Genomic DNA, 72,089 nt, shown 5'->3' with positions numbered 1-72,089 from the left:
TCTATTGTATTAGATAGGGATCCTAAATTTGTTTCTAGATTTTGGCATAGTCTATAGAGTATAATGGGAACAGAGTTAAGGTTCAACACAGCTTTTCATCCGCAAACTGACAGACAAATAGAGAGAACTATTCAGACTTTAGAGGACATGCTTCATATATGTGTGTTGGAATTTCAAGGCAGCTAGAAAATGTATTTGACATTAGCCGAATTTACTTATAATAATAGTTTCCACATTAGCATTGGTAATGGTGCCATATGAGGCACTATATGGTAGAAAATGTAGATCTCTAGTTTGTTGGACTGAGGATGGTGATAGGGCTATATATGGGACAAAACTTGTGCAGCAAACAACTGAAAAGATAAAGACCGTTCAACAACGGCTCAAAACTGCACAAAGCCGACAGAAGAGTTGCGCGGATCAGCGAAGAAGAGATTTAGAGTATGAAATGGGGGATCATGTATTTATCAAAGTAACACCGATGAAAGGGCAAACAAGATTCGATAAAAAAGGAAAACCAACTCCTCGTTACATTGGACAGTTCCAAATCGTTGAAAGATTGGGTCCTGTTGCTTACCAAATTGCCTTACCACTGGGAATGAAACAAATAGACAACGTATTTGATGTGTCTATGCTTCGAGGCTACCTTAGAGATCCATTTCTTGTAATTAATTATCACCTAATTGCTTTAGATGGAGATATGACCTATGAAGAATGGTCGGTGCAGATTATTAACCGACAGGTGAAACAGTTGAGAAATAGATCGATTCTAATGGTCACGGTAGAATGGAGGGAACATTATAGGAAGGAAGCCACTTGGAAAAAAGAAGATGAGATGCAACAACGATACCTGCATTTGTTTCCATACAAAGGTAACTTAAGTTTAGAAAACCAAACTTTCTAAGGGGGAGAGACTGTGACGACCCCAATGCGTACATTATTTTTTTTATATTATTTGTGTGAGTTTAATTTCTTAATTATATGTTTAAATGTGAATATATGTTTGTTTATGGAATACCTGTTAGAATGGTCGACATAAAGACAGAAATTGACTAGCCCAATAGGCTAATTAGAATATTTAGAATTTTATGGCAACTTGATATTTGATTAGAATTAATTAGAGTTAAGTGGGATTAATTAGTCCTAAGCAAGCTTAATTAACTTAAGCAAATTAAACCTATATATATATATATATATATTGCTTTAGCTTATGAGTTCATCATTTATATACACATATGAGCTGAAAATAGAGAGAGACTTGAGAATTCAACAAGTTTAGAGAGAGAAATGTGAGAATTGTGGAGATTTGTAGAAGGCTTGAAGAATTGAGTTAGGATTGCACTTGAATTCAACTCTAAGCATGAAATTCATCCTTAAACTTTGAAAATGAAACATATAGAAGTTGAATTCATCAAGTTCCGAAGTTCATTTGCATGTAATTGTGTAGAGGAAGCTAGAATTACCATGAATTTGGAATAATTGAGCATGATTCTATGCATGCATGCATGAATCACCAATTTGAGTTTGAATCCCATGAAATTTTCCACATGCATGAATTGACATTTTTGAAAATCTTTCATAGTTTTAACACTTCTCATCTCATACATTGAAGTTATGAAAAGAAAATAGTGCAATTAATGTCATGCATGGTTTTAACTTTATAGTTTAAGCTTAAATTTTGAATTTGGAGCATGACTTTGTGCAATTGGTTTCAAATTGACTATGATTTCATGTTCTAAAATTATTTGCCATGTTTTTGTACCAACCATGCAAAGTTCGAACTATTAAATTGCAAGTTTGAACTCCAAACATAATTCTGGAGATTCCAGAATTCGAGAAGTTTACTCGAGCAATGGAGGTGTCGCTCGAACGTACATTTCAAGCTCCTAATAGTTTTACAGACAATTGTACAATGGCTCGAGTGACCAAGTGTGCACTCGAGCAAACCCACTTTTACTTAGTACTTGGCTCAAGTGACCGTCGAGCTTGAAAATTGAGCATCCAGTACTTTTGCAGTCTTTACAAATGGCACAAGTGACAAAGTGTGCACTCTGGTGAACCCTTTAAATATTGATGGACCGCTTGAACGACAAAGTGTGCGCTCGAGCAAACACCCTGTTTTCAGCAACTTTCAAAAAGCGTTCATAAGTGCACCATTACATCCTCATACTTATTAGAGCATTCTTAGACATTGATTAAGACATCAATAATAAGGAATTGATGTAGAAACATACAAGATATGAATTGAATTGAGATTAAACGTTACATTGAAACGAAACCTCAACGTGTTTTTACTATGTATTTTGTATAAGTGGACGTTCGAGGCATAGCGTCAATTTAACCCATTGTGAGTAGTAACTTTATAAAGATATGTTCAAAATATATTTACTTTCGAAATTATTATATGATTTGGTTTATTGGAATGTTGATTTCCTTTAATGAAAGAAGTTCTTTTTTGAAATATGTCTGTGGTATCCAATAGTGAGGCCCTTGCCTAGGGGAAATAATATCATGGCCCATTGGCCCTCGCCTAGGGGAAACAATACTGTGGCCCATTGGATAATTGAAATATAGAGATCTCTGATGTTAGACCTTTGTGGTCACATTGACTATGGAACATTGATTGACCCTGGTGGTCCCATTGATCGACCCTGGTGGTCTCATAGATCGACCCTGGTGGTCTCATTGATATTGAAATATTGTTACTTTATTGGATGTATCATTTGAAAAGACGATTGTTATTGTGTTATTATTGGATCATTGTGAATTAAATTGAAATGGAAATTATATTGAAATATTATCGAACTTCATTCATTTACCTCATTTATTTTGTATTACTCACTGAGCCCTAACTCACTATTTATATGTATATGTAGTTGAACAAACTGAGCATTAAGGATAGAGAAGCCTCTGAGTCTACCCTTGTGTCAGTCGTTTTGAAAGCTCCCTAGTTAGAGCAAGCTTAGGCTTGAGTGGAGTCACAAGTCAAAACCCCTATTGTGAAACACTTTTTATTTTGTATTTTTGTTTTGTTATTTGGGGGATATTTTTGAACTTAAAACTATGGACGTTTAACTTATGTACTACGTGCTAAAGATTTACTGTGTTGTATGAATGTACATATGTTAGAGTGGCTGATGTATAAGGTTTTTCATGTTTGCACAGCTCCATGGTTCATCTTTATGTTTTATATTATTTCCATTAAGCCCCGTAAATTATATTGACATTGATTTTGTCTATTAAGGCCGTAGGTAATCTCAGGATTGCTGGCCGGTCATGATGCTAAACCTATAGGAGCAGGTTTAGGTTGTGACATGGTTAAAGAGAAAGCCCTTAAGGGAAAGGCGGTGGGGAGAGGCATGCCAAAAAAGCTTTGAGTATAGATTTGGAAAGAGAGCGATGTAAGAATGATCAGAGAGAAAAAAAGACAAAAGCCTTCTTGAAGCCATGGTTTTTTAGTTAGATAGATATAGAGAGAGAGAGAGAGAGAGAGAGAGAGAGAGAAAAAAAAAAAACTAGGGTTTGTCTGTATGACTCTCTCAGTTTGTTTAATTTGGACAGATAAGAAAAAAATAGTAAGACAGATAGCCAAAAATACTAGAACATATAGATTCAATATGTACAAATAAGCAAAAATATTAGGACCAACAAGTAAAAAAAAATAGGACTAATAGATTCAATTTGAACAGATAAAAAAAAACTAGCACAAATAGGTAAAATAATTTGGATAGATAGGTTCAAAAAATTGAAAATAAAAATTTGTACAAATAAATTTCTTAAACCCTTAATATATGGACTTTTCACCAATAAATGTCCTTATGTCGCCAACAAAACCACCCTTCTCAATGAGTTATACGGATGGGCATGTGGATTTATCAAGGATTATCTCTATAATATATCATCTATTTTTTTCAATATGATAAAATTAAAACCCAAAATATTATACATAGCATTCATTTTCATTAATTGATTTGTCATATTACATCATTTAACTTTTATTAATTATAAATTCCTATTAATAACAAACTATATTATTTATAATTTTTATTAATATTTTTATTTTTTAAGTTATAAAATTAATTCGCCTCCGCTCCAATCGTAACCCACCCTCGCCACCAACCCAATTTAGCCCACTCCCTACGTTTAAGTGTAATAAATGAAAAAATAAAATCAATATTGTAACCAATATGTATGCCCTCTCGACATTAAATTTCTGACTCCGTTACTTAATAATGATCTATAAAAAAAAATACGATTGATAAGTAAGATTACACTCAATTATAATAAAATTCACATTTAAAATAAATCTCAACTATTCAATATATTTTTTTTGCCATTTATTCTATATTTCTATTATGTGTTCTTAGTGATAAGTTTTGGACCATGCTTTGGGAGGTCCCAAAACACAAACTATATGATTACTATAAGTAACCGACCATGGACCCATCACACAAATCCTTATTGGGAATAAAAAGGACATGACCTAATCACCCCCAATAGATAATTTAACCTCAACCACCTTTAATTTATACATGTCATCCAAAGTTTTGTTCTATGTTGGTGTGTCATCTCTCTCATTGCATAAGCATCTCAAAAATGTTAGAATATATAACTAATCTTTGTTCTTTTTCTTTCTCCTAAGGGGACAACCATAATTTTTAAATACCATTAATTATATGTTTAGTATCAAAGTGACTTTTGTGTGATAACTTTCCTAAACCATTTGTAAACATTTTATGCACCATAGACATAAAAAGCTGACTATAAGGCAGAGAATAATTATTATTAAATATTAAATAATTTTTTATTAATATAATTATACTGTCTTTAATACTAGGAGCCTTTGGATCATCAACATTTTTATTTTGTTGAACAATTAAATAAATATTTTTTTGTTATATCTTTGAATGATATGTTTTTATTCAGTCTTTGTTATACCTACAAATTAATATTATTTTTTATTTAGCAAGATCTCTGATTTTAATTTTGGTGGGTGTTTGGTTGAATTTTTTTTTAATTTCTTATTAGACATTTGGATGATGAATTGGTTATTTGAGATATTTTAAATAAGTGTACTTTTTGACTTTTTATAAAGCCTCCGTTTGGAAAGTGTGTTGGCTTTTTGGCTTTTTGACTTTTTTGGCTATTTTAGCCTAGGCTAAAAAGTTTGGTTTGGGAAGGATTTTTTGGCTTTTTGACTTTTTTTGTGAGAGAAGAATGTAATGATTATGGGTTGGATGTGATATTTTATTTTTTGTGGCTAAAATAACCTATTTTGTCTTTTGTGGCTAAAATAGCCAAAAAAAGTCTCGTTTAGCTCTTGCCAAACAGAGCTAAAAAGATGTATAGAAAAGTAGAGAGGAAATGTTGATTGATGTGACCCAAACAAAATAAAAAGATAAAAAGTGTGAACTTATTTAGGCCTCGTTTGGCAAGAGGCTATTTTAGCCAATTAGCCAAAAAGTTACTAAATTAGCCAAAAAGCCAACAACCCATACCAAAAAGTCAAAGATTCTCTTTTCTCTCTACTTTTTGCACATCTTTTCGTAATTAGCCAAAAAGTCATCTCAAACATACAAGTTTTTTTTACCTACCTTTTTAGCCAAATAGCCAAAAAGTTACTAAATTAGCTTGTTCCCAAACGAGGCCTTAATCTTTCCAAACTAAGCCTATTAGACCTATGAAAAAGAAGTCTTTATTTTGCAAGGAATTTAAATTTATTTTTTTCTATAACCTTTTGGATAGAGAGAATATTTTGTTATTAATGTTTTGACTAGGAAATTTTAATTTTATTTTACTTGGCCTTTAATCAAGGATTTTTTTATTTATTTATTTATTTTTTGTTGAAACTTTCAACAATCAAAAAAAAAATTAAGAAGATTTTCTTAGGTAAGAAAAAAATACAGTCGGGTTGCCCTTTTCAACAATATGATATGGTTCAATGATTATGATTTGATATACGGAAGGAAGCATTGTCAAACTGGCATTATATGATGATGTATGGATGATGTGAAAGGCACATGGATAATAGTACCAGATTAATAGTGGAGACTGACATTTTTATCATGCCATTATTTATCAGTTTTTCCAAAATTTAAATCCGTTTGGTGGAATTTTTAAAATATATTTTTATATTTATTTTGTAGTGTGATGTTTATTTAAAATTAATTTTTAAAAACTCTTTTCAAGGTGATAAAATTTGGACTAATCAATCGTCCTACCGGACGTCCAGTCGATTGATAGAAACAATATTCTTCTTTTTTTCACATGTTATTTTTATATTATAAAAAATATATATTTGTGAAATTTTTTTAAAATTTTTTATGAGTTTTGAATATAATTTTGGGTTGTGTGTTTAGTTATGAGTTATAAGTTTTTGTATCAAATATCATATATCACATCACTCAATTTAAAACTCTTTTCAAAACTCATAACCAAACAAATTTTTCACACTCAAATCATAATTCCAAAACTCACAAACTCAAAATAAAACTCTAGTCACAAATCATAATTCTAAAACTCTACCAAACACTATGATTATTTCTCAAATATAAAGGGAGTTGCTATTCTCAATTTATTTTTGCTCTAAATATATATATATATATATATATATATATATTATTTTATTTTTGTCTTTATTATACATAGGGGGTGTTTGGCAAAAAAAATTTAACCTCTTTTAGGTTAAAATTTATAAAAAGATAAAATATGCTAAAATAACTAATAAAACAAAATGTCACATCAAATCCATAATAATTTTATTTTTTTCTCACAAATATCACATCTAATTATAAAAAATTCAATCATCTTTCTAAACATAAAAAATTTAACCTACTAAAATAGCAACTTCCCAAACATCTACATAGTTATTATTCACATTTTACTTTGCTCAAAATACAATTTTTTCTATGTATAATAAGGATAAAAAATAAAATAAAATAAAAATAAAAAGTATATGTAGGCTTCATTTGATAATAGATTATTTTAGTAACTTTTTAACTTTTTATGAAAAGATGTGCAGAAAAATAGAAAGAATAATATAACAACTTATAATGACTTTTTAATTTTTTAACGAAAATAAAAAATTACTAAACGAGGCCTTAGAGTAAAGTAAAGAATAGCTTTAAATTACTTTATGAACTTGTATTTTTAAAACATAATTTGAATAAATTTTTATTAGCGTCATATCTAAACCAACCAATTACAGACTGACACATGAAAAAAAAAGGGCAATGCATAAATACAATAAATCATTGAAGAGTGTCTACCATCAGAACTGTTCATGTGAGCCGCAAGGGCAAGATTTCAACCGTTACTCTTAAACCACACGTGTAAGGCACACAAAGGAAATGTTATTTAAGGAACAATTACAAGCGGTTATGCACACTTAAATGGAGAGACCCTAAGAAGTAGCTAAAGAAAATGAGATCATGGTGAAAAGAATCAGTCCAACTGCTTTGAAGGTATTGAAGGGAAACTATAAACAGATGGAAGACTAAAGCTCCCATCAAATCCAGACTCTACATTTTTATCAATCTCATTTATCTTTAAATTTTAATATTTTATTTTTCAATACTTTACTTTCATGTACTGCACTTACATTTCATAACACTTTGTAAAATAGTTAATAAAATATGTAATTACAGGCCGTTTTAAAGTTTCAAAATTGCGTTTACTAACACTTTGTAATTGTTTATTTAATTAATCAATTGCAATTTTTTCCCAGTCTCTCTCTCTCATTCTGCTACGAATTTAAATCAAAATATTGGTTCGTCTTTTTAACACAACACAGTAAAGTTCTCTTCATTGAGGCTAAGAAAACTTAATACAATCGTCTGATAAATTTGATATTTATTATCTGTAAGGACCTTTTAAATTCTTACTGGCATACTTTAATTACATTTATAACCTTTGAAGTGTCAAAAATAGCTAAGAATTTTATAACAGATTAATCAAAGTCATATTTTTAAATATAAGTTCACAAATATATATATATACTAGCGTATGTCTGTGCCTTCAATTAATGATAAGATTAAAATATAAATCAAAATTAGAGAGGAATGTTTTCAAATTTATTATTTTTTGTTTTTTTTCTTTTCTTTTCAAAGAGTAGGTAATGAATTCACAGGAAGGAGAAAAATTCCTAAATGAAGACATGAAACTCAAATGAAACACCAATTTATTAGTAACCCAAATAAATTTCAGGAACCCCCAAAATTAGGAACCTCCATGACTCCCAAAATGATGTAAATCAATCATATAGACCAATCACAGGTGAGTGAGAGTTATAAAGTTTTATTTTTTTAAGAATATGTAGTATTTTTTATATTTTTAATAAAAAAAAATCTTCCCAAAATAAATTGCACTTCTCCCAAATTGCAATCTCTCAATTTTCTCACCCACTCTCTCTCCTCTTCTCTATTACCTCAATCTCTCTCCCCCAAAGACTGTAAAACATTAATCTTCTCAACTGTCTCTCTCTCTCTCTCACCGACTGATATCCCCCCGTTCCTCTCTCTTCTCAAACGAAGACTCTCTGTTTCCTTAAGTTATAGATGATAATATTAAAAAAAATTTAAAAATAACTGTAAACTAAAAATAGATTGAACAATTTAATTCTCAATAGAACCCAAGCATCATATTAAAGAATATTAATGAGTTAACGTTGTGCACTAAAATGCTATGAACAACTGATAAAAAATTAAAAAAAAATCAAATAAAACTATCCATTTGGTCTGCTCAGATGAACACACCATGAAATTGGATCAAGGGACTGGAACAATAAAGCAAGGACCACAACAACATCCATCCAGCAATGTAGCTGAAGAGAGTGAATATCCTCTGTCCAAAAAAAAAAAAAATACGGCTATGTGAAAATAAAAAATAAAATAAAATAATTTAAAAAATTAAGAGTACATTCGCAGAATCCACCCCTCCTTTAGTCTCACTGGTCTGTGAGCTTTGGATCTGATGAATAAATGGAGAAGATGACCATGGAACTTTTAGGGTATTCTCTACACTGTTTCCACCATTGTTGTAGGTCAAGAAATTTATCAAAAAAGGGAAAAATAGAACTTGAAAGATAAAATACATATTCTCACACACATAAATAAACACAAACCTAGAGATTACAAACTTTCTGCCAAGTTTTTGAATTAATTTTTATGAACAAAAACACAAATGCAACAGAAATGACAAAATTGGAGCTGATATGCACAAACAAAACCCAGTAATTTTATCACACTTCAAACAACTCAAACCCAGATTAACAAAGCTTAACACAAATTGCAAGATCAATTCCACCAACAGAAATGATGATCAACACCTCAATTCCACCAACAAACTTGAAGATATATCACTCTTGGGTAAGAGAGAGTAGTAGAATCTCAAATAAGCTCATCATTTAATTTTTTATTTTTTAGAGAAACAAAAAAAGAGATTAGTTTTTGGATATAGAAATGGTAGAGGCTAAGAAATTGACTACATAAAATATAACACACATCTATTCTGGAGAGGTTGATAATGTGGGTGGTGGTTGTTGTTGCGGTGGCCGCAACAGTGGTGGAGGTGTGTTGGTGTTGGGGAGAGGAAGCGAGGTAGAGGAACACTGCAGAGACCATGATATTGACAGAAGATGGTGAGGAGGATAAGGCCGATTGACAAATTATGAGTTTGGCTATCGTTAACATTCTGCTTTTGTCATCCATGGACATGCTGCACCACAATTCATGAAAGAATGGATGGATATCTTATGCGGCAGAATGGTAATGTCATAGCGATCTGATATGACCAGAGATGAAAGATTAGGAGAGGCTACTTCCATGAAAAGTAAAGCATGAATAGGGATTTTCATTACAACGAATACTAAGTCATGATTATAAAATCGATCTAAATATTCAAATTATAAAACCAGACTCATAATAGACCGGCCATACAAAAGTCTTAATATTTTCTTAAATTCATATTTGAATAAGACTGAAACAACTGTATTTCCTCGTGTATGAGTATGACTACTACCTCTCTTCTAGTTCAAAAGGGAAATAAATGAAAATAATGCTTCCAACAATGATTAAGCAGTTAAAAAGGAGATATCAACTTCCCGGGAACAGCTATTATATGACTACTACATTTTTTTAGTCACGAAAAGCTCATATTTGGCAACGAAATTCTTTGGCCGGCAAAGAGTAACCCAAAAAATATGCATGGTCTTTGACAACTAAACTAAATTTTGTTAACGATGAATAAACTAAATTAAATTAAATTTTGTCGACTAAACTAAACTAAAATATAGACTAAATTAAACTAAATTATAAACTAAATTTTGTCGGCAAATAATTATATACGACGATCAAATTAAATTTTTTGTAGCCTAAAATATAGACTATCACCGACTAACAGGTTTTTAGTCTCCTATTACTTAATATTTAGCAACTAAATTTTTTTAGTCGCCAATAAATAGCATATCTCGACTAAATTAATATAGTAGTTAAACTTTGAACCAACGCTGACTAATATATTTTTTAGTCGCCAAAAATGACACTTTTGGCGACTACATTTATTTTGGTCGCCAAATTTAGTCGCCAAATGTATAATTTCTTGTAGTGAAGGAAACACAAACCCATATCGATTGTTGAACATATAGAAAAACACAAATGATACAAATGACAGAGAATCAAAATGATTGAAAATCACCTAAAATACCTACAAAACTCCATAGCAAATATTACCACCAAATGATACAAATGCAGACATTAGATGAATAAATGAAAGAGAGAACCAGAGTGTTAACCATAGTCCACAGAACAGCAGCTACTACTTATTCCATAGTAGACTTGTGGGTGCTTCCAAGTCAGCCATTTTCAAACATTTGGCTCAATTCAACCAAATTCTAACTCAAATTGGGCCAATAGATATTGACTAAACCAAATGGGTTACGTATAAACTGTACAACAACATGATTCCAATATATTCTAGGTGTTTTGATTTAAGGTTTAGAAAAACAATTTTCAAAATGAGCGCCAAACTGCAGGTGACTTTTGCAACTTGGCAACCTAAAAAGAGTCCCAAAAGAACAACCACTTAAAAAATGCCCCAGTAAAAACATCACACCCAGATCCTCTCCCTAAAATCACACCAAACCCAGATCATAAAACTAAAATTCTTGGGTTCAAATGGATCTAGTGTATATGCTCACAAATTCACATGTTTATATATTCATATCTCTATAAACATTTGTAGGAGAGATAGAGACAGTAAACTCACGGGGATGTGCCAGAAAGCGCCGAAGCCGAAAAACTTGTTCCCAGGGGTGATGTCTCAAGCGAAACGACTTCGAATTTTTGCGGATTTCTATGAATAAAACCCATCAAATCCATTTCAAATTTCAGAAATCAAAACCCATCAAACCCCAACAAATTAAAATAGTTTACACCAAAATCATTAACTTTAAAGCAAAACCTAGAGAGTATCTGTGTATTTTTTTCCTAATGTAAGAGTTTAGCTTATTCCTACACTCTTTTAACTCGTTGAGGGTATTGTTCAATGGAAACCCAAAAAAAGGAATGTGAGACATGTATTTCATAGAAAAGAAAAGTTACATTATTAATTGGAACATGATTAAACAGCATTATAATGGATAAGAATTTTTTAAGATTGTAAACCGACACATAATTAAATTCAAAAAGCAATTAAAGTTTACCTTGTGTTTAATATTCATTTTTGAATGAATATGTTGTTTTGAGTTCCCATCAAGAAAACAAACCAGTTGGAAACATTGTTAATTATAAAGGTTAAAAAATACAAAATAAATATAAATGATAGACAAAAAAAAAACAATATAATATTTTGATTCAAATCCAAAAATATACATGATCCCCTAGCCAGAAAATTCAAATCATATTAAATAAAATCTCCAACGAAGCTCAATAATTAAATCATGAATTTACCTTTATAACTATAACTCATGCCTTAATCTGGAAGAGTTCACACTGGTAAATAAAAAAATTACAAACTTCAATCAATGTGAATTTTTCGAAAGAAAATAAGCATCAAAACTAACATCCTAAAAAGCAATATATAAAGGACACGGAAAGAATTTCAAAACAACAAATATGAAGGTCGAAAGAGCTTAATAATTCAATAAATCCTAGTTCTGCTACATCAATGGAAAAAGTGTCTCGACTCCATATGATATAATATTAACACCTAAGCTCAATCTTGTTGAGTCAGTCAATTTTATTTATTTTATTTACTTTTAACAAAAAAATAAAAATAAATAAAACAAAGAAGACCATGAATTACTCTACTCAAGAAAATAACATAACATCCACACAAAGATAAAGAATTACATGCCTAGAATCAAACCATGACAAAATTGGACCTTCAGCATGTTTAACTAATAAAGATAAAAACACATTAGCATGTTTTGTAAACCAAAAGAGAAATAGTTGTATAACCTAATTAGCATAATATTTGAAATCCAATACACAAACTGAAGGAAAAAAGAAAGAGAAGAAAAAGAAATCTCCCTCAAATTAACAAAAACTTTAGTCTTCCCTGGGGATCGATTAGTGCCCTGTTGATTTCTTATAATTTATTTTTTCAAACTCTTGCCAAACCTTTTAATTCCACAACACTATTCAGATTCCATAAAATAAAAATAAGAGTATGATGCTTTATCGATCATGACTCACATCAGCTTATAACTTCTGCGTATATCACTTGCATAAGATAATGAAATTTTACAATGTTTTGTTGCCTACATAATACTGCTATAGAGGGGAATTATCTCTAGCAATCTCAATTTGGAGTTCAGCCTCCATGTCATGTACTTCTCAAAGCAGTTTTTAGTTTTTCTACATAGAAACAATTTACAAAGTATATGGAGCTCAACTGTTCATAAACTTCAGGGGTGTGAAAAATTAGGTCTTTCTACTATATGAGAACAATAGTTAGATTAAGTAAAATCATGTGAATGCAGTTAAAAATCTTGATCAAATTGAAGCATGTATATAAATAAATGTATTTACCATTCGCAATGTTGCATGAGGCTAAGATGGTAGCTGTGTGATGGTTGAGATGGGGAGTGGGGTTGCTACAATTGTTGCGATCAAGATGTCAACAAAGGGTCGCTAAGGAGGGAGGAGCAGAGATGGTTGTGAGAAGTGTGGGTGTTTGCGAAAAGGAAGAGGCAAATCTGCTACTGTGGTCATGGTGGAGAAATCTGTGTATGTCAGCATGTTTTGTTGATCAAAAGAGAAATAGTTGTATAACTTAATCAGCATAATCCACAAATCTAAAAGTAAATATTTGTAATCCACTACACAAATTGAAGGAAAAAAGAAAAAGAAGAAAAGAAATCTCTCATAGAAAAAGAAAGCCCTAATTTAAGTGTAGAAGATAAGAAGAAAATGGCCAAATAATGTTTCATAGTAGCGGAAGCAAAACAATTCCAAACAAAAAATTAGTATGTGAACACATTTTACAAACCAAACCAATATGAAGGACTCATCTATGCCAAAAAAATAATGTTCACACCACAAAATCTACACATGAAGAATCAAGATTTAAATTAGACATGCTCAACCCCAAAGTCAGAACCAATGCAATTCAAAATCTGTCACATTAGCTAAAAAAATACGCAGCATCAAAGAAATAGCAAAAAAAAATTATGAGTTCACCACATAAGAAAGTATTGTCTCCTCTCTTCTGCATTAACATGACGAGAAAAAAATTCTTTTTTGCAATGCATGAATTTATTCCTTCAAATGATTAGGCCGCTAAAATTCATCCTCTCCAGCTAGCACAGAGGAATCAAGAATCTTTACTCTGCTGCAACACTGAAACAAAATCCATGAACCCACATCTGAGATTTAAAGCCACAACATGCAGCCACCATCAACCCTTGAGCTTTATACTAGTTTACAATTGACAATTTGACTAAATTACAATTACCCACAAGGGACCAACCCTCCAAACCACCACACATTCTAACTTAAACAAACCCTAACCAAAAACACATATAAACCAGCCCACGCACATCATCACAGTACAACTGAACCTTTCTAAAATTACATTATGTGCACAATTACACAATATCTGAACCAACAATCTTTGACATTTGAACCATCTACAATATTAGTGTACTTACAATGGGGTCATTCTAGAATACAGAGCCTTACCATATGTACATTTTTTATATTAATTACATAAATGTCATAACTAAATCATTTTCAATCATAACTTCAAAAAAAGTGTCACAACCAAACACCATGAATATATATCCAAAGTCATTTTCGATTATAACCAAGAGTACCATAGGTCATAACCAACAAAATAATAATCTTGATAGTAGTGTCTAATCATCACCAGTCATCTCTTCCACACATCATTGCATCTAAAAAGTAAGTCTAAAAAATAAGCTTCTATATCATTTTCCTAATCACAATAGGTCATAAACACCAGTCATGACCAAGTCATAACACAGGAAGTAACCAAATGACCACAAAATCATAATTTGGCATATGATGTACTATAAAATTTTCTTCTCAACTAATCAACAATTTTGAGAGTATGTTAGATGTTACTTGGATTTTATAATTGAAAAATGTAAACCATCAAGAATTTTGTAACCAGAAATTTACTTATTGATTAAATTTTGAGAATAAAGATTAGCTTTCCAAGACACATTGACTGCTGCTTTTGAAATGAGGCTAATGAGAATAAAATGAGAAAGGAGTTAATGCCTGTGAATCCAAACTATGTTGTATAATACCAAACTATGAAAATATAAAATGTAAAATGCAAAATTGAATCCAAACTATGAAAATATAAAATGTAAAATTCAAATATAAAATGACTTAAACAGGAAAATTCAAATAATGCTTATAAAAATGGAAAATTGACTGTAAAATAATGGAAAATTGTCAAATAATGCTTATACAAAATAATTTATTAAATAATGCAAAATTGACTGCAGCATCAAATCTAAGGAACAAATAATTTATGAAGTAGTTATTATGGCAATGACGCTACTGATATCAAATAGAAGACTAATTTAATCAAAGGTTCATTTGCAATTTTCCTAGCTAAGAATGCTAATGACATCTTCATCCAGTGCACTGAAAAGCCCAAATTTTCCTCTTTCAGGAAAACAGGATCAGATCTAAAAAAGCTCACATTCTGGCTAAACCAAGGGAGGACAAAGAATTTATCACCCCAACTATGCTTTTGAAATTGTGGAGGATGATTGATACAAAAATCGAAGCCTCAAAGAACTGAATAAATGTAAAATACCTCTAATGTTGGGAGGGTGGGAGCCGAGAGAGAGTGGGCGTCGATCAATGGCGACGGTGATGATGAGCAGCGGGCGGCGATGGTGAGCCCTGTTGACACCACCGTTGTAGCTTTTGAAATGAGTCTAATGAGAATAAAATGAGAAAGGAGTTAATGCCTGTGAATCCAAACTATGTTGTATAATACCAAACTATGAAAATATAAAATGTAAAATGCAAAATTGAATCAAAACTATGAAAATATAAAATGACTTAAACAGGAAAATTCAAATATAAAATGACTTGAACAGGAAAATTCAAATAATGCTTATAAAAATGGAAAATTGACTGCAAAATAATGGAAAATGGAAAATTGTCAAATAATGCTTATACAAAATAATTTATTAAATAATGCAAAATTGACTGCAGCATCAAATTTAAGTAACAAATAATTTATGAAGTAGTTATTATGGCAATGAGGCTACTGATATCAAATAGAAGACTAATTTAATCAAAGGTTCATTTGCAATTTTCCTAGCTAAGAATGTTAATGACGTCTTCATCAAGTGCACTAAAAAGCCCAAATTCCCCTCTGTCAGGAAAACAGGATCAGATCTAAAAAAGCTCACATTCTGGCTAAACCAAAAGGGGTCAAAGAATTTATCACCCCCTGTAACTATCATTGTGCATGGTATACAAATCATTGACCCACTGATAGTACATTTTAAATTATGAAACTATGAAATTGAAAATATTAGCCCTAAATTGAAAATGTCATTAACATTCTTAGCCCTAACTTGAAAATTGAAAATATGAAATTATGAAAACATTAGCCCTAAATTATGAAAATATGAAATTGAAAATATATGCAAATCATTGACCCACTGATAGTACATTTTACATTTTACATTTTAAATTGAAAATATTTTCCTGTTAATGCCTGTGAATCCAAACTATTTGAATCCAAACTATGCTTTTGAAATTGTGGAGGATGATTGATACAAAAATTAGCCCTAAACCGAAGCCTCAAAGAACTGAATAAACGTAAAATACCTCTAATGTTGGGAGGGTGGGAGCGGAGAAAGAGTGGGTGTCGATCAATGGCAACGGTGATGATGAGCAGCGGCGGCAGTGGTGAGCCCTGTTGAGACCACCGTCTCTGTTCGAATCAAATTGTTGGAAGATGTTTCTCTGATCTGCTACCTTTGTTAGCCAGTTTCAGAAAAGAAAGAATTTCGAACGTGAGAGAGAGAGATCATAGAGGGAGTTGAAGAGAGAATGTGAGAGATAACGTGTAGAGAGGAAGTTGAAAAGAATGTGTTTGGGCAGACATGGGGGAGAGAGAGAGAGAGAGAGAGAGAGAGCGGAGAGTGTTTGGGCGGGAATAAAAATGATCTCAACCGTTAGATAGTATATAGGAATCATCTCAGCCATTGAATCAAAATGTATCTCACATACATTTTATACATTTTCAAAAACCTTCTTCCCTTATTATATAGATATATATAATTTTTAAAAATATGTTTTGTTTTTTATTTTTATTTTTCTAGAATCGAGCAAATTACAATGTTATTCCTTGATATTTGTTTTCTCTTATGTTATTTTGGTTCTTACAACTCTAATTGACTTAATTTTGACTTTTAATTTCACATTATGTGTTATTTTAGTTCAATTAATAACTGGTGTTTACATTTTTTTATTTATGAAAACTTAGAATGTGAGCCAAAAATAGTAGACACGTGAAAGAGAGAAAGAATATATATATATATATATATGTCTAAAATTTCACCAATTTCCCATCCACGCAAAAGATTGGATGTGGCTAATTGTAAATTTAGGTTATTGAATTGTCAAATGCTTTTGTTATGTACTTTCACTTCGATTTTGAAAATGTATTCTTTTATACAGACCGATATTTGAGTTTTTATATAATTTATTCTTTTACCAATCCATCAACACTTAAAGAGTGAGTTGAACAATATTTAGGACAACAGGGGCAACTTGCGGAACATGAGACGGGGTTGCTTTCCTTAATCGGAGGGCATGGGACTGTGCTCAACTAAGCAGGAGACATATAGAGAAGGCTAGTAAGTGTGACAATCCTAACAAGTTTGACTAGCTTTGATTTTGTTAAAGGAAAATGTTTGGAACCCCCACAAAGAAGGATTTCCATGATCCCCATTAACATATTGATCATTGATGTGTTTGAATTTTTTTGGGGAGTTGTGTCTGACAGTGATATGAATGATTCAGATCATGAGGATCCCCACGATCCCCACTGATGTATTAACATTGATGTGTTTGAATTTTTTTTGAAGAGTTGTATCTGACAGTGACATGAATGGTTCAGATCATTTTGAGAGTTGTAAGGTTGTATTTTGTGAGGGTCTCTATCATTACTGTTTGTTCAAACAACTTCCATATGTAAACATAGAATCCACTTTCCTTGTCTAATGTGAGCATTGGTTTTTAGGAATAAAACAAACATTTCCCTAACTTCCCTTTAAACTTCTTTACTCTATTCAGCAACAAACAAAACCAGCCATTACTATCATTCTACCACTTTTCGCCACCTTGTATCATTCTCACCACTACAAAACAACACCTTAACATCGACCATATAAATTTGTTGATAATCGCAACAAAAATCCTTGGATCAAAGAGGGAAGAGAAATAAAGAGAACATGAGAAAGGGAGAGAATAGATTTTCTCCAACCTTCTTTTCTCTTTCTCTAGCCGTAGCAACCTCTAGCCTCATTTTCCACCCCCATCAACTCCTTACATCCACTATCCCACACTCCAGCTATCCCACATTCATCACCACTCTTACGTACGTTTAGTTAGGGGATTTGAATAGGGATTTAGAAAAAGAAATAGAAAAGTGAGGTGAAATGTGAATAAAATATACTTACATTTCATCTAGTTTCACACACATTTTCTCTTTCTCTTTCTCTTTTCAAATCTCTCTCTAAATCTCCCAACCAAACACAGCATTAGTCTTCCCCCCTATTTCTATATATTTATTTGATAGTTTTGCAAATTGAGTGAGTTAACTCACTACGAGTTAAGCAAATTAACTCATTGTATGAATATGGACAAACCACCACTTTGCCTCGAAAAACAATTTGTGTGCAACTCACATTCAAAATTTTCATCCAATTACTAATGACTATTATCAATTGTACCAACAAAATCCAAGGGGTTGTTTGAAGTGTCCTAAATAAGTGTACTTTTTGACTTTTTTTAACTAAAAGGTTGAGGAAAAAAATATGATTGTTTGAGATAACTTTTTGACTTTTTACGATATGTGTACTAAAAAATTATATAAATTAGTGTATAGGAAAAGATTGAGATAAAATAGGTTGTACGGTAGGATGAATTAAGGGACAACGTGTGCAGAGTATAGGCTAAGAGATGGTTTCCTTCTTTTCAGGCATTGAATTGGATGGTGCTGTTCGGCTCGTGGGGGCCTACCACGGGTCCCGTTTTGCTAATCGGAACTGTACAATGTGTAGAACTCGTCGAGTACTATATGCTTGTAAACAATTACGTTGATCGGATATTGATAGCTATCTGATTGAATTAGTTTTTTTTTCAACCGTTAACTATAACACCATCCATTTTTTATACAAAACTATTTTGATCATGTAGTTAGCGATATCCGATCAACGTGATTTTTTACAAGCATATAGTACTTGACGAGTTCTACACATTGAACAGTTTAGATTATTAAAACGGGACCCGTGTTAGAGCCCCACGGACCGAATAGCACCGTGTTGTTTGTGTACCCCCTATGCAATTTTTCCAAAAAAGTCAGCTCTGTGTCTGTGGGGACGTCAGAGTTGTTTGTAATAATTTTGCGTAAAATAAATTTCTTTATATATTTTTTTTTTATGAATAGTGATAATTTTTTAACTTTTTTAATAATTTTTTAGCTTTTTGGATTTTTTGGGTATCCCAAACCAAGCCTAAATAGTATATCAAAATCGAATCAATTAGAATTACATGCATCAAAATGACTCAAATTGTGAAGTGCAAGAATTATGAGCATAATTTGCCCTACCTTCACTAACATGAGTTTAAGAAAATAAGTTTAAAAATATTAAATTTGAAAAATACATTTAAAAAGGCACGAGTTTAATAAGTAAATAAATAAAAACTTGTTTATCATGTGAGAGTAGTCACTTGAGATTAGAGGATATGTATTAGAGAATTATTATGTGGAAGGCAATTAATTACCTTTTCATAATCAACAAGAGTCATACAGAGTTTCCTCACAGTAATAGGCATTTTATAATCTAATCACATACCTTTTGAAGAACAATGAAAGCTTCTAAAAGAAACTTTTTCTTTTTTTATTTAGGATAGATCTAGGGTTACATCAATGGGCTATTGATATGAATGGTGACAAGCCACGCACTCAACAAAAACTTGATACATTTTCAATTTTTTACGTCAAAATATAAGATTCGCAAAGGCCCCATGGAACAAAAATTATGACATTATACAGTATTTGTTATTAAAAAATAAATACAATTTTAATACTCCGTTTAGATCGTGAGGTGAAGTGAAAAAAGAAATAGTTGTAATTTTTCACTAAGATGAGAAAGAAAAAAATAATTATAATTTCTTACCATTATGTTTAGATGAATAAAAGAAAAGATAATGTAATTTTTCACCTATTTTGTTTAGATAGAGTAAATAAGATAAAAGAAAAGAAAGTATTATATTTCATTTTCCCAAAATAACATTTTATATTAATAAGTTATGTTTTTTCATAAATATAATTTTAGTATTTTAAAAAATTTCATCAAATCCAATTCCTTTCTCATCAAATCTCACCAATTTTAGTGAGAAACAAAATATAAGTTTGGTGAGAATCTTTTTCTCAGTATCTCTCGTCATTTCTTACAATTTTTTACCTAATTAACCATCTAAACAAGTAAAAAAATTTCTTACTTTTACCATTTTTTTCTCACCAAACCCCATCGTCCAAACGGAATGTAAAGAAACCCGATCAACAAAATTACATAAGCTTATTCACACATCTTTTATTTTCTCACACATTTCTTATAAGAAGCAAATATGATCCCAAAAAGCTTGTGAAATTTAGAAGAGGGGTGTGAATATATTTCCCTTTTTCTAACTTTAAAGAGTCAGACTTCTTATCCCGTCAATGTTTCATTCATTAATACGATAAAAAAAAATCTATTTAAATAAATTAAAATATATATATATATTATTGCTTTTGTCTTATAATAATATATGCAGTAAATTAACCATGGCCGTTTATTCAATCATGAATTGATGGCAAGAATTTCACCAGGGTTAAGGCAGCCTAGCATTTACCAACACAATAGACAATGCTATCTTTATAATAAATGGGATACAAATATTACATTTTGTAGGAAGATTGTCAAATTTTAATATTTTAAATACTATAATACGTTAAAATTTGATATTTGATGTGTTATTTTGATAATTTAACATTAAAGATGTTAAAATTATAAGAGTAAATTACACCTATATCGCTCAAAATTTGGATTTAATATAGATTTCTCTTTGATAATTTAAAATTTACAACAATCCCCTTGTCATAATTTATCCATTAATCCTGTTAATAGAAAAAATTGAAATAATTTTGATGCCATTGAAGTGGACTAGGCATAGAACTTCTTTTCCTCTCCACCATCCCTTCACAACCCATCTATTCTTATTCATCACCGATAACTTTGATCCATAACTTTGGTCGACACTCTTTAAAACATTCAATCAAGCATGAAAGGGACAAAAAATCCCAACTCCACCACTACTTTCTACTAAACAATTAAGTAAAATAAAGTAAACAAAGCAAGCGGTCAATAACAAATAAATTAGAAAGAAAAATAGATGTAGTGTAAAGATTGTTGATCTTAAAAAAAAGGGCCCAGGTTGTCAATGCCGTCATTGCAAACCATCAAACAAAGTAATCGCCCGCTGCCACATTATTAGTGGTGCTATTAGAGCACCACTTTTAGTGCTCTCATCTATTTTTCTTGATGATATCAACAAATGGTATTCTAGTGTAATGCTATAGTACACATTCCTTAAAAGGTCTGTACTATATACACTCTTATTACGTATTTTTGTGATATATATTATGTATTTTTTATTTTTTATTCTTTTAGATTTATGATGATTTGTGGTACAAAAATAAAATTACGTATTTTGTGATAATGTTACATTTTTTTTGTTAGAAAATATTTAAATAAAAAACTATGTATAACATTATTATAAAATGTGTTATTTTTAAATTATAAATTGTCATAATTTTACTAAAAAAAATATGTAATATTTATTATAAAAATATATAAAAAGGTAGATATAAAAGGTGTCTGTATTAAAATCAAATATCATGAGTATGGGGTAATTCACACAGTAAACATTGTTGTCATGTTTTCTTGCCAAACACCTTTTTTTCCTAGCAATTACAAAAGGCAAGGTGTGGAAAAGATGTAGGCCTAGAAAATTAAAGGGAAAAGAAAAGAAAGTCATATATGTGTAATGTAATGTGACACACATATATATCATAATATATGTGTTAAGGGTCCCACAATAGTTGTGCCAACTTCTACACGCAATTAATGATTTGGAATTTTGAAAGGTCAACATTTGAGGGTTGAATTTGGAATATAAAGAAACCCATTTGACTATTTAGAAATATTTCAAACTTCATTCTTATCTGTTGAATCCATGAAAAGAAAAATATGATTTGAAGGTGGAAATTTGAGATTGTAACAAACAAGACTAAGACATTTATTTAAGATTTATATTAAGATTTTGTGGTGTAGTGTCATCTCTATGTATATGTACAACTAGCATACAATTATAATGCTCCTAAATATGAATTTCTTTGTATAATAATAATTATATTTTTATATCACAGTTTTGATAAATCATGTGAATTTAAATATTACATTTGTTTAATTGGTTCTATCAATAGTGTCTTATGTTATGTTATGCTTACCATCTTATTTGTCTTTGTCTACGTAATGAGTCTCATCACTAATTAATATATATTTTCAAAGTGATATTGACAATTTAAGTTGACATATCAAATGGTATGATATGAGATACAAGGTAAGATAAGATGATAGAATTGATGATTATTATATCATTACTCAAATTCTACTAATTATATCTGAGAAGGAGATTTATGATCTGAGATTAGGCCGTGACGTTAGCCGAACAGATTTGGGCCGAGGTATTGGGCTCCAAGATCAGGCCGTGATATTGCTCGGTAACGGCAAAGCCCACGTGGAACCAAGTTATCTGATCTCGGTTCCGCGAAGGCCGGGCAGGTGGAGGAATAGCCTAGATGAGGCTCCCCGACTCACGCGTTGCAAGATTGTAATGCACGCACCTTAACCCGATAGGAAGGCTTGTGCTTGGAGCTTGGCCGAGAAGGTCTTTGGCTGACCGGCGTTACCAATCTCCAGCTCAGCTTCGCCGGAATACAGTTGAGCACGGCTAGAATTAAGCCCGGTAGTAGGAAATTACGACATCAACTGCACTTGGGCATGTTCAGTATGGCCGTTGATAGCCGAGATAATGTTGCCCGGCTGCCGTGCTCCCAGCAGAGTGGGCTGGCAGTTGGGTTAGGTGATGTATAGCAAGATTTGTGCTAACAGATGGGATAATAGAGCCACGTGTCGAGAGACCAATGGGAGTAGATTTGGGGCGCAGAAGGGTATATAAGCATGTCTGCGCCCCCCATACGCAAGACAGGAACACTTTGTAAGGAAATTCTTACACTCAAACACTCCTCTCTCTCTCTCTATCTTGAGGTGTGCGCTAACTTGATCGTCGGAGGGTTTTTTCGACCACACACCGCCGGGTAGCTCATCGTTATTTCCTCGCAGGTGACCGGATGGAAGTGGAGCTTGGAAGAAAGGAGTGCGGACTTGCCTGAATATTTGCTCCCCGCACAATATCTATTTTCAAAATACAATGGTTACACCTCGCATGATAAATTAAAATGTGATATGATAAATTAACATTGCTTGGTTAGAGTTTTCCAAAATATTTTTCAAAAATTTTTACTTTCTTGTTTTTCGTGTTTTTTTGTTTTTACTAAATTTTTTTAATATTTTAAGTAATTTTTTAAGATTTTTAGACATACCTAACATAAACATACCTAAAAAGTTAAAAAAAAAATTGTGAAAAAAACCTTTTAAAAATTCACATAATACCAAAAATATAAAAAAAAAAATACGAGAATTCAGTACATTTTTTATATTTTTATGTATTCATTAATTTTTTTAACAACTCCGGTTGGTAGCTTGAAATTGGCATGGCTTGAATGGCCCGACACCAAAACGACGTCGTTTTGGTATTTTTTTTTCTTTTTCTTTTTTTTTTGCGTTTTTCTGAAACTGAAGAAGAAGAAGGAGCTCCACAGGAGCTGGCTGGGTTTCATCAACATCATCACCATTATCATCATCATCAACAATTTTTTTATTATTTTATTTTTCAGATCCAGAACAACTAAAAAAAAAATTATAGAGAAAACAGATCAGCATCATCATTATCTTCTTCAACCCTTGGCCCTCGGCGCCAACGATGGCGATCATCGACCTCTTCTCTGTGCTCTCTCTGTTCGGCGATCGTTGACCCTCTTCTCTCATATCGTCGACCCTCGGCTCCAACGACGGTGATCGTCGACCCTCTTCCTCTTCTCGCATCTCTCTTCTCTCTTTGCTCTACTTCAGAAATAAAAGGATAGAGAAAAAAAAAAAAAAAAAAAAAAGACCCCAAAACGACTTATTTTTCTTTTTTTACAAATTTTTTACTTTTTAGATATATTTAAGTAAGGTGCATCTAAAAAAGTAAAAAAAAATGTTTAAAACTTTAAAAATATTCACTAAAAATAAAAAAATACGAAAATCAAAAAACTCAATTTTCAAAAAAATTAATCCAAGAAATTCAAACAAAACACGCAGATTATTATTAGGGAGATTTACCAATAAATCCCAAAATTTGAACTTATGAACCAATTGGTCCCATTTTTATTCTATTGAACCGTTTAGTCCCATCTTTCTCCTATCACACACAGATACACACATACATTGTGAGGGGCAGACAGACACACACACACAGATACACACAGACAGACACACACACAAACAGATACACACACACAGATACACACACACAGACACACACACACAGACACACACACACACACAGATACACACACACAGAGACACACACACAGACACACACACACACAGATACACACACACACAGATACACACAGACAGACACACACATACAGATACACACACACAGATACACACATACATTGCGAGGGGCAGACACACACACACACACAATAGCTAATCGATGCGACGCCGTTGCTGACCGATCAGATCTTCCTGAGCCGCCGGTTCGTGCGCCGCCCGCCGAGCCTCCGCGGCAGTCGGAGAATGATGCGCGAGCCAGAGTTGAGGGTAAGAGAGGCGGCGGCGGAGCAGATCGAAGAGAGGCAGAGCAATTGGGCGTACTTGAAGCCGATCGTGATTCTGGATCTGTTGTGGAACTTCGCGTTCGTGTTCGTTGCTTTGTCGGTGTTGGTGGTGAGTCGGAAGGAGTCTCCGACGAAGCCTTTGAGGCTTTGGATTGTTGGATATGCGTTGCAGTGTGTGCTTCACATGGTGTGTGTTTCAATTGGAGTATAAGCGGATAGCACAGAGCCTTGATCGGGGAGACACACACAGGGCACTCTCGTCCACGCAGTAAAACAAAAAAAAAAAATCAAAAAGGACCAAATCAACCCAACTATTTGGTATAATAGAATAAAAGTGAGACTATTTGGTATAACAGTTTGTGAAGTAGGATTTATTGGTAAATAATCCTTATTATTATCATTATTATTATTATTTGTAATCTTATATTTCTATCTAGATGGCTCGTGACATCATTACATTTTTACCAACTTCCTATTGGGATATCTCTCCCTCTCTCTCTGTCTGGTATTGGTGCTGGCTTGGCATGGTGAGTCCAAAATGTCAAAAATTGACTACGTTGGCATGTGAATTTGGACTGAGTTGTTAATGAATTTAGTGTCATAACTCGTGATCCAAATGTATCTATTTTGTATGATTTTTGTTTTTGGTGTTTTTAAAAATAAAAATAATAAAATGTCAAAAAATATGCACACCTTTTTTTTTTTTTGAAATATATATAAAAACAAAAACAGTTTACCGAACAATTTTTTTGTTTTTGAAAAACAAAAAACAAAAAGACTAATGATAAAAGAATTATATCGATTTTCCAAGACTTTGAATGGCGTTTTCTATCCTTGGTGACTGATATAATTATTAGAAGAAAAAGGAAACGAGAGATGCGTGTGAAGGCTTGTGGGTCAATGAGAAAACGTACCTATGAAGGAAATTAGATTCTCAAATCCAAGGAAAACCAAGTCAGAACGAAAATCAATATACATAGGTTGTGTTTGGTTCATGAAATTGTAGAGAGATTTAGAAAATAAAAAAATAAATAAAATATAAGTAAAATATATTTATATTTTATTTAATTTACATACTTTTTTTTTTTTTTTTTTTCAAATTTCTTCTTAAATTTATGAATCAATACAATCATAAAAATATAGATGTAGATTGGGCCTTGGCGTGGAGTGGGAATTTCTATCATGGCAACTAATAATTATGAGAAGAAAATCAAATAATAGCATCAGACCACAAGTTGTGGTGCATAGAAATCATAAAATGGTATGCTAACCAAACCACCTCTCTCTCTCTCTCTCTCTCTCTCTCTCTCTCTCTCTCTCTCTCTCTCTCTCTCTCTATGGACTAGTGAGTTCAACCACAAACTAGTCAAGTCTTCAAAATGTAATTTGGTTTCTCCATGCTAACCAAACCACCTCTCTCTCTCTCTCTCTCTCTCTCTCTCTCTATGGACTAGTGAGTTCAACCACAAACTAAGGCTCCGTTTGAAAAGTGGGTTGACTTTTTAACTTTTTTGGCTATTTTAGCATGGGGCTAAAAAGCCTGGTTTGAGAAGGACTTTTGACTTTTTATGACAGAAAGGATGTAATAATTATGAGTTGGATGTGATGTTTTATCTTATTAGACTAAAAAGTTTATTTTATTTTTTGTGACTATTTTAGCCAAAAAAACCCACACACCAACTTTCCAAACGGAGCTTAAGTCAAGTCTTCAATATGTAATTTGGTTTCTCCACTGGCCTTTCAAGGAAGAAAAATGAGAAAAGAGAGAGAAACATTACAATAAAATTTTATAAAGAAAAATTATGAAAACAATAAGCTTGTTTGATATAGTTTTTTACAAGTTAAAATATGATAAATTGTAAGTAAAAAGACTTTACAAAATACTTGGACATAAATTTTTTAAATTAAAAAAAAAAATTGTAAGTAATCTCATAAACAATACCAAAGTGGTAGAAGCATAAATCTTAGTTGTGAAGTTGGTGGTGTTTGGATGGTGGTTTTAGCTATGAAACAATGGTATTGGTTAGGGATGAATTAGAGTAACTATGGTCTTTACCTAGGAATTTTTTAATTAAAATACTAAAATTCTAGTACATATGGTAAGCAGCCTAACAATTGTACAATAAAAATATGAGAATGCACATGTTAACCCGAAAGACAATGCAGAGAAATGATTGTCCTTTTACATGTAATTAATTACCCATTCCAAACACACCCCGGAAACAAGGCGGACAATAAGGGGGAATTAAAGACTGGTTAAAAATCACTTCATTGGTTTTAACCACCTAAATCCTATATTTAACTAGGCTTAATCATAGTGAGCACCGTGTGCAATGTGCACTACCTAGTTGACACCATATGCTTTAAATTACAACGCAATATGTTTAAAATTATAATTCATTCACACTTCGTTATAGCCGCAATGGCACAACCAATCATAACTTTAAAGTCATGATCCACGAGTCGAGATCCTCTTTTTAAATTTTTTTTTTTTTACATTTCGGTAAAAATACACTTTAAGTTAATCCAACGGTTCAAATTTAGCTATTTAAAAATAAAAAAATAATAAAGAAAATTCAAATTTACTTTTTTTGCCCAAATCTAAACCGTTAGATCAACTTAAAGTATATCTCTACTGCTGCAAGAAGGAAGGCAATGAAAGAGCCCGAGGATCTCAACTCACAAAACACATCCCATATAACAAATATATCGCGTGAGCATTTATACATTTTTAAGCAGGATGGACACTGCCCATCTATATAACAAGCTGATTTAGTATAATTTATTATAAATTAAAAACTAATAATAAAAAAAAAAAAAAAAAAAGGAACAAACAGGCAAAAGTACCAATCCCTCAACTTTCTAGATAATCAATTTTTATTAATAAACTATAAATAGAAACGACACTAACATATACTTCCAAAATAATTATTAAAAAAAAAAATTATAAGTAACTTATATAAATTGTACCAAATAATCCCATCGAAACATTGGATGTGACATTCGATGTAAAACAAGCCATGGCAATCTGCCATGCATAGCAATCCAAATGGAGCATATCAACTTCCTGTCATTAAAATTCAGGTCAAATTTCAGACGAGCCAAAAAAACCGATTTCTTCACAAAGTTTCTTTATCAAAATAGAATTTCAAAACATATTCCATTCCATCTTGAGGCCCGTCTTAAGGACAAAGCCAACTAAACAATCTACAGCTACATTGTTCAAGAACAAAGCCAAATGAATTGATACAGCATTTGTTTCACTCACTCGAATCCACCAGCTTTTCAATAACATTACGCCACCAAAATTGACTCCTACTATTTCTCGCTCCAGCATTGAAAGAACAACAATCATGAATCTATTAATTTCAGCACAATGTTCGACGAGGGAGCCCAATATCAGCAACAATGTCACAGATCATACAAGTTTTAGGTCAGTTCCCAGCAGCTGCGTCATTTCTGAATGGTTGTTGCTCTACAAGTGGGGGTAAGAGCAGAGCAAGCCTAGTTTTGTACCTTGCAATTCGTTGTAGCCGTTCTTCCCTTAATCTACACACAAAACATAAGAGGCGGCTATTAATGCTTACAATAAGCTTTTTCCTCGAAAAAATTAGTAGAATTTCTTCACTATTTTTTTCCTGTGATAGACAATTGACACATAATTCGTCTAACAAATTGGATTCAACGTTAAAAGAGAATTGAATGATTGTCCACAGGGAGTAAATAAAAAAATTATTCAGATACTATGCAAAAGTACAATACTCTTGCACATTCAACATGAAGAAAATGGATATAATTCAACAAGTTTCTCCCATACCCAAAAAATGGATAAAAATCCCTTGGTGTTGTCCACACTACGAAAAATAGAGTCAAATCAACATGAGCATTGAGTAATCGAAAAAAGGAGGCACGACAACGTGCATAAAAAATAAATCCACTAAAACTTTTATATCAATGTTTAACATTTACATGACCTCTCAATAACCGAATAACGTTTATTCTCCTTCTCTTATTCTTCTCTTTTGCTGTATTAATTTTAATTGTTATATACATCATCTATGTGTGTCTCAAAGAGAAACAGTACGCACAATAAGAGATTTACATAACTCACTACTCAAGCTATAACCATGAATATGTTGCATCCCATAAAGCCCAACTTAGCCAAATTAGGACTGAACCTCCAATATGCATTCATTTACAATATCTAAACAAATTATGATTTCTGACAAGTAATAGACTATGTTAAAATTTATCACCTACTTCACCCACTTGAACCTACTCCACTAAACCTAACCCACTACACCCACTTAAACCTACTCCACTAAACCTAACCCACTACACCACTACCACCTCACCTACTCCACTAAACCTAACCCACTACACCACTACCACCTCCTCTCCACCTACTACTTCTTACCTACTACATACCTACCTCCTTTAAATCTTCTATATATAGGACTCATTGTAAACACAAAATACAACAATCAATAATACAATCAATATCTATACAATTCTCTATTTCTCTTTATACATTAAATTTTTCTACATGGTATCAGAGCAGGTTTAGAACCTAATATTTTCGCTTCCCCGGCGGGCGGCAACCTCACCTTAGCCGCCCGCCGGACCTCAACCTATTCCGCTGTCATCTCTATCAATACATATAGCTTCCAGTTCGCCGCCACCAGAGGCGACTTCTCTACATACAAAGATCAACCACCTTCTCAACCTTTTAGTTCTACTACTGTGACCCTCTCTATGATGGTTTTGGTGTCTCTGCAATGTGGGCTGTTCTTACTATTGTTGTTGTCTTTGACTTCTCTGTGGGTGCAACACTTGGAAGGGGTGTAAATAGGGGTTTTGCAACACTGCTTGCTAGTACTCTTGGCGTTGGAGCTCATCGAATTGCTAGTTTTTCTGGAGAAATATGTGAGCCCATACTACTTGGGCTTTTTCGTCTTCATACTAGCTGCAGTAGTGACATTCATAAGATTTTTTCCAAGAATGAAAGCAAGATACGATTATGGGCTGCTGATATTTATATTAACATTCTGTTTAATATCAGTATCTGGTTATAGAGATGATGAGGTGTTAGAGATGGCCCACAGGAGGCTATCCACCATACTCATCGGTGGTGCCAGCGCTGTGATTGTATGTGTATGCATTTGTCCATATGTGGTGCTGGTGTTGTCAAGGGCTTCCAGCCATCTATCTATCAGGCAAATAATGGTGGGGCCAATTTTGTGGCACATGGTTAGAACCTTTTCAGAGGACTACAATGATTTGAATGTTGAGCCTTCGTTTGGAGAGACCAATCTCGACTTTGAAGGCAGAGAGAGGAGCACTAAGGAAAGCACACCCATTCTTCTTTTATTTATTTAATCACACTCACCAAGTTTGTTTCACTCTCATTATCACATCCATACACACCGGTATCATGTTGTCTTCAACTTTCTTTTATTTATCATTTTAAAATACACCCTTATCATGTTGTTCCCCACCTTCTTTACTTTATATATATATATATATATATATATATCTTTTTATTATATTCTATTACTCAAACTCTCCTCCATTTGATTTTAAAATCACTTATTTTTTATTTATTTTTTCCAAATCACTTTTCCTCCTTTTTACATACCCCCACTTTATTTTTGAAACAATCACCCTGATATTTTTCATATAATCCATCTATACATATTTTTTTTATCTATTTTCTTTCTCCCTTGTTTTCTTTCATTTTATTTTTATTTTTTCAACACAACACTCCCAAAAAAAAAAAAAAAACATTTTACAAACTTGTCATTTCTTCATGCCGGGGATCAACCCCGATCAGCATTTTACACCAAAAAAAAAACAAAACAAAACAAAAAAAAACAAAACAAAAAAAAAACAAAACAAAAAAAAAAAAAACACACACACACACAAAACAACCACATCCACAGGCGGGATTTTGCTTCTCTACTCTGCTGCGGGTCGCTTTTTCTTGCCTCCGTCCTGGGCGGCCCTTGCCGGTGCTGCCTCTGTGTTTCCCGCACCCACTCCACTGGGCACGATCACTACTCCCTGCTCCTCCACTGCAGCATATGGCGGACCTCCAAATCGGAACATAACGGTGGCCTTCCGCTTCAGTTCCTTATTTTCCGCCTTTAGCACACTTATCTCTGCTCGCGCATCCTTATACATGCGTTGGAGCAGAGCCAGTTGGGCGTTTAACTGCTGCACCTCATTTGTCCTACTCTGCAGCCGGTGCGACAAGTTTGTGACCGCAGTCATGGTTTCCACACATGACTTCAAAGTATACTGATTCGCCTCAATATCTGATTGCGCTGCCATTCTTTGCTCCACAGACCGCATAGGAAAGGTCAACGGAGCAAACTCAGGGGCGTTTGGTTGAGGTTCAAGGGCAACCGCACCGGTTATCTCTCTTGTGGACTCGTTGAGGTCGGGAAAGAGAGTAAGCAGACCACGGGAAGAAGAGGCCATGTTCTGGGTAGCTGGACGGGAAGAAGAGGCCATGTTTTTGGGTTGCTAAGTGTTTCAGAGAAGCAGCGATTACCGATTGGTACAGTCAGACAAGGTTAGTTACAGAGTGTTTCAAGATTTGCAGCTCTTCGAGACAAGCTCTCTGAGAATGCAGAGGTTTCAACTGGTTTGTTATGCTTCCAAGCCTCAGCCTCCGCTTCGGTTTATAAAGACCCTGACGAAGAGGCCGACACGCGTTCTGTCGGTCACGTGCATCGCCGCGTGTCTGGCGCGCCTTTTGATGGCTCGCCGCTCGATGATTTCTGTCGGGCACATCTTTTGATAAAGTGGGCGCGCCTTTTGAGGGCGCGACTTTTGCGGGCTCGTTATATATATCTACATGTATATCTTTTGGGCAGCCTATATACACACTCATACAGTGTCTTCTACATCGGTCCGACATGACCCTATAAACTGTCCCGACATTAATTCCGGTTAGCTCATTTATGGGTCCGACAAGACTCTGTAAACTGTCCCGACATAGATTCCGGTTAGTTTCTACAAGGGTCCGACAAGACTCTGTAAACTGTCCCGACATTGATTCCGGTTAGTTTCTACAAGGGTCCGACAAGACTCTGTAAACTGTCCCGACATTGATTCCGGTTAGTTTCTACAAGGGTCCAGCAAGACTCCGTAAACTGTCACAACAACTGTCACCACATTGTCTGCTACAACGGTCCGACATGACCCCATAAACTGTCTTCTACAACGGTCCGACATGACCCCATAAACTGTCTTCTACAGCGGTCTGACACCGCCATCCAGTGTCCTCTACACCATTATGACACCACCATACAGTGTCCTCTACAACGTTATGACACCACCATCCAGTGTCTTCACCAATGGTCTGACACGACCATACAGTGTCACATATCCTCTTTTATTTTTATGTATTTTCTTGTTTTGTAACTCTCTCCAAACTCAAGTTGGCTAGTTCATATCCCCCTTGAGTTTGCGGGAGGCTGTTAAAATTTATCACCTACTTCACCCACTTGAACCTACTCCACTAAACCTAACCCACTACACCGACTTAAACCTACTCCACTAAACCTAACCCACTACACCACTACCACCTCCTCTCCACCTACTACTCCACCTACTACATACCTACCTCCTTTAAATCTTCTATATATAGGACTCATTGTAAACACAAAATACAACAATCAATAATACAATCAATATCTATACAATTCTCTATTTCTCTTTATACATTAAATTTTTCTACAGACTACAAGCATGAGAAATGGTACACATGGTAAAAATGGTACTTACCGGCCTCGAACCTTTTTAGCACGCTTGACATGTCTGTGTAACAGGTCGGTTGGAGATAAATGCTCAACACATTCCTCCTGAAAGCACATACCAGCATATTGCTTCTTAAACTGAATGACACAAACAAATTTTCGCACACAACACACATAAATAGACACTGATAGTAAAGTGCATGAGTGAACACAGAGATGGGCAGATCCAAAATAAAATCAACAGACAGAAATAAGACATCCACTTTATTGATAGTAATCAATATATTAAAAACAGAAATTCACAAAACAGAATTTTCATTTGGTAATGAGAAGAAGAAATTCACAAAAGTAACAAGTTACTCAATAACAACAACTAAATAACCTCAATTTCAAGTGGAAAGTTTTTTCATGCTGATTCCAGTCATATCATAAATATAATTGGGTATTATCTTGCAATCAGGGCAGAAAAAGGGAAAAAAGAATTCTCCATTACAAATAAGAGAATGCAACTGATGAGCACGTTTAGATCTAACCATTTAGAACTGTAGTAACTATCTTTAAAACACATGAAGAATCATGATTAATTTACAGGAACACAATGCATTCAGCCTTTAACTTCAACAGTGTTGTTATTTCAGTATAATGTGGGGTTATAACTCTAGTCTTAATTAGAGATACAATGCAATTTTAACAAATTATATTACATCATTCTGAACCCCAGCCCCAGAGTCGGGGTTGAGACAGAAAAACAAATTTAAAAAAAGGGGAAAACAATGAGAGAAAAGAGGGGCCAGACATCATTCACCAAGCACCCTAATGTGCATAAACAGATAATGTGGCTACCACTATTTCCCCTCCGTTACTTTTCTACAGGCACATTTAATTAATACAGCTGACCAAAATATTGTATTGTATTCAATGATAATTAGCAAAACAAATTACGAGTTAAATAGACAAAAAATAATAACCCTAAAAGCCTAATTACCCGTATTAAGAAAAACTATCCTCCTACACTAAATAACAGAAGATATCAAACCTCACAACGTTATCCTTTTAAAAGTTAAAGGAAAATTATTTATAAACAGAATTTGACACACAAAAAAAAAAAACATCCAAAATGATGTGGCAATGGCAATCTTGTAAATATGAACCACAATAATGGGTGTTTTGAGTTTGATTCTATTTGCACACCAGACATTGTCTCAATAAACACCATTTATATCATTCTAATATCAACTTTCGAACAACATAAAAATGTTCAAATATCAACTATCGAACGAGACTTTTGTTCAAACATTGATTTTTGTTTAGAGGTAGATATTCGAATATTTTATTTGTTGTTTGAAAGTTGATATCCAAAAGGCACAAATGGTGTGTACTGAGATAAACGATGGTATGAGAACAGAGTTACCTGTGTTTTGACTCAAAATGAAAGGACCATAAAAGGCCATGTCATTCTATAAGAAATTTTTGTATGAAAATTATGTTTGTATATCATTATCCAAAGTTACATAGTGACTAGCTGGAAGCCCAAAGTCTTTACTAGAAATTGCATTCAAGCATTGGCTAAAACTGAGCGTGTTGTCACGGATTGGGTGCTTGTCATCCTCCCGAGAAGTCAATTCTACGAGTGGTACTGCGTACCCGTTCATTACCCAAGGACCAACCCAGGTGATACAATAAGGATCTACCCTGCCTCCCTTGCCGCTTACAAACTAATGCGCTTGCAAGGTGCTTGGTGTAGAACTTGCATCCCCAATGAGTCAGTACGTGCCATGCTACCACCGTTAATCCCTGACGTCCTTGTCAGGGGGACATTACCCTGCCTACCTCCATGCTTGTCCGTTCTCCTACCCAAGGGAAACCCTTGGCGTGGACCCCACAATGAAGATGCTTGATGTAAGTCCCACGTACCGTCCCCATCACAGTTCCCCTAGACTGGCTCTGATACCACTTGTCACAGACTAGGCGCTTGTCATCCTGCCGAAAAGCCGACTTCATGAGTGCTACTCCGTAACCCCATGCATTATACCTAAGAACCAACCCAGGTGATGCGATAGAAATCTGCCTTGCCGCTCACAAACCAATGCACTTGCAAGGTGCTTGGTGTAAAACTCACATCTCCAATGAGTTGATACATGGCATGCTACCGCTGTCAATCCCTAACGCCCTTGTCAGGGGGACATTATCCTGCCTGCCTCCATGCTTGTCCGTTCCCCAACCCATGGAAAACCCGCCCCGCGCAGACACCACCCTTGGTGTGAACCCCACAATGAAGGTGCTTAGTATAAATCCCACATATCATCCCCATCACAGTGCCCCTAGGCTAACTCTGATACCACTTGTAAGAGACTGGGCACTTGTTATCCTCCTGAGAAGCCGGCTCCACGAGTGGTACTGCGTACCCCGTGCATTATGCCCAAGGACCAACCCAGGTGATGCAATAGGGATCTACCCTACCTACCTTGCCACTCCCAAACTAATGCGCTTGCAAAGTGCTTAGTGTAGAACTCGCATCCCCAATGAGTTGGTACGTGACTATGCACCTAGTTTTGAAAAAACAAAGGTAATCACCAAGTTATATTATGAAATTGCTAGTCTAGAAAAAGACACCACAGAAACACAGAGACTCAGGACAAATATACTAATTTAACCAACAAGAATCTTATCTTTCTTTGATAATTATTTCCCTCGTTTCTTTGGACAATGTCTAGATACAAAGTAATAAAATGAAATATCAATAAAACATAGAAGACACAGTAGTACAGGAAAATATGCAGCTACCACCATTATTAAACACTAGATAAATATTTGTAACATCATCAAAAGTTGATGACTAATGATGATTGCAAAGGATGATTTATAATATCCCTAACATCATCAAAAGGTTGTTAAAAGCAACTACAAACCCAACCCATCTGAAAAGTTCACAAAATTTGACACTATGAACCATTGGGTCACCAACATTGATTCGATTAATGATGAAGAAAGAGAATTCTTGGTCCAATTCTCCATCTCAACAACATCCAAAAAGGAACGATCAAATTCAATATTTGTGTTTATATGTAGCAGTAGAATCATGCATGGAACCTCAATATTAATTTTGTTGTTATAAGGGTAAATTGAACCTACCCAAGTTGTTTTAAAGAAATTATAAAACCAAATTAAACAAACACTTGAAGCTCAGGTAACAAGAGATTTTAAAACAGACACGCAACTAAATATTTTCCATGCATTCTGTATTGTGCCAACCCATCTCCATACTTAAACTCCAATTTCCCTGATACATTGTTTTCCTAATTTCTTATTACAACTACATTCATTACTTACCATCATTAAAATAATAATTTTCCTAACATAACAATATTAACAACAATAATAATCTGTGTACCAACCTCCTCATCTTGTTTATCACCTTCCTTTTTCACTGGCGAATGACAGTCAGCCACAAGTGCAGGTGAAGGTTTTGGAAGCGATTTCACACCATCCACATATTGTGGCTGCCAATACAAGAAAAGGAAGGATCAAAAGGACTCAATACAAGTATATGAAGTAATATACAAAAGGAAAAGGCTTTCTGAAATGTAACTCCCAGAACAAAATCTAAAGCCGTTAAAAATAAATAATAAAAAAAAGTTAAGACAGTTTAGCAACACAGCTGTATTTATTACAGAAATCACAGTGTCGGCCTAAACAAGCAGCAGAACACTTCATAGTTCATTCTTTTCATTATTATGAAGATAACATCACAAAAATAGTAAGCATCAACCTTCTGCAGATATTATTTTGGAATTTTACAGCATGAATTTACATTCTTGCATGACAATAAAGCTTCGGATGCATTGACCCCAAATCCTGTCATTCAGCTGAATATCCAAATACCTTCCTTGACTCTCAACCACAATCTAGAAGAACGAAAAATTTAGAACTCAACTTGAACTATTTTTCTTAGTAATATTTGTTACAAGTTAAAAAAGTTTCTTGGTGTTTTTTTAAGTTAGAGGTCATGACCTGGTGCAATGGCAAGTGTTATCCACACCCCAAGGAGCACGGACACTTCTAAGAAGGTAACGTGTCATGTCCGACACCAACACAATACACATCAGACACTTTCAACACTTAAAACATATTACAAGTTTGAATAAAAAAACTTGGAATCCAAGTTATTTTATCATTTTTACTTGAATAGTCATATATATGACATATAATAATTATTTATCCTTATATATAAAATATAATAAATATATGAAATTGTATATTTTTTATGTATTCCCCACGTGTCGTATCCCATATTTTTTTAAAAATTCTGTGCCGGTGTGTCCGTGTCATGCCACGTATTCGTGCTTCTTGGTCCACACCCATCCTTCTGGCGTGAATTCAATCAACCTCTCCACAAAAACCCTGCTATAAGTGTGAGCCTTGTTTACTGGGTGCAATCATTTTTTAGTAATGTTTTTAAAATTTTCTACAAAACTCTGCTCCTGTCTTGCTTAGGCCTCGTTTGGAAACAGGCTAATTTAGTAACTTTTTGGCTATTTGGCTAAAATATGAGTTAAAAAAAACTAGTATGTTTGGAATGACTTTTTGGCTTTTTACGAAAAGATGTGCAAAAAGTAGAGAGAAAAGAGAATCTTTGACTTTTTTGTATGAATTGTTGGCTTTTTGGCTAATTTAGTACTTTTTGGCTTTTTGACTAAAATGGAGGGTTCCCAAACGAGGCCTTAGTGTCTATTTTTTCACATGGCCAGTCTACAGTACAAGAGAAAGAGAAAGGCAATGATAGTTCGTTCATTTTTTAGTAATGTTTTTAAAATTGTCTACAAAACTCTGCTCCTATCTTGCTTAGTGTCTACTTTTTCACATGGCCAGTCTACAGTACAAGAGAAAGAGAAAGGCTATGATAATTTGATGACCAACACAAAAACTTAAAACCACACCTGATAGGAGGCTGAGCCAAGTTCTATAATGTATTTGACCTTCTAGTCTTTTACAAGTAATAGAAGGCATATATGGTATAAATTTTGAATTAAGCATAAAAAAATATAAAAATAAAAATAAAAAGGCATATTTTTAGAGAGTTAATTCCCGGATGTAGATAAAGTAATTCCCACCATTAAATTCATTTCTACTTTCTTTTTGTCGCATCCAAATGGAAGTAAAAGCTTTCTGGAGCCATTTCACAAATCTGCCTTTCTAAACAATCTAACACTTCATTTTCTCGTGGGTTGTAGGGAGAGTTGGATGGGGAACATAATTTTTTCACCTTTGAAAAAACTCTAGGATAATGAAAAATATTTAATGCTTCCTTAACCCTGGTACATTTAAATGATCAAATTGAATTGAGCATAGGATTAAACAATTTTTTTAATTAAAATATGAGAAGCTTCTAAAATAGTTATTCTTGCCATGACATCTGAGAAGTAATATGCATTCTTGACTACAATAGCAATAAAAGAAAATAGCACACATGAAATGCAAACAATTGTAGGTTTTCCATGATACAAACCTGATTTTCTTCAGGAAAACCATTCCTCAACCACGACCGGCAGAGGGCATAAAGAGAAGAACTGTCACAGATCCTAACCTACAAACAGAAAACAAAGTAACTAATAGCAAAAAGAAATTATAAATAAAACCAAGCATCAACTCATACTCACTATGCACTGAAAATATACACAATACTAAACAGGTAGGTTTGAAAGATTAATATACTGAAGTAAGCTTTATCTTGAAGTGTTACATGGGTAATCCTTATCAATCCAGTGTTTGAAGAACAAGAGGAATCATGAGGCAGAATCATTGTTTCTTCTACCAAACCTTCAGTAGGGAAACAGTAAATAGATTCAAAATTGGTGTTTCCACATACTGAAAGGAAGCAAATCAAGAAATACAGAATTTTTTGATAAGAAGAATTAATCACAAATATTAATATTATGTTAAAATCCACCTACTCTCCACCTACTTCACCCACTTAAACCTACTCCACTAAACCTAACCCACTACACCACTACCACCTCACCTACTCCACTAAACCTACTCTCCACCTACTTCACCCACTTAAACCTACTCCACTAAACCTAACCCACTACACCACTACCACCTCACCTACTCCACTAAACCTAACCCACTACACCACTACCACCTCCACTTCACCTACTCCTTACCTACTACACACTCACCATCTTCTATATATAGGAATCATGAATCATTGTAATAGATATCAACATTATATCAATCAATAATACAATTCTCTATTTCTCTTTATACATTAAATTTCTACATGGTATCAGAGCAGGTTTAGAACCTAATATTTTTCGCTTCACCGGCGGGCGGCAACCTCACCTTAGCCGTCCGCCGGACCTTAATCTATTCCGTTTCTTTTCTACACATTCTGAACATTGACAAAGGTGACGACACGGCAACACTTGTTTTTCTTTGTGAATGTTCCCGCCATGTGCTTGCTTTTCATTTTAGCTACCACCTGCCAATTTGAATTTATGTTGATAGAAACTTGCTTCCAGTGGAGAGCTCCTTTCCTGGTGCGTTTAAGAAGCTCGCCCCCTTTAGAAACAAAGTTCAATGCTATTGAGACATTTGCTTCTTCAACCTGTTCGTCAGTCAGGGATATACTTGTAGCTCCATACCCCTTTTCCAGCCTTGCCTTCAGTGTGGCAGCCCCTCTCAGTGATTGGGAACGCAGCATGCGCTGGTTTGGCAGTGATGATAGTGATTCTGTCTACTGGTTGCAACCATGAAACAAGAAGAGAATATTCCAAATGGATCTGGAAGCTAAGCCTGACCATTAGCATCAACATCTTGTGTCTAAAGTACACAAACTGATTTTCTCTCTTCTCTCTCTCAGCAAACCCAGCACAAATGGAGAGGGGCTACGAACCTCTCTCTCTCTCTATGCACTGACTCTCTCTTTTTTTTTTTCGGAAGCTTTGAGTTTTGAAAGGTAAAGACACACTAGACCCACTCACTTCCTTTTCTTATGAGGAGAACATTTTTAATATCTTTACTCACCCAACATGGATACCACTCACTTTCTTTTCTTATTTCTTTATCATCACACCAGACAACAACTTTTGTCCCCCTCTTTTCATTTCTTTTTATTTTTATATTATTCACCCACCTCTGCTTTTTTCAACTCTTTATTTTATTTTATTTCATTTCCCACACTGATGTTTTTCATATAATCCATCTACCAATTCTTTTTATCTATTTTCTTTATCTCTTGTTTTCTTTCCTTTTATTTTTATTTTTACACAAAAAAAAAAAAAAACCCGGAAGAAGACGAAACTGCACACCAAACTCATTTTATTCATATCAAGGGATCAACCCCGATCACAATTTTACACCAAAAAAAAAAAAAAACAAAAAAAACAAAAAAAAAAACAGAACAACCACATCCACAGGCAGGATTTCTTCTCTACTCTGCAGCCGGTCTCTTTTTCTTGCCTCCGTCCTGAGCGGCCCTTGACGGTGTTGCCTCCGTGTTTCCCACTCCACTGGGCACGATCACTCCACCCTGCTCCTCCACTGCAGCATATGGCGGCCCTCCAAATCGGAACATCACGGTGGCCTTCCGCTTCAGCTCCTTATTTTCTGCTTTCAGCACACTTATCTCTGCTCGCGCATTCTTATACATGCGTTGGAGCAGAGCCAGTTGGGCGTTTAAATGCTGCACCTCATTTGTCCTACTCTGCAGCCGGTTCGACAAATTTGTAACCGCAGTCATGGTTTCCACACATGACTTCAATGTATACTGATTGGCCTCCACATCCGACTGCACTGCCATTCTTTGCTCCACAGACCGCATAGGGAAGTTCAACGGAGCAAACTCCGGGGCGCTTGGTTGAGGTTCCAGTGCCACCGCACCAGTTATCTCTCTTGTTGACTCGTTGAGGTCGGGAAAGAGAGTGAGCAGACCACGGGAAGATGAGGCCATGTTCTGGGTAGCTGAACGGGAAGAAGAGGCCATGTTTTTTGGGTTGCTGAGTGTTTCCGAGAAGGGTTAGATACAGAGTATTTACAGATTGTTTCAGAATGACAAGTTCAGAGGTTTCAGTCTGGTTTGGTTTCCACCGCCTCCGCATTGGTTTATATTGACACTGACGACGCGGCCGACACGCCGCTCTGTCGCTCACGTGCCTCGCCGCGTCTCCGGCTCACCTTTTGACGGCTCGACACTTTCTGTCGGGCACGACTTTTGATGAAGTGGGCGCGCCTTTTTGAGGGCGCAACTTTTGATGGCACGCCTTTTTATGGATTGGGCACGCCTTTTGATGGCACGCTTTTTGACAGATTGGGCACACCTTTTGAGGGTGCGACTTTTTAAGGGTCCGACAAGACTCTGTAAACTGTCCCGACATAGATTCCGGTTAGTTTCTACAAGGGTCCGATAAGACTCTGTAAACTGTCCCGACATAGATTCCGGTTAGTTTCTACAAGGGTCCGACAAGACTCTGTAAACTGTCCCGACATTGTTTCCGGTTAATTTCTACAAGGGTCCGACAAGACTCTGTAAACTGTCCCGACATTGATTCCGGTTAGCTCCTTCATGGGTCCGACAAGACTCTGTAAACTGTCCCGACATTGATTCCGGTTAGTTTCTACAAGGGTCCAGCAAGACTCCGTAAACTGTCACCACAACTGTCACAACATTGTCTGCTACAACGGTCCGACATGACCCCATAAACTGTCTTCTACATCGGTCTGACACCGCCATCCAGTGTCCTCTACACCGTTATGACACCACCATACAGTGTCCTCTACATGGTTATGACACCCCCATACAGTGTCCTCTACAACGTTATGACACCACCATCCAGTGTCTTCACCAATGGTCTGACACGACCATACAGTGTCTCTTATCCTCTTTTATTTTTATGTATTTTCTTATTTTGTTACTCTCTCCAAACTCAAGTTGGTTAGTTCCTATCCCCCTTGAGTTTGCGGGGGGCTGTTAAAATCCACCTACTCTCCACCTACTTCACCCACTTAAACCTACTCCACTAAACCTAACCCACTACACCACTACCACCTCACCTACTCCACTAAACCTACTCTCCACCTACTTCACCCACTTAAACCTACTCCACTAAACCTAACCCACTACACCACTACCACCTCACCTACTCCACTAAACCTAACCCACTACACCACTACCACCTCCACTTCACCTACTCCTTACCTACTACACACTCACCATCTTCTATATATAGGAATCATGAATCATTGTAATAGATATCAACATTATATCAATCAATAATACAATTCTCTATTTCTCTTTATACATTAAATTTCTCTTTATACATTAAATTTCTACATATTACAAGAACGGTAGGGGTGGTTTGAGCAATTATTGTACAATGTCAGGAGTGGAAAATCTTCCAAAATGCTGACTTGGCTCTTTTGGACTCCGAAATTGGCCAATATGAAGGTAGAAACAAACAAATTTAGTCAGGAAGATATCATTTCCCCATCCTGTAACTTCCCTCCGATAATTTTTAGCTTCTTGTACAAAAGAACGCATGGAATACATTATTAGATGCAACCATCATATCAGTTTTCCTATAGGCCAGAGAAGGCAGTCTGTATCAAGCAGCCGAAAAATCCTTCAACAGAAAGGTGACATTGATGATAACATCAACAAAAGAAAAGACCATGACAAGCTACCACATGCTTAAAAGTCATATGTATCGAACATATTATTTCATCCAAAAAGATTTATGCATTATTAAGACCAACTTCAAATGTTTTATGCCAATAAACCACTAAAACATATAAAGACTCTACACTAACTTGGGTGAGAGCTCTCCCTTTTCTTAAATAACAATGGTCAGATTGAGTGTCAAGAGGTATACAATAACTCCACACAGCCCAAGACAAAGCATATCCCAACTTAGTTTGGCTCCACAAAAATTATAAAGACTCCACTAATTTGGGTGAGAGCTCTCCCTTTTCTTAAAGAACAATGGTCAGATGTGAGTGTCAAAAGGTATAGAATAACTCCACACAACCCAAGACAAAGGATATCCCAACTTAGTTTGGCTCCACAAAAGATTGCGCTTGCCAAAGAGAGCTACAAGGCAAAGGATGATGTTAAAATTGGATCGGCTGAATTTAATGAAGGGTTTATTCAACTTTTCCATGATGAAGTGACTCTCAATCTCAATATGCTTGATTCTATCATGTTGGATCAGCTGAATTTAATGAAAGGTTTATTCAATTTCTCCTTGATGAAGTGACTGTCAATCTCAATATGCTTGATTCTATCATGTTGGACAAGATTATGAGCAATATTAATAGCAGCCTTGTTATCACAGTACAACTTCATGGGCTCACCACTACAAATCCACAAATCTCCTAATAAGGATCTAGCCACAACTGTCTACTTCTTACTACACCAAAGGCACGGTAACCTGAAGTAGACCTTCTATCATCAGCTCAACCTGCCCACTCTACGTCAGTGAAAGCCTCAAGTCTCAAATGACCATGATTGGAGAACAAAACCCCTTTCCAAGAGTTGATTTTAGATACCTAAGAATGTGATATTCTGCATCTAGATGCACTGAGTGAGGATCATGCATAAACTAACCACTCCCACTACATACGCGATATTTTGTAAAGTATAAGATAAATATGAGTTGCCTCCAAGCATTTCTCCTTATCTACAAGATTACCAACACCACTTTTCAAACAATGATTACCTTCAATTAGGGAATCTGCTAGTCTACAACCCAAAATACCTGTCCATCAAGAAGATCAAGAATGTACTTCTGAGAAATAAAGATGCCCTTCGTTGATTTAGCCACTTCAATCCCAAGAAAATACAAAGGACCAAGGTCTTTGGTCTTAAATTCTTTAACCAGTCTCGCCTTGAATTGAGTCAACTACTCTATGTCACAACCAGTTACCACTATGTCATCGTCATATACAATAAGAACATTGATCTTATCCTTGTCTCGTTTAACAAACATAGTGTGATCTGCATTGCTCTACTTGTACCCAAACATCAACATAGCTCTCAAAAATCTACCAAACCAAGTTCTAGGAGACTATTATAACCCATAAAGAGCCTTCTTCAACCTACGAACTTCTCCAACAATAGATTGAGATGAGAATCTTGATGGTACAATCATATATACTTCTTCCTACAAATCAACTTGGAGAAATAACTTTTTGACATCAAGCTATTGTAATGGCCACCCTAAATTAGTTGCACAAGACATAAGGGTACAAATGGAGTTCATCTTTGCTATGGAGCAAAGATCACCTGATAGTCAATGACATACATCTAAGTGAATCGCTTGGCAACAAGCCTTACCTTGTTGCTCTCCATTGTCCCATCTGCTTTATGCTTTATAGTAAACACCCACCTACAAGCTACTAGTTTCTCTTCCTGATACTGGTTTCTTTCCATTAGCAAGAGAAACTATATCTACATATCGTTTTTGCTGAAGGCTTTCATCTCTTCTACCATAGCCTCTTTCCATTTAGGACCATTGACAGCTTCCTTCCAACCTCGTGGAATACAAACAAAGGATAGAAACGAAATAAAGGCACAATATGAAGAAGACAATGAATCGTATGAAACAGACTTAGATATACGATGTTGAATACAAGTCCTAACCCCCTTTCAAAGAGCAATAAGAAGATTAGAGTCGCTATCATCCAAAGCCTTTTTAACAGAAGTATCAATAGTAGAGTTATTACTTGAAAGTTGAATTAGAGGCTCTACAACTGGTGGCAAGGATGACAATTGCCTTGGTGGCACATTAGAGGTTGTTCTTTCAAACGCCGTGAATAGGTCTTGAGATTCATCCAATTCAACCGCCCATCAATGTGAGACTCAAGCTTCCCCTCAACACCAACCACTACCTCTGACTCAAACTCCTCGTCAACACAACTTACATCCTCCTCTCCCTCACCACAAATAATAGCCCTCTGAATAAGAAAAAGAAAGGATAAGTCCAGGGCTTGCTAAGAAGTCATCTCTTCACTATATTACTCTCTCCTTAAAGAGATGATAGAGAGTAAGGGAAAAAGGATTCAAATTCACGAAAGGTGACATTCATGCTAACATACACCTTACGAGAATGAGGATCATAGCACTTATAGCCCTTATGAGAAGGAGATTACACAATAAAGACACACTTCATAGCCTTAGGGTCAAGTTTCCCATAATTAGGCTTATAGAAATAAGCAAAGCAAACATACCCAAATATCTTGGAAGCCAAGAGCATAGACACTTTTGCGAATGAAGTGTGTCATGTCCAACACCAACACTCTCCGGACACTTTAAAAACCGTGTTTGACACTTCTTCAACATGTCTTAATTATAGAATCAAATTCATAATATTGGACACTTTACCGACACTTTGCAAACACTTCGAAGATTATTTTTCAATCATCCAAAATGTCCTATTTGATGAATCTTTTCATAATAACAATGTTCTGAATTTTTCATAATACAACTTATGCACTCTAAATATGCTTTGAAACATTTACAAGATTAATACAATGTGTATTACAACGTTCTATAATTGTTTTGTATTATCCAGAATGTAATTGTTACGTGAATGATATCTTAATGTTTCTTATGAAATATATAACTTTTAACATAATTAGTGTTATGTTACACATTTTTCATTATCACTAGATAAATTATTCATACGTATGACATAACAATATTGACATGTCCAAAGCATATCGTGTCATGCATTTTTTTTAAAATTGACATGTCGACATGTCCGTGTCATGTCGCTTGTCCGTGTCTGTGTCCGTGCTACTTAGATTGGAAGTAAGAGAGGAAGTATAAGAAGCTATGGGAAGAAGCATCAAAGGGAATTGAAATTGAAGAACACTAAAAGGCATGTAATTGATAAGACAACATGCAGTAAGAAAAGCATCACACCAATAAGGGTTAAGAACATTCATTGTAAACTGAAGCGAGCAGGCAACTTCAAGTAGATAGCGATTTTTCCATTCAATAACCCCATTTTGTTCAGGTGTGCCAACACAACTAGTTTGATACAAAATACCATGCTCCACAAGATAAGCCCCAAAAGCCCCATCAATGTATTCAATTCCATTGTCACTATAAAGAATTTTGATTCTGCCATCAAATTGAGTAGATACCATCTTATGAAAAGTGGTAAAGCAAATGAAAACCTCACTCTCAACACGAAGTACAAAAACCCAAGTAATATGAGAATAACAATCAATAAAGATAACAAACCACCAATAACTCGAAAGAGAAACAACCAAAGGCACACATCAGTATGCATAAGCATAAAGGAAAAAGACTTCTTTTATTAACTGAAGGATAAGAAGAACGTTTATTTTTGGCCAACTCACAAGCATCACAAACAAAACTACCCCAAAGACAATCTTTCACTAATTGAGGAAACAACTTTTCTAAAATGCTAAAAGAGGGGTGCCTTAAGAAATGATGCCACTGATGTAAAAATGTAATGAAGATCCACCAACAACCAGAAAAGCCCGATTAGATGATAAAGAAAAAATTCTTCTAGCGTAGCATCCAAAACATACAAAACACCAAGTGCTTTACCACTTCCAATCGTTCTCCTTGTGCCCAAGTCCTGAAAAACACAATGGGTAGGAAAGAAAATTACATAGCAATTTAAAGCATTAGTAACACTGCCAACCAAGAGTAAATTTTTTGAAAATTTTTGAACATGAAGAATAGAAGAGAGAAAAAGTGATGACGAGACAAGTAGAATCCTTCCCAGATACCAAAGACAAAGAGCAATCAGCCACTCGAACTTTATCCTTTCCTGAACAAAGGATGTAAGAGTAGAAAAGAAAGGAAGAACCTATCATATTATCAGCGGCTCTAGAATTGATAACCCACAAGACGAATGAAAAGGCACTAAGAGCACTAGCAAGAGTACCTATATGAGCAAAGGGAGAGAATGATGTAGAAGAAGCTATGGGAGCCGAGGTATCAAGTCGAGCAACCAAATGCTTAAGAGTAAGCATCTCATCCTGAGAAAGAGCTCCAATGTCAGTAGAAGCACTACCAGAGGTTTTAAACACATGCTCTTGAGAACATACTGGACCCTACGACCACCACCTCGCCCTCAAGTAGCGCGACCATTCAGCTTCCAACAATGGTCCCTATCATATTGCTTTTTCCCACAATCAACATAGCTTCCATTATTCTTAGACTTAGACTAACTTCGTTTACTGGCAAGTAAATGAGGACTAATAATCAAGGCAGAGCAATCTTAACCAACAAAATGCACCATAGCACTAGTTCGACTCTTCTCCTGCTGAACAATAGCATAAGCCTCTCATAGAGTAGGAAAAGGCTCTCGACTAACACCTGAATGCGAATCTAATCACAATCCAAATTTAAGACCAAAAGGAAAAAGTAAACGCACTCCACCATCTTTTGAAACATGGTTTTGTCCATAGAATGAACTATGGATATATTCTTTATATCTTCTTTATTAAGGGGTTGTTTGAGAATAATCTAAATAAGTGCACTTATTTGGATCACATCACCTCTCTATTTTTCTGCACATCTTTTCGTAAAAAATCAAAAAGTGCACTAAATAAGCAAACTCCAAACAACCCCTATGCATGTGTATGATTATAGATATTCCTTTGATTGTGTAGATATTCTCCTTTGATTGTATAGATATTCTATTTTTCTTTTTTAGTCTTAGTCTTAGGGCTATATAAACAGATGTGTACTTTGTAAAGAACACAATTGAATACACAAATTCATTTAGAAAATTTACATGGTATTAGAGCCGTGTTTGAAACCCTAGCAGTAATCACGAAACCCTTTAGTTCTGATCTCTAAGCTTCGATTGGTTTGGTTGGTGGTTCACTAGAAATTGCTCTTGGTCGTCGGAGTCTGACCCATTGGAGTACAAATCACGACTCATCTACTCATCATGACCTCTTGCACCATCTTGCGACTTGTCAGGACTCGACCCATTTGTCCATCAAAGTACCAATCACAACCCATCTGCTCATCGTGACCCTTGCTCCATCTCATAACCCATCTCTAGTTCGTTGTGACCTCTAGTTCCGTGATCCTCTTCTTTATAGTTAGCCAAAGCTTGTTGCGACCCACTACTTCACCGTTTTTCTTCTCTCTATTCACCCTAGTCCGCAATCTTTCTCCATCAGTGGTTCTCTGGTTCACGATCTCTCTCCATCTCTGGTTCGTGACTTCTAACCTCTTTGGTTCTCTAGTCATGATTTTTGGTTCTTTGGTTCTTGGCTTCTAGAAACCTCTCTAAGATTACTGGGTTGATAATGTGGCCCCTCAATAGTATAAAGTTTATACTTTTTTACATTTTGACCACAGTTTATCTTTCTAGTTTCATTTGGGTTCTTATTTACAATTACGTTTACGATGTCAAAAGATAAGATTCAGGCTATCACTTGCAAACTCATTGGTCCTAATTATGCTTATTGGTCAGTGTTATGAAAAATTTTCTTCTTGGTCAAAAAAAATAGAGGTATGTTTCTGGTTCTATTCCTCAACCATTGGATCCGAAATAGGATGGATATCTAGCTACGTATGACACTTGGGATTGTGATAATGCCCAAGTTCTAACTTGGTTTCATAACTCTGTGGCAAATCGGATTGGGATGATGTTTTCCAAGTACAATACTGCGAAAGAGGTGTAGGACCACTTACTCTAAGTTTATTATCAGTCCAACTTTGCCAAGCGATATGGGTTTAAAACAGCTATTCAGGTTGCTCATCAACGAGAAAGATCTATTCAGGATTTCTACATTGATATGACGAGACTATAGGATCAGCTTGCTCTTATGAAACCATCTAGTATTAAGGTACTGGACGCTTATGTACAGTATGAAGCTATCCGTGGTGACATCATTCATCGTTCTCTTCTCCCTTTTGTGGATGTTATAGTTTGTGAGCTCTTTTCTGAGGAAACCCGTCTCAAGACAAGCAATCAGACTCTATCTCCTTCAATTTTCTAAGCTCCTGCTCAGCCAACACTATTGTCAACCCCGTCTCCTTATCAGCTCCAGTCTTCTGCCAAGCCTAAAAAAGGGCCCCGAGCATCAGATGAGTGTGTTTTCTGCCATCAGAGAGGGCATTAGAAGCATCACTGTCCCAAGAAAGGGCGTTAGCTTGCTCTATCTTCTCAGCCACTTTAGATATAGTTCCAAGCTCCTACTCCGAGTATTTTTCGACCTCCTACTGCCTATACTACATATGGTCCAACTCCTAATCCTAACTTGGCTTCCTTGAGTGCTCAGATTGCTCGACTTCACCATATGACGTCTACCTCTCAACCATCATCGTTTGCCTCCGCTCTTACCTCTCTTCATTCAGGTTTTCTTGGGTTCTCTTTAGATATCTCTACCTCTGTTTGGCTTTTTGACTCTAGTGCCTCTTATCATATGACTCATCATCTCTCTTTACTTCAAAACTGTATTCCCCCTCCCTTTCATATTACTGTTATTGCTGATAATGGATTTGGTATGTTTGTTCTATTTGTTGTGTCTCTCCTACCATCTAACATGTCTGCGTTAATTATACCACATGTTATGTATGTTTCTTAATTATCTGTCAGTTTACTATCTATCAATCAGCTTGATGCTTCCAGTTTTGATGTTACCTTTTCTTCTTTTATCTGTTATGTGCAGGATCGGATGTCCAAGTAGCAGATTGAGACCAGCTGTAGAGTTAGAGACCTCTATATAGTGAAAAACTTGCATCTCTCCTTGTCCACCTCTCTGGCTGCTCTTTCCTCCTTTCAATTAGATTCTCAATCGAGTCAATTTTATTATGGCATTCTAGATTAGGTCATTTGTTTGTTGACTACTTACGGTCTTTAGCTTAGTCAGGATTGTTGAGTAAAGTTTTCCCTAATCAAATTATTGAACGTCAAGGGTGTAAACTTGCCAAAATGACAACATTACCTTTTAATAAGAGTACTTTTATTTCTGATACACCATTTTCTTTAGTCCATACTGATGTGTTCAAAAACCCAAATTACCCCCGACCCCACCCGATCCGCCACTCCTACGGACGATTTCAATTAACTGAACGGTCAGCTACTGTTTTAGTTTGTAAAATTTCATCCAGTCGGCTATCAGGCATAGCCAAAAAAAATTCACCTCAACCAACTGACCAAATTATGTGTATATATATACTTTTATTATTATTATGTCAAGTTTACTTGCATTGGTAACTTAAACAAGTAGAAGTGTCACCTCGTTATCTTTAAGTCACCCTACACTTCTCAAAATATACACATTTTTCCACTAAAAAAAATCTTCCCAAGACAAATTATACTTCTCCCAAGTCAATCAGAGACGTCTGACGTCTCACCCATCCTTTTGTCTCCCCCTCTCCTCAATCCTCTGACCCACTCTCTCAAACCTCTCATCTTCATCTCTCATCCTTCTCTCTTCATCTCCATCTCTCTCAACCCTCTCGTCTCCCTCCTACACCCACCTCATCTCCTCCCCTCTCCCTCTCCCTCTCCCTCTCCCTCTCCCTCTCCCTCTCCCTCTCTCTCTCTCTCTCCCTCTTCAAACACACACTCTCTCTCTTCAAATACTTACCCTCTCTCTCTCTCTCTCTCTGTGTCTGTTTTCCCTCACATCTATCTTTCGATGGTGATGGTGGTTGAGGCAAACGAAGTGAGTTAATGATAGTGGCAATGGTGATGGCAGTGGTTATGGTTTACAACGGCGGTGGTAATGGTGAGCCTCTCCCCTCTTTCTCATTCTCTATGTTCCCTCATAGATCTATATTACGTATTTTATTTTATTTTTTGTGCTCTAAAATGAATATATATATACAAGTTTAACTTTATTATTTTGAACTTTTATTCTATTTTTCCCAATGCTTTCACCTCCATGCCAAATGTTCGAAATCAACCAAACTTACCATCAATCCCATTCGGTCAATTTCAAATGGTAGCTCAGTCGATTAAGGGTGATTGGTTTCCTAACCCGCATGTGTCTGTTTGACTGACTGGCGAAAGGGAAACCCGAGCCGAACCAACCTGTGAACACCCCTACATATTGATGTTTGGAGTCCTTCTCCTATCCTCACCAAAAAGGGCTCTGCTTACTATGTGTCATTTGTTGATGATTGCACTCGTTACACTTGGGTTTATCTTATGACTCATAACTCCAACTTCTACTAGATATATCGTACTTTTCAGTCTATATTCACTACACAGTTTGGGTCTACTATAAAACTGTTGTGGTCCGACTTAGGTAAGGAATAATTTAAAATTGAGTTTGTGAATATTTAGCTAATTTGGGTACTATTCACCAAACTTTATATTCTAATACACCTACCTAGAATGGCCGGGCTGAGCGTAAACATCGTCACCCACTTGAGATTGCTCGATCTCTTATTGTCTCTGCTTCTATTCCGGTCCCGTTCTAGGGTAAGGCAATTCTTAATGCTATTTTTCTTCTCAACGGTATGCCCACTTCCCTTCTCTTCGATCGTTCTCCTTATGAGACTTTACTTTTCCAAGTTCCCAATTACTCCCTCTTCTGTGTCTTTGGGTCTGCCTATTTTTTCCTTCTTTCCTGTAAAGATAGGTCTAAACTTAGTGCTTGGTATGTCCTATGTGTCTTTCTGGGTTACAGTCTTACTCAGAAAGGCTATTGTTATTATGATCCTGTCTCCCGTCACGTTATGCCTCCCACCATGTTACCTTTCTCAAACGCCTATCTTACTTTCAGTTTCCTCCTATCACTACTCCTATTTCCAAAGAGGATTTGGTTCACATTGATCCATTTCCTTCTGAGGTTCCTCCTGATGAGTACATTTCTACTGTCCCCCATGAGCTTGTTCCCAATTCTCCTGCTCCCCCTCTGACTCTGGCTCTGGCTCCTTCTCCTTCTCCTACTCCATTGCTAGTTTATTCTTGTCGCAAGGCTTTTCCCCACCGATTGTTTTTGCCCCTATTCTTGATCCTCCTACTTCTGATGACACTGATCTTGATGTCAGTATCCCCTTCATCAACATAAGGCTATGGTGAAATTTGATTTTTTTAACATCTGTTTCTCTTTCATACTGCACCTTCTTGTCTGTTATTCATTCCTTTTCAGAACCCCAGTCTTACAAGGAGATCTGTCAGGATCCTAATTTGGTTCAAGCTATGGAGGATGAATTGTCCGCATTGGAGAAGACTTCTACTTGGGAGATGGTTCATTTGCCTACTGGCAAGAATCTGGTTGGTTTACGAAGTGGTTACACGGGAGTATGGTTTTGATCATAAAAAGACTTTTGCCCTTGTCGGTAAGATGACTATTGTTTGCACTTTGATTTCTGTCGTTGTTGTCCATCATTAGCCTCTCTATCAGATGAATGTTAAGAATGTTTTTCTTAATGGCCATCTCACTAAGGAGGCCCACATGCATCCTCCCCCTGACCGTCCTCACTCCTCTAGACAAGTTTGTCGTCTTCGTCGTGCTCTTCATGGTTTGAAACAATTTTCTCGTGCTTGGTATGATCACTTTCAGACGAATGTTAATCAACTTGGGTTTCATCCTTGTGCCCAAGATTCTGCTTTGTTTATGCTCCATACCTCTACTGGTTTTGTTGCCATGTTAATTTATGTCGACGATATGATCATCACTAGCTCGAACTCTTCTACTATCTCTAAGGTCAAGCAACATCTCTTCCGCACCTTTGAAATGAAGGATATGAGCCTATTGTGATATTTTCTTGGTATTGAGGGAGTTTCTTCTCCCAAGGCGTATTCTCTATCTCAGGTCAAGTATGCCAATGAAGCTATTCTCCGTGTTGGTCTCTACTAAGATTTTTGATACCCTGATTGAGCTTAATGTAAAGCTTAATCATACTAATGGTGTCCCACTAGATGATCCTACCTCCTATCGCGAGCTTGTTGGTTGCTTGGTTTATCTAACTATTACTCGCCTGATCTTGCGTGTGTTGTTCATATGGTCAACCAATCTGCCTCTACTCCTCGTTCCATGCATTGGGCAGCCTTGGTTTGGATTCTCTACTATCTCAGAGACATTATCTTTCAGGGTTTGTTGTTATCATCCACATCTTCTTTGAACTTGGTAGCCTATGTGATTGGGCTAGTGATGTCACTGACCAAAAATCCACTTCTAGTTTCTGTATGTTTCTTGGTGATTTCTTGATTTCTTGAAAAAGTAAAAAGCAAACCGTCGTTACTCGTTCTACTGCAAAAACTGAGTGCCGTGCTATGGCTCATGCCACTGTTGAGATTGTCTGGCTTCGTTGTCTCTTGTCTGATTTAGGTTTTCATCAGTACTCTCCAATTTCTCTCTACTGTGACAACCGCAGCGCTATTCAGATTGCTCATAACACTTGTTTTCATGAGCACACGAAGTACATTGAGATTGATTGTCACTTTGTCTGCCAACATCTGCAATCTGGCTCTATTTTGCTTCTGTTTGTTTCTTCTACTATGCAAGTTGTTGATTTCTTCACCAAGACTCACACTACTACTCAGTTTTCAATTTCTCCTTGACAAACTCTCCGTATTTTCTACTAAAACACCTTGAGTTTGAGCAAAGGTGTGAGAATATATTAGCATATATTTTATGTATCTTTTATATTAGGCATATATGATTATAGATATTCCTTTGATTGTATAGATATTTTGTTTTCCTTTTTTAGTCTTCTTAGGGCTATATAAACAGATGTGTACTTCGTAAAGAATACAATTGAATATACAAAATCATTCAGAAAACTTGCACAAACATCCTGAAGGAAAAAAAAAAAAAAGAGCTCTGGAAATAGTCAAGTTCCAACCACAAACTATTCAACTCAACATAATACACAACAAGAGATCGATCCTTTTTATCCAATCCACGAATTTTCTTCTGCAATTGATATGCAAGTGCATCATTCTCCTTCTGAGAGTATGCATTGTTGTTGTCCAAATCTTATGTCCAATAGTTATCAACAAGAAGGTACGGTTGATAGTGGGTAGCATAGAGTTAATCAACCAGGGCATGATAAGAGCATTCTTAGAAAACCATTTGCTCCATGCAAGCACATCGTCAGAAGGTTCCTTGAGAGCGCCAGTGATATAACTGGTCAGACGACGAGCGATGATAACCATGCTACACAAATGAGACCAAATCAAATAATTGGTACCATCCAATTTAATGAGGCTGATCTGAAGGGATGGGCTATCACTGAGAGTCCTGACACAACTCAACCCACTCTAAAGGAACCTTAATACAGTCTGCCATACTCAGTAAGCTAATTCAAGCACTCACGAAATCAACAAGCTACAATGAAACTTCACAGAGAGGAATAAATAACCCAAAATCAACCCAGAAAGTCAAAACTAGAGGAATAACAAACCAAAACTTATCCGCACACACACACAGAAAAATAAATAAAAAAATAATTACAAAAACAAAAACAACAAAAATCCAACAAAAATATATATATACATATAGTGAACCATAATTTTTTTAGAAAAATCACCTTGAAGATACCTATGAAATTTCAAGCGCGCGCGCACACAAAAAAAAAAAAAAATGGCATATTGACGAAAAAACAAAACAAAACAAACTCTGGACATTAAGACTTTTTTTGTTTCTTATAGTTTAAGATCGATGAAGCTCTAATACAAAGTTAAAATTGAAATGATTAATAGAGAAAATGAAGACACAGAGAGAGAAGGAATATACAGCTACTAAGAAAGACCCAAAAAATTGGGGTTCACTCCCACCACACATGTATTTATATTAAGGGTAAACTACCAATAAGTCCTAATAATTTGACTTAATTCCCATCAAGTAAAATCGTCGCTAAAAATAATTTTTTGTGACGATTTTTTGCACATGTCGCTAAAAATTGACAATTAGTGACTTTTTTTGTTATGATTTTTATAAATGTCGCTAAAACTTACAATTAGTGACATTTTTCTGTAATGAATTTTTCAAAATGTCGCTGAAAGTTGAAATTAGTGACGTTCTTTTGTGACAATTTTTTTAAACTGTCGCTAAAACTTATAATTAGTGACATTTTTCGTGACAATTTTCAAACTGTCGCTGAAACTTAATAATTATCCAAACTACTTAGGACTGAACATATCAAAAAAACATGTCTTCAATTAAGGCATAACGTTAAGCTTCTATTCTCGCTAATCATGTTCCTTTATGTCTTTTTGGGTTTAATCACTTATCAGATGCTTCACAAATTGTACCTCGTTAAATCTTGCAATTGATTATTTGCATCCAAAAGTAAATAGAAAACTCAAAAGTACTTGTCCATTAGGTATTTGCAAGGCAATGTAACACTGTGAGACATATTTCTTTGTAAATTTTACTGGTGTAATAGCTATGTGACCAGTACCAAAGGCATATTCTACAGACCAAGCTTAATTTATCATTGAAAAAGATCCACAGGCTGTGCTTAATATGTGTTACCAGTTACAACACATGCACATATAAATGTAAGAACTGAATCTTCCATCAAGCACTTATATTTGCATGTGTCACAATCAAATGAATGAACAAGAGTGCTTCCTTACTTTCCGATCACTAACAGTCGCAATACTGTCATCCCTACTTCTGTCCCTACAAATAGCATAAGTAAAACTTCACTGTAATTGCCCAACAAAATGGATTAATTACAAATAGAAATAAATAAATAAAACTACATCAAAATGCAGCACTACCTCAGGTCCTTGTAGCCATTACAATCAGAAATTGAAGGTTGAGATGCAGCAACCTGAAAAAGAGCAACCTTCATAGCTTATGAATGCAATATTAAAGACAAGCATAAATCTAGTTTAAGAAAGCCAATGATGAGAATCAAAGACGTGGCAACAAAGAGACCAGCAAAGACATTAAATACACAGAAGCACTCTGCCATGCATCCACTTAGTGAACCAATAAGAAGAGTCTAATTTTTAAGATAAACCATTCATGGATCTGTAGATTTTGGCCAAATATGATTCTCCTAATGTCCTCACATTCCAATAGTTAGGTAGCAATAAGAAGACGAGCATATTGATGCAGATAGTTCATGCACCACTAATAAATGCAAAGCGAAGTAAGTAATTTAAAAGATAAGTATACTTGAATGCAGATAGCCTGTGCAACATCACTAATCCAAAACACAGCAGAGACCGATTTTACATAAAAGGGGTGTACTTCCTATCCACTTCTACACCAGGTTTGGCACATATCCCAATGATGACTACATCAGTGTTGCTAGTTGAAGAATTGACGAATTCTTGATTTGTAATGATTTTGACACAAAATGTGGCCCCTTGAACCCTTCCAAGCCCGTTAAATACTGAATGTGAAACGAAGATTCATTTAAATATTTCTCATTGACTGACAAACCAACTTGGTCCTTGCTGTGGACAATAATGATTTCTTTTTTTCTTTTTCTTTTTCATAGATAAATAATGACAACTTTATTACCTAATAGAAATTAATTAAAAGAATCTTTAGAAGATTACACAATATCTTCTTAGAGGTTTTCTTTTGTGCACATATTCTGTACTTACAAAGATGGAGAAAAGATTGTAGTTGATAAATCATTAGTTAATAAGTCTTGCCTCCCCTACTACTAAATATTATTGAACCAAATTGGAAACCTAGAAGTAAATATATATATATAGTAGTAATTTGGCTAGCACATCCACAATATTTATGATCATCTCAATACAGTTCAAACCATCTTTATCCTAATTAACAAAAAAAATAACAATCCTAGACATCAAACCCAACATAAATTCATTAAAAAAGACATCAACGATTCAAAATCTTCAAGAGTTGAAAGAAGTCATCTAATAGCCCACCAAAATCCAACCAAAGCAAATGTTCTTCCTAGGAGTCGCATAATCAGTAGGGAACTGAACTCAAATACCTTGATTTGGCCCAAAACCGCCAGTTCCTCTGACATGATCTGACAGGGATGAATTTGGAAAGATCCGCAAACTTAAACAGTCTAGACGTATGGGTAAAACATTGGCGAGGTGAAAGGGTTGAATGAAGCAGATAAGAAAGGACCAACTGATGGACCCAAAAAGCTACCACATCTAGGGCTATTAATGAACCAAGCCACGAAGACATCAATTATTGGCTTATAAATGAAAATTTGTCATCCTTCCTGGGTCCGTTAGCATTGGTTTTGAAATTGAGGGTTTCAACTGTTTGGTTACCATTCCAATAATTCTCATCAATAAATTTGAACTCAATAAATTCCAATGACCCCAAATCTCTGAAAGAATAAAAGCAAAGCTATGAACTCCACGAAGTCAGATATCACACCAAAGATTAAGTTATACGTAAAATTACAAATGTAGACTGACCTAAAAAATAAACATTTTTTTCAAGTAAATTGAGATGCGGGCTATGAAACACGGATACTCCAAAACAGGCAACGTACGAGTATCGGATATGCGTTGGATATGGATATGCATCCGATACACCGGGATACATATTGGATACGGCCAAAAAGTATTGATTTTCTTTTTATTTTATTTTTTAGAAATACATTTCGGACACTTTTGGGATACAAAGGGGCAAAAAATGTAATTTTCAAAACTTTTTTGTGAGTCAAACCATAAAAAATAAAAATAATACAAACTAGAAAACGATCCCTCAAATCCACGGGTAAACAAGAAAAGGTTAAAAGAAAAAACCCTAATCTTATCTCAAATACACAAATCCAAGAAACTTTGAAACAAATCTGGCAACTAAATCTCATCTCTGTCTCGATCGACCTTGTCTCTCTCTCTCTCTGGCTGTCATTCTCTCTATCTCTCTCGTTTTCATTCTCTATGCTCTTCTCTCATTGCCATCTCTCTCTCTCTCACGTTTCTAAGAGTTATTTTGCTTCTTTTTTTTTCCCTTTTATATTACTCTTGTTATCTGTTATATATATATATATATATATTTTGTGGGTTTTGGATTTTTTTTAAATGAAGCCTTTGGATTAATGCACTTTGTTCCCAAATGATGCTAGAAATATAATTAATTTAATGTTAGTTTTTCTTTATCAAATTTTTAATTTTAGGAAGTTGTTGACATTGAAGACTCTTAGTTTAATAGAATTCTCTTTCAATGAATGCTTAATAGTAAGAAGTTTAATATTGGATGTTTTACGAATATATTTTTTGGCCTTAGATTTTATTTTCATGCTTATTACATTAATAAAAATATAAAAATAATTTTTTTTACAAACGTATTCCCGTCGTACCCGTATCTTATTTTTTCAAATTTTGGCATATTACCGTATTCGTATCATATCGTACACGTATCCCGTATCCATATCCATATCCATACTTCCTTGGATGCAAGAATCACAAATCATCGCTTCATAACAAATAGTTTATCAACATTCACATGATTATAAATAAAATGGAAACATTTTGACTCTAATAGCATTAAAATAAGTCTCCACCACCATGTTTCTTTGATTAAATCGACCTAGTTTGCATTACATCCAACACAAACAAAAATCCAAAAACTAAAAACAAATAACATCAAAAATAAAACATCAAAACCTTAGGCCATGTTTGGATGACAAGAATGGAGAGGTGGAATGGGAATCTCATTCCAAACCTCTTTTACTCCGTTGTTTGGGTATGTCCATGAATGGGAATGTAATTTATATTTTACTTTCCAATGCAAAATTAGCTTACCACACTAAGTGAGAATCCTGTTAACACATCTAGAAATATTAAATTCCTAAAGGAATGTGACATATTTAAGAATAAAGCAAGTAAATGGACTCAAAATATCTAAAATTATATCACATTCCTATAGAGTAGAGTTGCATTGACACAGGATTATTATTACTAGTAATAGAATTCCTAGTTATAAAATTCATGTTCTTTCTTTTTAAATCCTATCATCGAAACACATGAATATCATTTAACCCCTCAACTATAAAACTGAACAATAGATCTCTCAACTATAAAATTCATGTTTTTTTTCTCCATCTATATTTAACCGGTTAATTTTCATAGCAAGCGCACAGTACAGTCAAATAAGTAGAAAATTTCGAACCTTTTGTTGGGCAGAGACAGGGACGCCCTTGACCATGCCGGACATGACGCCACCAGTGGAACCCAAAAGAGTGTTGTGCAAGTGAGTGGGCCTGATCAGGTGCACAGACTGAGTATGAGGGTCCCCAAAAGGGCGAACTTGGTGAGGATGTGGGTACGCAGCAACAAGCACAGGGCGAGGCGGGAATCCACCAGGATTGGCAACCGTGACCGTATGATCGGCGGATTGGGGGCGAATAGTCTTGGGGAGAAATCCGCGGCCAGAGGAGGCGACTGGGTAGAGAATACCCTGAGATGGGTCATGCTGGGGTCTGGTGGCCAATTGAGAGTGGATTGAATTGGCTGGGAGTCTAGGGGCGAGATTGGGCAAGGGTTGAGCTGTGTAGAGAGGTGGTTGGGGTTGGGGTTGGGGTTGGGGTTGGGGTTGGGGTGGGTAAGTGGTGTGGTGATGGAGGAGGTGGTGGTGGTGGTGGTGGTGGTAAGATTGGGGGAGTGGTGGGGTTGGGGGTCTTGTCGGCGGTGGTGGGCTTGTGAAGAGACGAGTGGTGGCGGCGGCGGCGGTGGCGGTGGTGGTGGGAGGATCTGCAGGGGTAGAAGGTAAAGCCATGGTGGCGGGGAATTTTGGAGGGGTTTGAAGGGATTTATGATTTTGAAAATCAAAAACGTCTGGACTTTCCTTATTTTGATCGATATATATAGGGTGTGAGTTCGCACTTCGCACCAGGACGATAATACTTGCGCGGATTTTTGAAGTCGAGCAACTCCAATCTCACTTTCAAATTTTTAAAATTTAGAAAGTATATTGTTAAATTTGATATAAAAAAATAAATAAATTTGAATCAGAGTGTCTCCCATGCTTATTAAGATTTTTTATTAAATTTAAATTTAAGAAAATAAATATATTTTTATGCTTTAATCATGACATCAAATTGATATCAAATGAGGAAAAAACTAAAACTTTCATTAAGGCCTCATTTTAGAGCAAGTTATTTTAGTAATTTTTTTATTTTTTAACTAAAATAGAAGGTAAAAAAAACTAATATATTTGGGGTGACTTTTTGACTTTTTACGAAAATATATGCAAAAAGTAAAGAGAAAATAAAATCTTTGACTTTTTGGTATAAATTATAGGTTTTTTGACTTTTTTAATAACTTTTTGATTTTTTAGCTAAAATGTTAACTTGCCAAACGAGGCCTAAATTAAAGGAGATTTCATTGTTCATCAAATTTTTGCACATAGTCGTTGAGACTTCACTGTATATTGGACGACCGACTGATTGTCCATCTACTTGTAAAGTTGCACATTCCTGACCAAGAGGAAGAACAACCGGGAGGATGTCCTCCTGGACAACCTATGTGTCAACCGGTTTACAAAATTGTGCAGATTTTTGCCATCAATGGCAGATTTCTTACCAACAATATTGTAAGTATAGCAGCCTTTGTTTTGTAGAGGCTTTAAATTTGTGCAGATTTCTTAACTATTGGTTTTGCAAAGCATTCAAATATCGCAAGTTTACCGTTGGTTTTGCAAAGATTTCATCAAAGTTTGCAAGTTATCGTTGTTGCTCTACCTATAAAATAACAATGATTTATTTTTTATTCTCACAACATCGCTATAATTTCTTATTTTGTTTGTAATGTTCACTCATTTTGAATTTTTTCACTTGTTTATTTCACAATCTGTTGATTTTTTTGGCTTTCAAAGGTTTTAAACGTGCTAGTAAGGATCAATTAGTATTTACAGAATATTAATTGCCAAACAATTATTAGACGATTGTGTTTTAGTTCTCTCAGCCTCAATGAAGAGAAATTTTACTAGTGACTTGTTTTTAAGAGAATTTAGTAAATAAAAATAAGTGATAAACAATTTTCAGGATCTAAATTTCATTAAGTAAAATAAAACTTACAATGATCTGACCCAGCCTCGTAGAGGTTTACAATAACAAGCTATTTGAAACTACTCCTAGGAAATGAAGTGCAATACAGAAATTGAAGTGCAGAAATATAAAGAACTGCAAAACTGGAAAAAAAAAACAAAGTAAATAAACTGGTTTTTTTATCTGAGTCTGGATCCTTCAATTTGGGGCCTTGTATGCTATTTATACTTTTCATTAATAATCGTCGAAGTGGGCTTTCAACCGTCGAAATACTCTCCATAATTGTTGAACATGTTTCCTCTCAGTCAGTCCCACTACTCAATTTCTTGCAATTAGGCTTCCCTCCTGATTTTTAAATTTAAATATATGAATAACCGTTAGGCCACATCATCTTGTATTTCTCTACTAATCCAGCGCTACGCAGATCCATGATTACCAATGCTAACTGCAACGTGTCTGATTTCGATTGAAGACTTGAATTAACTCCCCATATTGTCCTCATCTTGCCACATGTTAATCTGTGATTGGCTTATACAAAATATGTAGCCAACATTACCCCCTGCACTAATATACCCAATACTTGGTGATATTAGTGGATCAAGGCACTTTACCCACGTCCTAGGACACGCATGGGCTTTGCATCTTCTTAAAAATGCAACCGACATCCATTACTACAGTGTTTGTACTGCATTAAATTTTCTTCTAAGCCTTGAACATTTCCCACTATCTGAGCATTCGAAAAGGCTGATACAGTTCTTATGGCCAAGCAAACCTTTTCTTACAAAGATCAAGCATACGAAGAGTTGCTAGATAATGATGTTCTTCCTCGAAAGAACTTTCATGCATTTATTAGTCATACCTATCCACTTCCATTTATTCAAGTCATAGAAGCTTTTGCAAATCATCGACCTTTGGACCAATAACCTGTTGTTCACAATTCTTTAGACCAAGATTTTGCAAAAATGGATATTGAAAGCTCTTCTTCTACCACAAAATCTTCTGCGTGGGATGAGGTTGTTGCTTCCTCTTCTTCTTCTAAAGCTTTTCGCTGGAAAGCTTGGCCTACTCCTGCTCAACCTCAAACGAGGGACCGCATTCATTATCGATTTCCTGAATTCGATAATCCTCTTACAGTCCATCCTTCCGTGCACAGCTCTGTAGTGTACCCATACATTCCTTTCAACCGTCTATGCAGCCTTGAGGACAACTTGCTTTCAGCATGGTACACTTCTACTTTGCTATCTCGAATGGTACGAAGGGCTCCACACCCTGAGGAAGCCTTAGGAATCAATCTTGCACTCATAGCCAAAAAAGCAAAACTTTGCTCCTCTAATTGGCTTGAGTGTGTGAACAAACCTAAATTCTCATCTTCATTCAAAAAGGCTCCCACTGCTCCTCTGCTGCCCTCCAACCAAATTGGATTATAGAATTGAGGCTCACCTTCTTCAAGAGTCAATACTTCGCTTCGTGCAAGCTTCAGTTCCTCCAACTGTTTATCAGCAATATAGGGCTCAAACCCTGCTTGCTGCTTTCTTCCATTTGTCCTTCGAAGTCCTGCGAGATGATATTCCTCACAAGAACCTGTTATGGGCTTGTGAAATTATTTCTCGCAGCCATCTTCTCAACCCTGTAGCCCATGCAGAGCTCTATGCTTTCCTGGACCAACTTCCCCTCCTACTCAATTAGCGCATCAATGCTTCTATTACAAATGAAGTATTGAATGAAACTGCTACTGCTCAAATCCAAATTCAGCATGAGACAGAGAATCTCCTCGAAGAATATGAGAACTTCAAAAACCAAGATTTAGAGTATGGAGAAGATGCCATTATGGGCGAAGCACATGAGGAAGAGGAGATAGATGAGACAAAGAAGGCTCTTAAGCAAATAGAATTTGAAATGAAAGCCCAACAACTCTTCTTCTAATTAAGGGCTCATCAATTAGATAAACCAAATTTGGATAGAATAAAAGATAGATTAATAAAAGAGTATGTGTTTATTGAGTTTTGTTAGACTAAGTTCATGATCTTGTAACTTTGTCCATTCCTTATTTTTACGAAATTGAGAATGTAGCCAAATGAGTATTCCCAATATAAATATTACTTATCAATAAAAATGGGCTTTTCAAATTCCACCTGTCATGATCTGATTTTATATTATAATTGTATGCTTAATTGTACGGTTGTTGTGACCTAACTCCTTATTATTTTCAAAGAAGCTTTAAATCAATCAATTTTGCTCTGAAGCCTAACTCAGAAACTTCCAAAGTATGGAATTTTCTCTTTAAAAGGGCAACCTTTGCTTTACGTTCTAATTATATGGTTAACATAGTCTGTTCTTGTTTAACTAACAGCTTCAAATTAACCAACTTTGCTTCGAAACACAATCTACGTGGTTCAAAGCATAGAATTTTCCTTACCCCGCTTACTCATAAAGAGTGAGCTTCTTTTGAGTTTCTTCGCTGCTTGACCAAATATTGTTTTTCAACTTCGAACTTTAAAACAAACAAATTCTAGCTGCAGAGTACTTCAAAGTCTACTTTGAAGGATTTTATTTTTACAAGAAACCTAAAAAAAAAGTCTTTAATCTCTTTCAAGCAAACAAAAACCTATGCATCCTTGTACTCTTAGACATGAAATGTGCTTTGAAGCCAACTTTCTGCTCTCGAAGTCTTAGTTGGTTGTTTGACCTCAGGCTTTGGAGCCAAATCTTGACTTCGAAGCCAAATTTTTATTTTCGAAACCAATCTGATTGTTTGAGATATGTTCCCCGCCCAAACTTTTCACATTGTTCTTTCAAGACTCTTTCGAATGTTAAGACAAAATCTTAAACTTATACGGGTTCCAAAATCAGCCAAACAATTTATCTTGAGTCTTATTACCCATTTAGACAGATTGGGCATCTTTTGGACAAAAAAGGTTTGAAAACCCTTTTCCTCCGTGCTTTTAACTTACTTGCTTGCCTAAGATACAAACCCTTCATTTCCATCGCATTCTCTTCCTCTCTTCTCCTTTCTCAGCTTCGTCTTCCGAAAATTCTTGTTAATAGCTTCTTCCTCCTTGAAAGTGTAAGTCGTTGAGTGTGTGATTCCCTCTGTAGCTTTAAGGAAACTCATCAATAAAGAATGCAAAAAGTACAAAGTTGGTGAATGGTGTATTGTTAATGGACGCATTCTTATTCCTCTTCGCCATGTTCAGGGAGAGTACGTGCTTTGATCCATTTTCAGAGAGGCCCCTACTCAGCTTCCTACCTTATGCCCTCGTTTGGAGGATCATTACTTACTCTATGAGGGGGCACTTGACTGGGGAAGTGTAGACGCGCCCTCGGGCCTCATGCTATAGTTCGGACTCAATTGGTGTCATGGTCCTGTATCTAACCTCGCAGAGTACAATGCAAGACCGATGAATCATCAAAGAGTCCAGATCTGGCAAATCGTTTTTGAAAATAGTTTTTTTTTTTTTTGAAAGAAGTGCCAAACATGGACTGCTTTGCTAGATACAGAGTCGCCACCTAAATATTTTTTATGGGGGAATTTAGGAAACCCTGACTCGATGCCAAAGGCTACGTGTCCGTCATCACCAAAGTTGCCTCGGCTCGGGAGTTTGGGTACGATTGGGGAAAGTCAGCTATGAGCACCCCCTCTCGCCCGATCCGAAGATCGGCCTCTACTAACCGTGATATCCATTTTTGAAAACGTTATGTGTTCTTATTCCGGTTATTAGCCTAGAATTACTACGTTATGCGCACAGCAAACAAGTATAGACCAAATCGCCTAAATTGGAACAAAACATTTCATGCTTGTTTTGAAAATGGTTTGCTACTCGCAAGTAGGCTAAAAATGTAGATTTCGCCACCCTCAAGTGGGCTTTAGAAAAGATGATTTTGCCACTATCTAGTGGGCTTAAAACTCACAGTTTTAATGCATTATTCCAATTTAGGTAATTCGACCTCTACCCACAGGCACTCAAGCAGTTATATCACATAAGCAGCTAGCCTCATGATAATCATGCTATTATGGCAACACTCACACGCATGCGGTATGCTAAAGCGTAAATGCTTACCTAGTACTCCGAGCCAAAACAAAAGCTAGTTAGTAATCAATGCATGATCCTAGCACCTATTAAGATGGCTAATGCAACACATACAAGATGCAACTACAATAGGCTCGGCTATTCTAAGATAGCATGTGATAATGCTACAACTAACATGTATTCAACTTTGAAATTGAAATACAAATGCAGTTAGTATGATGCGCCGAGCCCAGTGCATGTAAGACAAATGTATAGATGCACGCATGCTATCATACTGTATGCTAATTGAAACATGCTCTAGGCTAACCATCGAAAGCTAATAAATAAAAGGGAAGACAGACGTGGGGTTGGGAGACATACACACACTCACGCACACTTATTACACAATTGCCCTCACTCGGAGGGTCCGAATAAATATTACAGTCCGAATAAATAATACTAAATTAATTATTACAGAATTTCTAATTAATTGTCAAATTAAATGCAGAAAGAAGGTGGCCACAGCCCTGTCTCGGGATGCGTGAATGATGCATGCTTGACTCGTCTCGCCCGGAAACTCGCTGCCATAGCACTGTTGCCTTTGTTTACACTGCCTCACCCATCTGAAATTTATGAAAGTCCCCAGAACTGCTTTGAACTTCATTCTGAGTGCAGTGGAGTGCCACCGGCCAAATCAAAAGGCCACCGGCCATGGTAATGAGGTTATCGGCTAAATATTGTGCTCTCGGCCAAACATTCTTTGCCGGTCGGCACTCAAAACTGCCGGCCGGCCAAATCTTCCTGCTGAAACCTGCAGTTGACAGCAGCAGAGGGCAAGCAGTGTATGGCATCGAATTTTCAAGCAAATGTAAGCATGGGCACACTCCCTATCATGCAAAGGACTCAAGGGAGCATGACCCTCGACCCTCGGGCCATCAATTATGCATTTTGGTGCATGATGGCCTAAGAGGACAAGTTAGCAACTTTGATGTAAATGCATGCGAACAAAACACATGAATGCCAACACCCTATCATGTTGAGGTCATGGGGGTCGGCGACCGAGGATCGAGGCGCGTTACGTCACTTTGAGTACGAACGCATCTCGATTCTCATGTTTGGTTTGACACCCCAAACCAAACAATGCAATATATGTATGCAAATGTGGCTCAACTATGCAACATGAGGCTAAGTTACAAGGTATGCCAAATGCAGGGTAACCTAAACATGCAAATATAATGTACTAAGCATGCGAGATGCAATACAATGCAACCTAAAATGTAATGTAAACATGGCACAATGCAAGCATGCAACTAAAGGTAACAAGTCAAGCATGCAACCATATACAAGAGTGAACTTAGGCTGAAATGGGAGGCCCCGGCCACACCCCAAAATAGTGGCCAAAGATGCCAAAATGATGGACAACAAGCATACCAAATAAGCAAATCAAAGGGGCCTAAAGCTAAGGCATGGAGGGCTATTCTCAAGAGCACCCAAAAGTGAGGTACATGGATACCAAACACTCATGTTAGACTCTAAAATGCATGCAAAAGATGGCACCAAAACATGCTAGGAAATGGACACAAAAGAGAAAGCATTCAAGGCCACTAAAGAGAGTATCCTACTACAACCACCCCAACCACTCATGGCATGCACTTTTCAATACAAATCAGAGTTTCAATATGTAAAATGAGCCCCCAAAACCCACTGATATGGCAGCCCAAATGACTTAATCACAAGGCATGTATTATGACCTTTTCCAAGGCACAAAAGAACAACCTTTCAAGGCAAGAAAGTGATGATGAATGTAAGCATACAAGCATGGATTAGGGACTGAAATGGCATGTGAAATGACTCCAAATCATTGAAACAACCCAACTAAAGCATGCTAGTGACTCACACACTCAAGGCTCATAAGCCAAAATACAAAGGGGCTATACCAAACATGGCAAATATGACTAAAACAGCCCCCAATAGTCCTTGAGCATGGCAAAATAATGCTAAGACCTTCATGGAGTTAAGCTAGAGCATGCAAGAATCATAGCCTAAGTGCATGGCTTACTTCTAGGCAAAATGGGGGAATGCAAGGCAAGTATACTATGCATTCAAGGGGCCTTTAATCCGACCAAAAACAGAGGTAAGATATGCCCAAATAACACCCAAAAACCTCTGATATGGAACCAAAAACAAACCAAACATGCATGTTACCCTTATAAGCCAAAATATGAACAAAATGAGAACCAAGGGAGAGGAGTGTCTCTCCCCTATGCAAGACCTCAAACCCCCTTCTTCACCACTGAAAATCCACTGGATTTCAATGGTGAGAAGGCTAATACACCAAAGAAATCAAAACTTAGCAAAGAGAGCACCAAAAGGGCCAAACAAGGCCTAAGAGGGGGAGATCGACCCCCAACACCAAAACAACCTTAATGAAGTATCTTAAGCATGCAAATACAAGACTTTCTTCAGTTATACACAAAGTCTAAAATAATGAGCAAGATAGGCAAAAGTCTAGTGCAAGATTGGGGAATCTAAAGTAAAAGAGTTACCCTTAAAGAACCCTTGATGAACAGCAAGTGCAGCCTTCTTCTTTTGATCAAAACCAGTCCAAAACCTCAAGAACAAACCCCTAAAGCCCCTCAAATTCGAAGTAAGGTGTAATGCTATGTGTTTTAGTGCAAAACTAAGAACAAACACACACTTTAGGCCCTCAAACACACACAAAATGAAGAGAGAGAGGGAGATATAGAGAGAAAGGATGATATATATCAGATATATATGTGTATAGCTCTGGTTTTTTTGCTCAACCCTAACAAAGGAGGAGGAGAGGCTCTTATATAGACAAGGGAAAGCTTTGAAGCTTCTTAGGGAAGCTAAACAAAAAGGGGTCAAAAGGGGCAAAGAGGGCAAGGCTTCCTGAGGAAGCTAGGACAGTTGGCAAGCTTCTTGAGGAAGCTTTGCCAAAGGGTCAAACTTCTTCAAGAAGCTTTGACCAAAAGGGGGCAAAAAGGGTAAAACAGCCACATGTATGCCCCGGGGTAGGTTTGGTGCATTCCAGCTGGCACAGCTGGCATGCACCATGCCTGAAAAAGGTAAAAAGGTGTTACCGGCCAGAAAAGGAGGTTACCGGCCAAACAGATGGCCGGTCGGCCATACTGAATGCCGACCGGCCAATGGTATAATTCACCAATGACCGGTAGCCTCAAAACATAGCCGGTGGCCTCAAACCAAGGCCGGTGGGTGTCAGGGGTAGCTAACAAGCTACTTTCTACCCTCAGAAGCAAAAAACACAAGTGTTTGGTGCAAAACCAAACACAGAACAGTCGAGTTGAGAGATCCTGAGGCAAGGCGCGTAGCCGAGACCTCTGGGAACTCAAAATGAAACACAAACATGAGTAATCACCGAGTGTTTGAGCGGTGACGTCCAAGTCTTGAGGACGGTCAAAAATGGGGTGTCTACAGGAAGCTGGAGGTTGAACCGACCCCACCGCTGCTGGCCTACAATGAGACCTGAATGTGAAGAATGGTATGATCGAGTTGTCCCTGCTAGGACACTTGACCTTCAGGAACTCTGCCTCCTTAATGCCCTTTGACTGGCCAATTTTTCTATTCCTAAAGACCATTTCCTCATACCTGCTGCATTATGTTTTTGGAATTCTTCTTTTAATTTTGATGCGGTATGATGGCTCCTACCATTCTGGATATATGTCATCTTTTAGGGTTATCTCCCATTGGCTCTCCTTTTAATCCTGACTACCCCGATCTTAATATGCCTTTTTCCATCCCTCCTTTGAACTCTTCCTTCAGTGATTTTGCACACTTTGAAGACCCAAAGAAAGGCCCTATGACAGACAGAGAGTTCTTTTCCTTTTTTTTGTATTGCCTTTGTAAATTTTTATTTTGTACCTTTTCTCAAAGGATTATGCCTGAGTTTGATCCCTTTGCTAAGGCTTTGGCTTTAGGGAAGAAAATAGCCTTAGCTCCATATGTTCTGGGCCATGTATATAGAGCATGCTCCCAATTTTGTGAAAAACCTTTAGAAACTAATCAAATGAGGCCACTCTGGATATTATAGCTCTGGCTTTTTACTTATTTCACTGCTTTGCATTCTACGTGTTTGAGATTTTTGCTATCAAACCCCACCTCTTATGGAATAAAATATACCAGAGTTTCACTTTATCCTTCCACTTTTGCCTTATATTTTACCTTCTTTCATTGAGTCGCAGCTTCCCCTTCTTTTCACAGCTTCTTATGTCCTTTCGAAGCCAATATTAGCCCAGCCTAGTTGAGGACTTTCTTGGCTAATAGAAACTGTTCCAAACCTCAGCATAGGGATATGTGGGCTTCTATTTTAACTCCTAGAGAGCTTTTTATTGGCACTTTAAATCCTAGAGCTCATAAGTGCATAGCAGAAGCCAATTGCCCTGCTCAATTTGCCAGGCAATTTGGGCTTACCCAAGGGATCCATATTCCTCTCTGCAGTCAAACCAACCCCAATCTTACCACCAGAGAGTTGAAGGCTCAAAGACCCAAGCTAGAGGAGGCAACCTCCAAATTCATTCAGGACTTAATCGAATTCCAGTTCATTCCCTTCATCCCACAAGGCACTGCATTGAAGAGGTATCAAAATTGGTGGTCAGCAAATATGGAAGTGCTCCTAGCAATACCTTCCAAAGACCTACTGGTAGGACTGGACTTCCCTTCTCAGACCTAGCCTAAGTGGACTAGACTCATCACTCCTTCACAGCTCCTGCCATCTCAGTTTCTGCTCCTACTGCCACAAAGAGAGCTCATTCTGCCTCTTCTCATTCTCTTAGAGTTACTAGGGCTGTTTCGAAGAAAGGCATGCATTCCTTATTTTTCTTTTCCTTTCTCTTTATAATGCTTAACTCTTTTATTTATAGCTTTCTTTTCCATGTAGGAGCTTCACAAGTAGATTCTCCTCAAAGGGCTCAAGCCCTACACATTCTTAAGGACAAGTAATAACAGCAAAAGAAGAGAAAACTTGTGCTTAGTCCTAAAGAGAAGGAAGTACCTAAAGAGGAAGAAGTATCTGAAGAACCACCACTTAAAAGGAAGAAGAAAATAACAATCTCCCCCTCAGATTTCAATGACGACCCTATTTATCAAGCGGCTGCCAAGGCAGTCGAGAAAGAGCAATCCAAAGAATTGGTGGTTTTTCAAAGGTCCGAAAAAAGGAGACAGCAGCAGATAATAAGGAATGAGACAGCTGCTGCGGATGCACTTTAAAGAGAAACTGCAAGTAGGCAATAAACTACTGAACACTATGCCCTTCGCCGTTCTCCAATCATTACTACCATTTCTGAAACCGGTAATTTCTTTTCTTGTCTCTAGTAATTTTCCTTCCCAAGTTTTCAATAATGAAACTTAACATTGCTTCATATTTCTTATTTTGCAGCACCAGTTATTCTACCTCCTCTTTCGATAAGAATTTCTTCAGTCTTATCTGAAGTTGAAAGACAATTAGAAGCACCCTCGAAAAGAAAGAAGGAAATCGACACTAAAGTGCCTTTAAGTGTAGAGCCCATCTAGACAATACTTCCACTTCCTGGTTCTACACTTTTCATACCTTTTTTAAGGCAAAGCATTCCTATATCTTTATCCTTTGGCTTAAGTCCATATCTTCCTCATCTAACCTTTACCTCAGCCCAATTTACTCTTCCTATAGTTCTACCTGCTCTTTCACCACCTGAGGAAATCCCAATTATCACTTCATTTTCAGTGATAGCTGATACTCCCAGAGAAGATATTGATAGCTCACCAATTCTTTGTCCACCTTCACTATCCAGCTCCAGCCCTTCTTCTCTTGACTTACTGGTGGCCAGGACTATAGAAATTGCTAGAGACACTTTATCCTCATCTCCTATCTCTATGCAGCCATCTCTTTCTTTCACTAGAGACCTCTCTGTACTTCCAATTTCAATGGAGGAGATGGACATTTTTTAAGCTAGGCTGGCTAGCCTTTTTGACATACTTTCTACCATTCCATCAGTTAGTAATGAAGCTGAGCCATTGGTTTTGGCTGACTCTTTCTTGGAAATTTTTGAGAGCTCTTCAACCATCAGTAGGGCTTCTTTACCCCCACTGGACTTGGGTACGCATTTGGAATTGCTGACATCATTCTCAAGGATTCCATTCACAGTCTTATAAAGATCTATCATCAATAATGGTTTCGTCCAATGTTGTAAGGTCATTGAGCAATCCAACATGGCTATTTCAAATCACTTGTCTCAGGCAGCAACTACCATAGATTTTTATGTCAACATTTGCCATATTGCCAAAGTTGCAGAGGAGAAGCTATCAAAAGACAAGGAATTTATTTCTCGTATACATGCTGAGGTGTCTAAATTAAAAGGACAACATTCTTCCGCTTCTCAATTTCGAACCTAACTCTTGGAGAAGAAGGCTTAATTAGAGAAAGAGCTATCAATAGTTAATCTAGCCTTAGATTGAACTGCTACAAAGCTGCAAATCACCAATCAAGGGCTGACTGATCGAAGGTAGGACATGGCTACAGTCATTCAGTTATTCCCATCCCTTAGGAGTAGAGAATCAATTGTACTGACTTTTGAGCCAATCTATAGCTACATGTACTTAACTCCTTATGAAATGAAATCTTTATTTATTATTTGAGTGTTTTCATGCTTCTCTTGTTTAACATTTTATACACTCCTTGTGTTTCCCATTCAGTTGGATAATAAGGTTTCAGGTACCTGCCATTAATTTTCTTAGGGTGTACATACCTATTCAAATTTCTCTAATAGTATGCTCCCCCAGGCAACACTCTATGAACTTGATATGGTCCTTCCCAATTAGGTGACCATTTGCCAAACTTATGGCTTTTAATTCCAATTGGGAGTATTGTCTTCCATACCAAATCGCCTTCATCAAAGCTAATGTGCTTGACTTTCTTATTATAGTTTTTGGCCGCTTTCTTCTTTTGAAAGAGAATGCTATTTAATACCAAAATTCTAGCTTCATCAACATTTTCTAATTCCAAGAATATGCTCTGATGGTACTGCTCAGGAGCTAACTGGTCCTGGCAGCTCACCCTCAAGGACTTAATGTTAATCTCTACAGGTAACACTGCATTATGCTCATATACTAAAGCATAAGGAGTAACTCATGTACTTGATCTCGGAGAAGTCCTATAAGCCCACAATACATCCAACAACAAGTTATTCCAATCCCTAGAATTGTCTTCTACACCTCTCTGTATTCCTTTTTTCAAAGACTTATTGGATGATTCTGCCTGACTGTTTGCTTATGCATAATAAGGGGTGGAATTAACAAGACTAATTCCAAACTCTGCCACGAAAGACTTTACCATCTTTCCATCAAATACAGTCTCATTATCCACATTTATGGTCTATGAGATGCCAAACCTGTGAATCAGATCTTTAATAAATCCAATAACTTCAGTTTGGTCTACAGTTTTATATGGTTTAGCTTCGACCCACTTAGTGAAGTAGTCTGCGGCCACTAAGATGAAACAATGGTGCTTCAAAAAGGGTGGATGTATTTTTCCTATTATATCCATAGTCCAACCTCTAAATGGCCAAGGTTTCACAACTGCATGCAAATCAATTATTGGTACATGTC

At 36.0% G+C, this 72,089-nt stretch overlaps 1 protein-coding gene across 9 annotated transcripts; it reads right to left on the bottom strand.

Annotated features, from left to right (window-relative positions):
- Positions 1-27,894: 27,894 nt before the first annotated feature.
- On the bottom strand, positions 27,895-59,419 carry LOC114313151 (proline-rich family protein). 9 transcript variants are annotated; one of them, XM_082916070.1, is made up of 9 exons: positions 58,587-59,362; positions 55,238-55,290; positions 55,091-55,157; positions 46,126-46,156; positions 38,287-38,363; positions 38,053-38,130; positions 35,942-36,046; positions 32,575-32,651; positions 27,895-28,329 (listed from the first exon to the last, which is right to left on the bottom strand). In XM_082916070.1, the coding sequence occupies exons 1-9, from the start codon at positions 59,190-59,192 to the stop codon at positions 28,215-28,217; spliced, it is 1,209 nt and encodes a 402-aa protein (XP_082772196.1). In that variant the 5' UTR covers positions 59,193-59,362; the 3' UTR covers positions 27,895-28,214. The 9 variants fall into 9 exon arrangements, with proteins under 9 accessions (XP_082772196.1, XP_082772198.1, XP_082772195.1 ...); XM_082916072.1 differs by having other exon boundaries at positions 55,091-55,136; XM_082916069.1 differs by having other exon boundaries at positions 55,238-55,305; positions 58,587-59,350.
- Between the last annotated feature and the right edge of the window lie 12,670 nt (positions 59,420-72,089).

This window comes from Camellia sinensis, chromosome 2 (assembly GCF_055761805.1).
Source record: "Camellia sinensis isolate YWXY chromosome 2, ASM5576180v1, whole genome shotgun sequence".
Lineage (NCBI taxonomy): Eukaryota > Viridiplantae > Streptophyta > Magnoliopsida > Ericales > Theaceae > Camellia > Camellia sinensis.
The sequence above is the reverse complement of the archived record's forward strand: the minus strand, read 5'-3'. Positions and strand labels throughout refer to the sequence as shown.

Coding starts and splice junctions, on each gene's coding strand:
- LOC114313151 (XM_082916069.1), bottom strand. CDS start 59,192: ATGGCTTTACCTTCTACCCCTGCAGATCCTCCCACCACCACCGCCACC. Junction 55,158..55,237: donor AATGGCTACAAGGACCTGAG/GTAGTGCTGCAT, acceptor ATTACAGTGAAG/TTTTACTTATGCTATTTGTA. Junction 46,157..55,090: donor CGACTGTTAGTGATCGGAAA/GTAAGGAAGCAC, acceptor TGTGTTTTTCAG/GACTTGGGCACAAGGAGAAC.